The sequence below is a fragment of the Pongo abelii genome, chromosome 4 (genome assembly GCF_028885655.2).
Source record: "Pongo abelii isolate AG06213 chromosome 4, NHGRI_mPonAbe1-v2.0_pri, whole genome shotgun sequence".
NCBI classification, from domain to species: Eukaryota; Metazoa; Chordata; class Mammalia; order Primates; family Hominidae; genus Pongo; species Pongo abelii.
In genome coordinates, this window is record NC_071989.2 from 119,018,254 (window position 1) to 119,090,342 (window position 72,089).

A 72,089-nucleotide genomic window follows, 5' to 3' on the forward strand; every position below is an offset into this window, starting at 1 on the left:
AGCTCAGCTACTGTGACTCCTATTCAGTGTTCTTCCTGTGCCCTCTCAGTGTCTCTTTGTAGATGGAGCAATGGCATATAAGCAACACACTAGTTGGTTTCAAAAAGTTAATTGTGCTAAAAGGAAGCACATTAAATAGGATTTTGGTATTACTATCTGAAATTACAGAAGCTTGCAGTTCATGATAAGAATGATATTCAGATTATTTTAAACTAATTTCCGTAACTATAGATTATGAGAAATGAATCATGGTGCAGTTTCTTTTTTTTTAATTAAAAAATAAAGGCTTTAGGTGGACAGACATGCTGAGATACTCTGTGAGTTACTGTTATCAGATATGGCATTTTGAGCCCAGAGTTCAAACAGACCTTAAAAATCTCTTCCACATGAATATAGAATTTAATTACTAATGAAAATTAGCGGGGGAGACAACTTGATCTTCACATAACTTGCCCTTCGATGTTATTGCAAGTTAGTAAATTAGCTAAGGGCTAATTCATATTGTTCCACAATTATCTTCATTGGCCTCATTTTCTTATGCTCCAAACACCTTACAAAAGGTAACAGTTTATGGAGATTTAAAAGAGAGTGGTGCACATGTATTATGTTACCCATTCCCAGATGATAACATTACTCATCTTGTTTTGGGAAGCTGCTTCTCTTCCACTCCAACCCAGCGGTTTTAATAAGGCCTGTCTTCCCTCACACCCAGTAACTACATGAGCCAAGCCAGATCCCTTAGAGTCCTGTGATTTCTAAAAAAAAACTAGCTAAAGAAAGCTTCTTATTTTTTTGGCAACAAATGTGTACGTAGCTGATGGTCCTGGTTCTAGACACAAGGAGGAATCTTTCTGAGGTGGCTTCAGCTAAGAAGAAAGCAAACAGAGACAGTATATTGCCTTTTTTGTCTAAGCTTGGGTTTGTGTTGGGTTTATTTACTTGCAACCAAATTAATACAAACTACTACTAACAAAATGCCTTAAATCATAAATACAACTTTTTTCAAGGCATGAGCTGAATGTTTTGTATACTGTTATCATTATTTCCACCCAATGTAGCATCAAGCGCATAGTAATTGCTTTTAAAAATTCTTGTCAGCGTTCACTAAAGAGAATAACTCTAACTATTTGAGGCCACAAGATAGATTGCTGCAGCCTTGGAGAGAGAGAAGGTATTTTGATCAGGAGGAAAAGAGTGTGTCCCTCAATTCATTCTGCACAAGCAAATCTTTAGGCACAGTCCTGGCCCTAGTTGTGTATGGTCAGAACTTACCAAATACAACCTACAGTTTCAAATCATAGTCTTGTAAATAAAAAAAGACTCCTTTTAATAGAAAAGCTCCTTTTAGGTTATTAAATTGGTATAAACTTTTTTTCTCTTTGGCTAAAACTGGTTGATGTCAGATGTCTATATTGAATAGAGATATTTAAATTTTATTTAAAAACTTGGGATACATGATAAATAAACATGGCTGCTGTATGATTTATCTAACTGGGAATACAGAGTATGATGAGCTAATGACTGGGAAATAGCCTCACAAGATCAAATCCTGAAGAGGTCCATGACCACTGACTAAAACATGTTTACAGAGGCCATTTATGAAGAGGATTATCTCCAGATCAACATCCTCAGCATCTGACCTTTATTTTTACCCCCATTAAAGGCCTGTCTCCAGCACTTGCCTTCTTGCCACATCACCAAACGCATACTGATTTTCCAAAAGATAAATACTTATAGCCTAAGAAACACATGTGCTTTGCAGAATGCAGAAAGCTAACGGCTAGGCTAGACATTACTAGTGTTTTAATTTGCTGAGGGCTTCAGGAACTACTTTAACAGATATCGTCCCAACCTCATATTATTTAAGAACCAACAGGAGACAAAACAATGTCACTAATGGAAAATAGAAGTACAAAAGTGTAGTGATGGAAAAAAAAGAGGTGAGAGATTGTGTTGATAGGTGAGAAAATACTTTACTTAACAGACATCGTCCCAACCTCATATTATTTAAGAACCAACAGGAGATAAAACAATGTCACTAATGGAAAATAGAAGTACAAAAGTGTAGTGATGGAAAAAAAAGAGGTGAGAGATTGTGTTGATAGGTGAGAAAATACACTGCACAATAATAGCAGCTACTGAGTGATTATTGCATGGCAAATACTGTGTCTCAAAAACTTCACAATATATGTAGAATTGCCCTCATTGAAGGGAGGAGAGAACTGCAGGTTAAGGTTAAATGATTAGTCAGAGCACCATATAATTAGGAAGTGGCAGAGCTGGGATTCAATCCAGGTGTGTGCCCAACTTTTAATCAATTGTTTAATTGATCTTATTCCCTGACTCTGCAGCAGACTGCTAGCACCTTCTATTCTTTGCCTCTTAGTACCAATTTTCCATTTCAGATCCTTCTAATTCACAGCCTAGGTACTTTTCTACTTACAACACTCCTTTTGAATTCCAAATGTTTCCTAAATGAGCATAGGTGCCTTCTACTCTGTCTACATTCCTCATCAAAACAGAAAGGAAATGGGTTAAAGAATTTTAGGTATTGGTTTAATCTTTGCTGTTACCTCCTCATCTAACCATATACATCCACAAACATATATATACACACGGACACATCCATCAGACCTCAATTGACAGGACACATTTTTGGCAAGTGAGACACACAGCTGGAATAGCTTCTTCAGCAGTAGTTACAGCTCTCTGTTGGAGCACGATAAATGGTGGGGACCTCAGACAAAGGGTCTTTCAAGGTCAGGTGTGGCTCCAGTAGAACGTAAAGGACTACTTTGCCGTTATACTCGTTGTGCTCCTTGACAAATATCTCTCTAAACTGTCCATCATTCCAACATCTAAGAAGTACAACTAGAGGTGCTTAATAAATAGATGAGGAGTGAATTAAAGAATCTGAGATGCATTTGACCTTTTCTTAAGCCTGTGCTTCAATCGGAGTCTCAACAAGAAAAAGATGGCTCACTCCAAGAGGTTAACTGACGGAGGAGACCTTATTACCTGACACAGAGGTACCCAGGGACTTTCAAAAGCCTAGGACTTCCATTCCTAGGCCTGAGAGCAAGAGGAGATATGATCTTACAGGAGCCTAAGGAGAGTTGAAGCCAGGAAGGGACCCACATGTCAGAACCTGCCATGGTGGAGGAATGTAGAGGAATGCAGCTTTAACAGCAGCAGAGCAGAGAGTGAGCAGGAAAACACACAGAAGATTAACCTCTTACCTGCATTTCCCATTGTTCAAACCTGAGCAGAAGCCAGGGAATGAGAGGGTCCAAGTGATATGATCCATCGAGGTCAGACTTTCATAGCACAGAGCAAAGACAGAGACTGGATCTAAGGAAGGCCACACTGGAAAGGCAGGGGCAAATACAGAGTGACTATGCTTTTGGTGGGGAAATGAGTCCTTATTTTATTATCTAATGTATAAGAAGATGAACAAAAATACTCTTCATGAAATAATAATATGTCAGATTTCATCTTCTAAGATTGGCAACTCTTAAGTTTTTTTCTGCTATCCCCAGATAACTCTCTCAAAGAAACTGCATATTTAAAGATAGGCCAGGGACAGCCTAGGGCTGATGGTGAAGGACACAATTTTCACCACTTTTATCACTCTGTCTTCTGTAAAAGGCAGTTGTCTGACTAAGGAAAACAAGGAAAATTAGAGAACAGTGTGGACAGGGATTTGCAGGAAGAAGGAAGTTTCTCATCAGAATGTTTTAGGGTTTGTAAGAAAAATCAGCAGTTGAAAACATGATATGAATCCAGTGGCACTAAAAGTCTTTACTATTGACCTGCTACATACCTGACATCCCTCCCAGCTATGCCTTCCTTCAGGTCCTTTATATACACATGCTTTTTAAACCATGTTTTTAACCACAAATCAATAAGATTAAAAATAAGTCATCAGACATTTAATGAAGTAATGATTAGTTATCAACATGATTACAAATATGCACTGGCTCAGCAGAAAAACATTTATTCACAGTGAGATTTTGAACAAATTGGTTTTGATAAGATAGGAGGCTCAGATGAGTATTCCCAAGAGAAGATATCTGGAATAAATACCATGCAGAAAAATGAAAAATTGAAGTAGGCCTTTCACTCATGTGATAATTTTTATCGTCTTGTTTTTCTCAGACAGTATTTCTCAAATCAAGTCAAAACAGTTTCTCTGACCAGTGACAACATGTAAAAATCTCTTCTGCTGACATGAAGTCATTTTTTAAAGGCTAGTATAGTCATCTACTTAAATCTGTCTGCCTGAACCACTGCCAATGATACTCCTTTATCCATGGTGATAAAATTGATTAACAGTGCTTTAGGGGAAATTCTCTCCAAATTTAACTAAGGCACAGAGTTAGCGGAGCTGCTATCCCAGTGCCAAATTGGGACTGAGAGCAGAGGCAGCTCTGAAGCCTCAGAACTACATCCAGACAAAGCATGGCTGTGGGAGCATCTGAAGGTGTACCCCAGGGCATGTGTTCCCTACCTCCTGTCCTCAAACAGACCTGCCAAGACACTGCACCCCGGGCCCCACACACCTTCCCTGCCCCATTATCTCACCTGAGCACTTGCCAAGAGCAACATATTGTCTTCTTCATCCCATCGAAAAATTCTTGTTTATCAAATCTGAAAAATTTTGTCTTTGGAAGGTACATACATTCTGTCCTACATAAAGACTACATACTGATAATAGTTTCTGATGGATAGAACAGGACAATCCCAAAATTCCTATAGCAAGCAGGAAGTGTGATGGCAAGAACAGAGAACAGGCCCAGGACAAGTAGTTCAGAGGAGGACTACAGCAGTTGTCCTATTTCACCATATTCTTGGGATGCTTTCCCTGAGAAGCAGGTATGGAGAATGGGAAGAGTCTGCCAGACTTCCCCTGAGGCAGACTTTTATCTATGAGCTGACCTCCCATGGTGGTGATGAGAAGGGCCAGAACACAGATGAGCTGCCTCCCATCCATGCTGTCTGCCCAACACAAGGAGCCTCAACCCACACTGATCACAACATTTCAGATGTGTCTGATCGGCAGCTAGGAAGGCCCAATTACTTCTCTATTTCAAGTTACTCTGCCTCTGTTCATGCAGCTTAAGCTTTCATTACCTTTTTGGTAAATTGCAAATTCATAGTGCTTTCCCTTCCACCCAATCAAATCTTCAATATGTAACTGTTTTTACGGGTCAATTGACACATTGATAAATTGAAGTTCGTAACTGTTCCATGGTTAAGAAAACATTGTTAAATATCTCTGAAGTTTGGAGAAATTTAGTTTGTATGACAACAAAAATAAAATGCTCAAACTCTTGAATGTTTCTGATTTTTAAAATATTACTTGTGATACATACTTCTAATTGACACTAAATATTCATTCTATGATTCCTTAGTAATCAAAATATAGGTCTCAGTTGAACACTTAATAGAAGATTCTATTTCTCATCTTCCCTTGCAGCTAGATTTAGTCATGTAACCAACATCTGGCCAATAAAATGAAAGTGAAATGTTGTGTGAGACTTCTTGAAAGTCTCCTTTAAAAAAAACTATGGATATAATGGCCAGTGTTCCAGCCACCATCTTGGTCCACCATGCAATATGCAAAAGAACCCTACAGCAGGAAGTCAGAAGGAACCAGGGTTCCTGATGGCCATGGCACTGCTCTACCAGTCCTGTGTGCCCTACCTCCAGACTTGCAGATAAATAAAACTATTGATTACTGAGGATTTTCTGCTGTATGCAACTAAATCTAACCCTAACTAATACAGAATCCTTCACCACCACCATCACCAAATATGGAGCACCTTTACTTTTTTTAAGCAAAGGTTTTCACTCTGCTTGTTCCTATATGAGAAGCCACAGTAAATGTGACATTCTGCCTGGGGTAACATTTTGCAGGGAGAGCTAGATCATGCTTGGCAAGGCATTTGCCCAAAGTTGTTCTTGGGTCAACCAACTCACCATAGCCATACTTCAAATTAATTTATACCAATCATTACCCTATATTACAATCCATTGATTTGTCTTCAATTTCTAAAGTAGAATTGTTTAATCCTTTCCTTAGATAAGGGCAACACGCACATCCTGGCCTCTACCCACAAATATTTGCAAGGACATGGCTGGATGTTAATACTGATCAGAGTTCGTGGCTATTGTCCATGTTGGCATGAGCAGTCAATGGCAAGAAAGGAGTTATCAGATGCTATAAACTGTGCTTTCCACCTGAGTAAATAGTCTCTGATTTCTAGACCTATTCATGCAGATGCTTGGAATTGTAGTGCCAGCCTACAGAAGTGGCAGCCATCACTGGGAGAAATAAGGTTAGGAGAAACAAATAGGAAATGGGAATATCAACTAAAGGTTTGCAGCCAGCTTTCTCTGGTTGCCTCAGATTCTAGTTTTCCCAGAAAGGTTATGTCTGGGTGAGCACCTGAATTTGTTTTCTATTTAATTGTCTATCCTTTTTTTAGTCACAAAATAAATATGGGAAGTCAAAGTCTACACCATTCCTTCTGAATCACCCCGATCCAAATGTCATTGGTGATGATGTTAATTCAATATTTGAGTTAGGCTAAAAGACACTGTTTAAATCATACTCATCAGACTATGACTTGGTGTAGAGGAATTTAAATATCCCTGCAGCAGCGAAACAGAAAATAAACTTCTAATCCTGCCAAGTGAAGGCAAACTGCTCTTGAGAATTAAAATGTATTGTTCTTGAAAAGAATATTTTCACTTACCAACTAAAGGTGATTTTAGATATTTTCCTGAATAAAAACCACATCAAGCACACACAGCCTTATGTTTGGCACAATTTCCTTTAGTTTCCTTAATTTCTTAGTTAATGCTTTACCTAGGAATATTGATGGCCAAATGGGAGGATGAATAGAGTGCTGTTGGGAAAGATCAGCACCCACTCAACCTCTCGATCCACCTATTTCCCCAATTTCCCTACCAGAGCGCCCACTTCCCCAGGAATCTGAAACTGCTTCATATTTGCATTTTGGTGAGTTGCTCCAGACCTTCACATTTGGTGTAGCTACTTGCCAGTGCTCTGCACTCTATGAGTTCTACTCATTCCAGAGGGCCACCTTCTCTAAAAACATAAAAATTAATTATAGTAATATACTCAGGAGGGGGTGAATTATCCTAATTTCTTTGGTCCTCTGTATAGCATAACCTTGTAATTGAAGTGCTTTTTCTCCATATCCTTCGATGATCAAATTAGTCCTCATCAGAACCAAGTTTCGTGGAATTAAAATTAACCTTGTAATTCCTGAAATTCTCAAATATTATTGTTTTTATTAAATGTCTACACTAAGTTTTAGAACCTAAGACCTCCCTAAAGACTTGCAATCTTGTAACACTTCTGAAGGAAAAGGATATTGGAATTATTAGGCCAACTCTCTTAAAATTTAGATAGATGAGAATACATGTTAAATTTTTAAATAAAAATTTTATAATGAGATTAAAACCTTAAGCAGTGATTTTTTTTAATGAAGTTTTAAGCATCTCTGCTTAACGGTTTGGTAAAGAAAGAACATCTCCCTTAAGATTTTTGACCTCTTTTTCCTTGTATTCTTTCTTTCTCAGTCTCAGAAATTTGGACTGTTCAAGTAGACAGTCTACCACCATGTTGGTTCTGGTTTCTGCACTTCAGTAGCTGCTATTGTTGCCAAGAGTATCATTTTTCTAGTGCTGCCTCAATCTCCTTTGTAATCTTATTAATTCAAAACTAGGTTTACTGAGGATTTGAAGTCCTAGTATTATACAACCCATTAGCCATATTCAGCAACACTATCTCCATTCAGACTAGAAGACTGCTATGTAAACAGCAAAACATTGACTACTTAAAGTCTTTCTCATCATTCTTTACACTAGTCCTGTATCAGTCAAAAGCTATACAGAGAAGATAATTTAAATCTTTGGTAACAGTAAAGAAGCCAATTTCTCTGCGTGTCAATGAGAATCAAATTATACGGGTGACTGAGGAAACCTATTCTGGCTGATGTGAATAGTTGATATAAATGCAGAGATTCTCTTTACTGGCTTCCCTGACTCCTTATTTTATAGTTTGTTTTTGTTTTTGATTTTTGTCTAGGGTTTCCCTACATCACTAAATTTCAACCATCATAAATTCATTTACAAACTTTACATATATACAAAGTACTAGTTTCCTAAAATATACCCAACTCTTACAGGGCCACATTCATGGGGGTTTTCTTACCAAGATTCCCTATCATCCTAGTAACAGACTCTCCAGGGATTTTGCTATCTGTTAAAATTTGGCCCTGATAGTTACATTTCAGAGAGCCCCTGGTTTAGGAGAGACAGACAAATCATGGATATAACCTGGTTTCTGCTTCCCTCTTTTAAGGTGATTTGCTTATCTCATTTATACCTAAGTTGATTGACAGAGATTGTATCTGATGATAAAATTTCCTTTCTCATTAAGAAACAAAGATGTTTATTTCCATTATTTTCTAACAGAGATATAAAATAAGCAGTAAAAAATGACCCTGATAAAGCATAGAATATTAAGGCAAAAGAATATTGCATATACTTGTCCTGTATCTTAGTTATAGCCTACAGAAATCATCCTTATCTTATGGAAATAGAATGGCTTAATCCACGCCTTCTTGACTATTTCTTAATATTTTGCTAGGTCCATAGGCTCAGCGTGTAAGGAAAAATTGTAACTTGCCATGATGGCCACAAAATCCCCTTGGTTTGCTGAGGCATGTCTTAAGGTCCCATAAGTTGCTGAGTGCCTAATTTCTTAGCTTTCCTCTACTACAAATCTGAACCAAGTAATAAATAGAACAGAAGCCAAATGTGAGTTAAAATTTGTTACCCATTTTATTCCTTTGCAAAGTTGAATTGGAGGGTATATCTTGGGATTGGTAGCCAAATAGAGACCTCTCACCACCTTTTATAATTTCAAGCCTAGATCTTGAAGTTCACATATGGGAAGAAGTGAAACACAGAGCCTCTTGAGCATATCAGGCATCAAAGACCTAAGGGAAACAAGGATTCTATCCTGTCTGAACCTAAGAATGAAGAGAGAAATCCATCAGGCTGGATCATAATTGTCCAGGTGATAACCCCACTCAATCAGAATGAGGCTCTTGTCAAACTGTGTGTGCCTCTTGACAAAGAGGCAGTAATGAAGACAGTAGGTAGAGGGACCAGAAGCATTTCACTAATACTGACTCCCCCTAGGCAGTAAAGTGGACATTTTCTCTCATCTACGGAAATGTGAGATGCATTGCACTAAACCATTTTCCCTAACAAAAGAAGAACAAAGCAGAGTGTTGGAAGCCAATGAGTTAAGAAAATGAAATATCAAGTAGGCTGAGGTGCAACTTGCAAAGAACAAAGGGACACCAGAGGTCAATTCTATTAGATATTAGCAGCATGCCTGCTGGCTTTGGGAAAAAAAAAAAAAAAAAAGCTGTAAATAGGTGGCCAGTTGAAAAATCTGGTCAGAAAAAGTTTTGTTAGTGGTTTTTGTTTGTTTCTTGTTTGCCCAGACACAGTACAGTTTATTTTGTATGGTTGTTGCTTGAATTTGAATAACTTAAGCAAGGCATGTTTCTCTACTGCCTCAGTCACCATCACTTGTTGTTATCTATTCCAGGTTCAATCCACCAATATATGTACTTATCAAACTTCCATTGGCATTGGAATTGGTGACTCCTTGCCTTTAATGAGACATACTACCACAACAGAAACTCTTATTTATTATGCAATACAACTGGTTTTCCCTGTTGACTGAAGAATTCTTTTACTCAATATATTAGATTTCATCTTATTATTTATAAATTATTCATAACCCAATGTGTTGTTCTAGTTTATGCAGTGAATACACACTGTTTTTAAGGAAGGCCTAAACTTACTTTTCCTCCAAGAAAAATGATAACCTACACCACTGCCCATTATCAATGCCATAAAATAATGCTCACAAATTACAAAGAATGATTATTAACTCCTTCTTGCTCCTGGAAAGAAAAGTCAGTTATTTGGGTCTCAAATGTTACCTTCCCTTGCCATGAAATGCCATTAGTCACACAGAATGTGGTAGTCAAACTCTTTTTCAGCAAACATTTAATGCATGGTTATTACATGGTTATTAGTGCTATACTAGTAAATAATTCCAACAGATTTCCTTCTTTTGACTGCAGACATTTGCCAGTGTCAATCAATATTTAAAATGAAAGAGTGAATATCCAGAGCCTATAAGGAATTCAAGTCAACAAGACAAAAACAAAAATAACCCCATTAAAAAGCTGGCAAAAGACATGAACATTTTTCAAAAGAAGACGTACAAGCGGCCAGCAAACATATGAAAAAATGCTCAACATCACTAATCAGAGAAATTCAAATTAAAATGACAATGAAATATTATCTTACACCAGTCAAAATGGCTACTATTAACAAGTCAAAAAACAATAGATGCTGGCATAGATGTAGAGAAAAGGGAACTCATATACTGTTGGTAGGAATGTAAATTCGTACAACCTTTATAAAAAACAGTATGCAGATTTCTCAAAGAACTAAAAATAGAACTACCCTGATCCAGCAATCCCACTACTGGGTATCTATCCAAAGAAAAATAAATCATTTTGTCGAAAAGACACATGCATTTGCATGTTTGTCACAGCACTATTCAAAATAGCAAAGTCATGGAATCAACCATGTGTCCACTGATGAATGACTGGATTTTAAAATGTGGTATGTATATCATGGAATACTATTCAGCCATAAAAAAGAATAAAATCATATCTTTTGCAGCAACATGGATGGAACTGAAGGCCATTATCCTTAGTGAAATGACTCAGAAACAGAAAGTCAAATATCACATATTTTCACTTGTAAGTGGGAGATAAACAATGGGGACACACAGACACACAGAGTGTGAGAGAAAAAGAAGATAGAAGCAGAAACAAGAGATAGAGGGGAACAAGGCATAGTTGGTTGACAGCTTTCCACTTTTTCATTGCACTGGAGCATTCTGTTCTATCAGTTCCCCAGATATCTGTCTAATAATTTCTACTTTTTTAATTTAAACCAGCTTGCTTTATTGATTATTTGTGATTAAAAGGAGCTTTAGTAGGACATCATCATTTTCCTGCTCACAATATACTTTATTTTCAGGTCCAGTACTCAGAAGGAAGTTAATCTGTTTAAATGGTAACTCTATACCCCAAAACAACTTTTTATGCCATGGAACTTTACAGTCAGAAAGAGAAGAATATGTCATATTCAGTTTTAATCTGAAGCGCTTGACACAGTTCTTGGCACAGAGTAGGCCCTTAAAACCAGTTTCTGAATGAATAGAATTGGATATGTCCTCATCAAATTTACAGATAACCCAATGGTGAGAATTCTCCTTTGGATTTTCTGGAGTAGGATCCGAAGCTAATCTCATAATTTACTGAAAGAAAAAGGAAGCTATTAGACAACAGCTTTGTCATGTTACCAACACCAATCTATAAACCAATCTGAATCTGTGCCTATCCTCTCTGACCTTCCCCCAGTTTCAATGGAAGATGAGTCCTTCCTGTCATTAAAACCACACAACTCCCCCTAGGGGTCCCTCCTCAGAATTCTCTCTGAAAAGTTGGCCACTTTTTAATGAATGTTTAATTGCACTCTCTCTACTGGATCATTATCATCAGTTTGCACACATGCCCTTTTGTCTTAACAAGCACACAACTACACTCACACACTAACTTGACTTCATATCTTTTGGAGTTACCTACTTATTTCTCAATTCTCTTCATGGAAAAACATTAGAAAATTTTCTATACTCTCTGTCTACTTTTCTACCTAACTTTCACTCTTAAGCCATTGCAATTGGGCTCCATCCCCAATGCTCTTTGAGACGTCTCATCAAAATTATCAACAATCTTCATGTTACCAATGCAAAAGATGACATTTTTTAATTTATTCAATAGCAATTCACTTAGTTGACCAATCCCTCCATCAGATTCTGTGACAGTACACCATTTGTATTTTCCCACCATCAGTAGCAACCCCAAGCAAGCTCCTTTATTGGTACATCTGATCTACTCGACATCTAAATTTTCAACTGCTTTAGTATCAAGTCCAGGGGTTCTTTTTTTATTAACCTATAAAAAAAGTGTTCTAGTTTGTGTTATTCAATGCCTACTGACAAGACCCATCAAGAAGCATTAGCTAAATGGATGAAATCATTATACTCCCTGTATATCGCCCTCTTCTATCTGTTGCCTTTGCCATTAGTTCTGACAGTGCAGCCAGATCTGTGGGTATATGCTAGGTCAAAAAGAAACACTTTTAAACTGTCTCTTGGGGGAAAACTTATTTTGGGGATCAGTGAAAGACAGTGAGCTGAGCACTAACATCTACAGTTACCATTACAGGCATCAGAATTTTGAGGCAGCAGTCAACATCAAGAAGGTATCCAGAGATAGAGCAGAGAAAAATATTGGATGGTCATGACAGTCAAGTGCTTTTTTCCTGGGAATATTTGAGATCTCCCCGGGATACTTTCCGAAATATGTGAAGAATTTTGAAAGGGAGGCTAGAGTGTCAGCAATTTCTATGGTGGATAATAAAAATCAGCAAATAACACAACTGAAATTATTGCTGCCCCTACCTCCTGATTAGTATGGCCTGAAACATAATGATATACCTCTTATTTAAGTTCTTCATCACTTGATTATACTTGCTTGAATCTCTGACATAAAGCACAGTTCTGGTCAATTTGCTTTGAGATTGCAACATATTCAACAGATAACATTAGATTTTATAAATCTAATTCTATTATTCTCCTTAACTAAAAGAGCTCTAAATATTTATCACACCCTTAACAATAATAAATATTTTGGTAACAAATATGGGCTTGAAATAGTTGTTGGTATTATTAGAAACAACACCAAGAATTTAAAAGCAAACGATAAAAAGTTTATATTTTAGTAAGTTTTATTTACAAATTATAAAACAAAGCCTAACAAATCATATCGCTAAAGTTTTTTAGTGTGTACGAAGATTCAATTACCTAAGATCCTTGACTTTTGAGATCAAGGTTTAAGAGGATACTTGGTGTATTAGTCCATTTTTATGTTGCTGATAAAGACATACTCAAGACTGGGCAATTTACAAAAAAAAAAAAAAAAAAAGAAAGAAATGGTTTAATGGACTTACATTTCCCCATGGCTGGGGAGACCTCATAATCATGGCAGAAGGCAAAGAGGAGCAAGTCATGTCTTACATGGATGGCAGCATGCAAAAAGTGAGAGAGTTTGTGCATGGAAACTCCTGTTTTTAAAACCATCGGATCTTGTGAGATGTATTCACTATCACGAGAACAGCATGGGAAAGACCTGCCGCATGATTCAATTACCTCCAACTAGGTCCCTCCCACAACACATGGGAATTCAGTATGAGATTTGGGTGGGAGCACAGCCAAACCCCAGCCCCTCCCATATCTCATGTCCTCATATTTCAAAATCAATCATGCCTTCCTAATAGTCCCCCAAAGTCTTAACTCATTTCAGCATTAACTCAAAAGTCCACAGTCCAAAGTCTCATCTGAGACAAGGCTAGTTCTTTCTGCCTATGAGCCTGTAAAATCAAAAGCAAGTTAGTTACTTCCTAGATACAATGGCTGTACAGGCATTGGGTAAATACAGCCATTCTAAATGGGATACATTGACCCAAAACAAGGGGATACAGGCCCCATGGAAGTCAGAAATCCAGCAAGGCAGTCAAACTTAAAGCACCAAAAGGATCTCCTTTGACTCCACGTCTCACATCCAGGTCACGCTGATGCAAGAGGTGGGTTCCCTTGGTCTTGGGCAGCTCTGCTCCTTTGGATTTGCAGGGTATAGCCTCCCTCCCAGCTGCTTTCACAGGCTGGTCTTGAGCGTCTGCAGCTTTTCCATGCACATGGTGCAAGCTGCCTGTCGATCTACCATTCTGGGGTCTGGAGAACGGTGGCCCTCTTCTCACAGCTCCACGAGGCAGTGCCCCACTAGGGACTCTGTGTGCAGGCTCCAACCCCACATTTCCCTTCTGCACTGCCCTAGCAGAGGTTCTCCATGAGGGCCCCACCCCTGCAGCAAACTTCTTCCTGGGCATCCACGCATTTCCATACATCTTCTGAAATCTAGGTGGAGGTTCCCAAACCCAATTCTTGACTTCTGTGCACTTGCAGGCTCAACACCACATGGAAGCTGCCAAGGCTTGGGGCTTACACCCTCTGAAGCCGTGGCCTGAGTCTACATTGGCCCCTTTTAGCCATGGCTAGAGCAGCTGGGACTCAGAGTACCAAGTCCCTAGACTGCACACAGCCCAGGGATCCCAGGTCTGGCCCATGAAACCACTTTTTCCTCCTCAGCCTCTATGCCTGTGATGGGAGCAGCTGCTGTGAAGACCTCTGACATGCCTTGGAGACATTTTCCCCATTGTCTTGAGGATTAATATTCAGCTTCTCATTACTTACATGAATTTCTGCAGCCAGCTTGAATTTCTCCTCAGAAAATGGGATTTTCTTTTCTATCACATTGTCAGGCTGCAAATTTTCTGAACTTTTATGCTCTGCTTCCCTTATAAAACTGAATGCCTTTAACAGCACCCAAATCATCTCTTGAATGTTTTGCTGCTTAGAAATTTCTTCCAGCAAGATACTCTAAATCATCCCTTTCAAGTTCAAAGTTTCACAAATCTCTAGGTTGGGGGCACAATGCCACCAGTCTCTTTGCTAAAACATAACAAGAGTCACTGTTGCTCCAGTTTCCAACAAGTTCCTCATTTTCATCTGAGACCCCTTCAGCCTGGACCTTATTGTCCATATCGCTATCAGCATTTTGGGAAAAGCCATTCAAGAAGTCTCTAGGAAGTTTCAAACTTTGCCACATTTTTTTGTCTTCTTCTGAGCTTCCAAACTGTTCCAACTTCTGCCTGTTACCCAGATCCAAAGTCGCTTCCATAATTTTGGAGTATCTTTTCAGCAGCACTCCACTCCTGGTACCAATTTGCTGTATTAGTCAATTTTTGTGCTACTGATAAAGACATACTCAAGACTGGGCAATTTACATAAGAAAGAGGTTTAATGGACTTACAGTTCCACATGTCTGGTGAGGTCTCACAATCATGGCAGAAGGCAAAAAGGAGCAAGTCATGTCTAACATGGATGGCAGCATGCAAAAAGAGAGAGCTTGTGCTGGGAAACTCCTGCTTTTAAAACTACCAGATCTTGTGAGACTTATTCACTATCATGAGAACAGCATGGGAAAAACCCACCCCCATGATTCAATTACTTCCCACTGGATTCCTGCCCGCCCTCATAACATCTGAGAATTCAAGATGAGATTTGGGTGGGACACAGCCAAACCATATCACTGGGATGGTTTGAGTTTGAAACGCCTATCTTAACCTCTCTGTTGCCGATCACTACATTTTTACCACCTACCATGTCCCATTATTACCACCTCCCTTAACCCACAAAGACATAAGGGAAAGGGGGCCAAACAGAAAATAGAAAACAAGAAGAAGAGCTAGTGTAAGACTTTTTGTAGTCTCTAAAAATAAAGGAGATACCTTTAAGACTTAAGAAAAATAGGATGGGAGGGGAGGCAAGACAATGAGGTGGAAGTGGAAGAAGAGGGAAAAAAAGAGTTAAGACAGGAAAGAAATCAGCAGGAAAAATGGAGAAAAGAAATAGAGGAAAAAGGAAAGAAAGTAGAAGACTGAGAATATTGGTAAGAGGAAGCTGATAAATGGAAAGAAAAAATGAAAGGAAAGGGAGGTAGACAAGGAGAAGATACTTTAGCAATCTCTAATGCAAAACTTTAGCAAGAACATAAATGCAGAATTCCACTGGTGTCTCTGTGGGAACAAGAGTGGTGAGAAATGTGAGTTAATAAGGTTATGTTTGTCACAGGTCTATTCTTGGAAATTGTACTCCAATATGTATATTTCAGTTTATAATCTTAGTCATCAGCTTGAAGAGACAAAATAAACCACAGCACATTTATAGGAAACTGTTCTGTCCTGAGCACCATGAAAAAGAATTGTTGTCCACAGTAACCATGAAAACCAAAATGAAAAAAAAAGTATAGTTTTTATTACATTATTGGGTGTACAACTCCTGAATCTTAGTCTGAAGTCCAATGAAACCCAATGGACTATAGTAAAATAAGAACAACAAAGATATAGGGACATTTTTATTAAGTTAAATGTATACCAATTGAAGTAAGGTCCATAGTTTTCAGAATATGCCCTTTCTATTTTTTTTTGCCAATTGATAAATAAAATTTTTATATCTTATTGTGTACAACATGATGTTTTGTAATATGCATACATTGTGGAATGTCTGGATTGAGTTCAATAATTAAAAATAGAATTACCATATGACCCAGAAATCTCACTCCTGGGTACATATTTAAGGAAATGAAATCAGTATATTGAAGAAATATCTGTACTCTCGTGTGCATTGCAGCATTATTCACAATAGCCAAGATATGGAATCAACCTAGGTTTCTATCAACAAATGGATGGATAAAGAAAATGTGATACACACATACACACTGAAGTACTATTCATCCTAAAAGGAAAAGGAAATCCTGTCCTTTGCAACAATGTGGATAAACCCAGAGAACATTTCGGTCATTCTCCTTTACAACTGTAATAAAATCCACACTGCCATGGTTTATAAGACCCTTCTTCATCTGGATCCCATACTCTCTCCCCTTATTTACTGTACTGGCACTTGTTCCTTGGGCCCAACAAGGACCTTAGATCCTAGTTCTCTCCACCCAACAAGCATGCCCTCGCTCAAGGATCTCTTCCATAGAGTTGCGTTACTGACCCCTCACATAATGTATATCCTTAACCTTAAATACATCAAATCTCATTATCCTATTTTATTTTCTTTAAAGCCTTATCACTATCTGGAAATATTTTATTCATTTATGTAGTTCCCTTGTTAATCCTCAGCATCCCTCAGTAGAATATAAAATCAATGAGGCAATGACCACTATTCTTAAATTCTATAACAATGTTTGACCCATAATAAGAATGGAAGATATATTGATTGAATGAATAAATGAGTGAAAAAATTAACCATAACCAAAAACAAACATTTAGCAATAATTATTTAATTATTCATTGTAAAGTAATGAATGTACATGGAATTAAAATTTTAAACATCATAGAAGCCATTAAATTTAAAGTAAAATTGAAATAAATAATGAAAGTTAATTTCTCTCTCCCCATGCTTTGCTCCTGGTCCCTTTCTTACAGGTGGATTTTTAAAAATGTTTTCCCTTTTTGGTTTTTATTACCTCCATTAATCTAAATAATATTCTTATAACTGTATGTTTTGAGTTTTAAACTTTCCTGGGTGATTACTAAACTTTATTAGAGATTATTTACCTGATTTAAATCTGGGAACAATTTGTCCCAGTGTTTGGGGTTTAGGGGGTAATACACAGACAGTTCTTTAATCAATTCCCTCATTTCCTATTTCTCCTCCCACATCTGTTATCCTGCTCTCATTATTTGCTGTTTTGTGGTGGCATTTCTCTGGAAAGGAAAACCATTCTCACTTCTGTTTCAGTCATTCCTTCTGTGAGCTCTGGGGTACAGCTCCCTGTGCTTTAGTTTATTCACCACTACCAAACCATCCGCTTTTTATCTTCCTGAAATGTGCCAAACTCTTTGACCCACTGATGTCCCCTAATATAATTCTCATCACTTTTTCTTTATAGTAATTTCAATGTGCTTCAAAAGGAAAAAAAAGTTTATGTTTTGTCTACCATAATTAATGAAAAGTTATCACATAGCAAACATTTACCAATAGGACTTATTGATGAAATTCATTTCCCAAGTAATTCTTATGCACAAAGAACACATCCAAATTCCGGAAACAAATAAGATAAATTCAAAAAAAATCCACACCGAGACATATTAAAATTGGCATATCTATACCAAAACATTAAAATTGGCAACAATCAAGACAAAGTTTTGAAAGCAGCAAAAGAAAAACAACTTGTCACATACTAGGACAGCACCATAAACCTCCCGTGGATTTCTCAGCAAAACATTGCTGGCCAGAAAAATGTGGGACTTAAATGCTGAAATAAAGGAAAAAAAATAACCTGACAACCAAGAATATTATAGCTGGAAAAACCGTCTTTCAAAAATGAAGCAGAAATAAAGATTTCCCCGGACAAATAAAAGCTGAGGAAGTTCATCATCACTAGATCCACCTTAAAAGAAATGCTAAAGGGAGTTTTTCCAGTTAACATGAAAGGATGTCAAAGGGAAATATGAAAGTATGTAAAAGTATAAAACTTACTGAAAGAAATAGATATAAAGAAAAATACAGAATACTGTAATATCATAATGGTGGTGGGTAAATCATTTTTAATTCTAGTATAAAAGTTAAAAGACAAAAGTATTAAAAATCACAATAAATAAAAATATGTTAAAAGAAACAATATGAATAAAGGTAACTTGTGACAATAATAACAAAGTATATGTATGAAGGAGAGAAGTTAAAGTATAGAGTTTTATATGTGATTGAAGTTGAGCTGTTTACAGTTTAAAATAGATTGTTATAACAATAAGTTGTTTTATGTAAGCCTGGTGGTAACCACAAAGAAAACATCTACATAAAGGAGAAAGAAATCAAAGCATACCAATACCAAAAACTCAATGTAACATAAAGGAAGACAGCAAGAGAAGAAAAGGTACAAAAGAATCACAAAACAGAAAACTATTAACAGAATGACAACAGTAAGTTGTTCTCTAACATTCACTTGAAATGTTAATGGAATGACCTCTTCAATCAAAAGACACAGAGTAACTGAATGGGTAGACAAAAAGATTCAACTATATGCTGTGCTCAACTGATTCACCTGAGATTTTAGGAGACACATAGGCTAAAATTGAAAAGATAAAAATATGTGTGTGTGTGTGCACATATGTGTGTATATGTATATATGTATATATACATATATATATACACATACACATCCTATGCAAATAATAACCAAAAGAAAGCATGGTGGCTATACTTATATCAAACAAAATAGACTTTAAGTCAAAAACTCTCTCAAGATAGAGGAAAATATAGAATGCTAAAAGGGTCAACTCACCAGGAAGATATCACAATTATGTGTGTGCATATATATATATATATATATACATATATATGCACTAAACATCAGAGCACCCAAATATGTAAAGCAAACATGAAGAGAAATAAAAGGGAAAATACAGAAACACAATAATAATAGGAGACTTCAGTACTCCACTTTCAATAATGGGTAGAAGAGTTAGACAATCAATAAGGACACAGGTGGACTTGAACAACATGTTAGACTAAATGGGCCTAATAGACATATACAGAACATTCCACACAACAGCAATTGAACATTCTTGCCAAGTATACATGCAATTTTCTCCAGGATAGATCATGTTAGGTAACAAAACCAATCTTAACAGACTTATGAAAAATCAAATCATGCTGAGTTTCTTTACTGATCACGATAGAGTGAGACTAGAAATTAATAGCAGATGGGAAACCGGAAAATCTATGAATATGTGGAAATTTAAAACATACTCTTGAATAACAAATGGTTCAAAGAATAAATCAAAAGTCAAATTTAAAAATATATTGAGACAAATTAAAACAAAAACACAACATACTAAAACTTATAGGATGCAGCAAAAGCAGTACTAAGAGGACATTTAGAGCAATAAACATCTATATTAAAAAGAAGAAAGATTTCAAATAAATTACCTAACTTTAGACCTCAAAGAACTAGAAAAACAAACTAAGCCCAAAGGTAGGAGGAGAGAAATAATAAAGGTTAAAGCAGAAATAAATAAAACAGAATAGAAAAATAATAGAAAATAGCAACAAAATAAGATTTGATTTTTTTAAAAGATAAGCAAAATTGACAAATCTTTAGCTAGATTAAGAAAGAGAGGGATTCCAACAAATAAAATCAGAAATGAAAGTGGAGATATTATAACAGATGTCTCAGAAATAAAAATGACCATAAGTGACTATTATGAACAATTATATGCCAACAAATTGGATAACCTAGAAGAAATGCATAAATTAAGATAAACATATAACCTATCAAGGCTGAATAATACATAAATAGAAAATCTGAACAGATCTATAAATAGTAAGTAAATTGAATTAGTAGCCAAAATCTTTCTAATAAAAACAAAGCCCAGGACCAGATGACTTCAAGTGTTGAATTCTATCAAACATCTAAAAATTTAACATTAATCCTTCTCAATTCTTCCTAAAAATTAAAAACACAGAACACTTTCAAACTTATTTTATGAGATCAGCACTACCCTGATACTAAAGCCAGGCAAAAAAAAAAAATGATATTAAAAAAAGAAAACCACAGGTTAATATGTCTGGTTAACATAGATGAAAAAAAATCCTCCACAAAATACTGGCAAACCAAGTTCAACAACATATTAAAGGTATACCCCATGACCAAGTAACATTTATTTCTTGGATGCAAGGATAGTTTACCATATGCATATCAATAAATGTGATATACCACGTTAACCAAACGAAGGGCAAAAACACATGATCATTTCAACAAATGCAGAAAAAACATCTGACAAATTTCTTTTTTTTTTTTTTAATGGCCTAAGATATAATTCTGATTGTGTTCTGGATCATGAGTCTGCATCACATTTTAAATGTCTATTGTCTTACAGACAATAAGGTGTTTTATGAGGGAATGGGTGGGGGAAAAAATGGGAACAGGGCTTCTGAAGCTAATACCTGAAGAATATGGCAACATGAGAAAGCACTGACCCAGCTGCTTTGGTAAATGGAGGAAAATCATCTCACGGTTGTTAGGAATATGGGTAAGACCAGATTGTAGATTGCGCTGAAAGACCCCTCAAAACAAAACAATTTGCCATTCCTTTAACAATTACTAATATCAAGAACTTGGAATTGTGCCATAAAAGACAGAGCTTAAGATGGGGTGGAGCCCTTACCTCCACTGCTTCCCTGGGCCTAAAGCCCGGTTTCCTTATGGGTATTGGGGCCATGCAAACAAGTCTCTGTTTTCTACACAGTGAAAGTGGGGAGTGGGACATGTCCCAGGTGATTTGGAACAAGGCCAGGGTCCTATGACCTTGCTGGTGTGATGGGTGACATCCATAAGAAAATGGGCAGAGGGTCAACTTGTCTCTTCTTTCACCAAAAAGATTGTGAGGTGTATAGCTCGTGGTCACCCTAGGGCTGCTGCCATCTTTCATGCCCAGAGTCAAATCCTGTACTTCTGTAATGCATATTCCCTATCCTGCCAATATCAAAGATACCTTGAGGAGGTAGGGTGGGGGTTCAGAAGAATACTTCACCAGCTATGAGGCAAGTACAGCTAGGTGGGATCCTGGAGGCTTGAGGGAACACACTGTGGTGGTTTGTCAGATGGTAGAGTGTTTGGTGAAGCAGGGCATGAGCCACAGGGAGGTTGTCAGGATCCATGCCCAGCTCCTGCAGCAGGCTATGGTACTCAGGCTTGGTCTCCAGCCGTTCAGCAGACTGGTAGACTCCATCCACTCCAACTGCACCTCCCAGTACACATAGATCTTCTGGTTGAAAGTGACATATACGAGGCAGGAGCTGTTGCATCCCCGGGCAGGCATACAGGCCTGCACAGAAGGCACGGATATTTTTATCCACTTGGAAGTGGATGACAGTGCGATTGTGATCAATAATATATGTCTGTCCATCCCAGGCACATGCAACTACCTCCTCATGCCCATTGCCAGTGACATCCCAATTTTTCCAGGGCGAAAAGCTGGTGAACCACCTGTGCTGACCACAACAGCTTGTCTGCTTCCTCCATGAGCTTCAGTATCCCATCCAGTGTGCTCACGGCAAAGATGCCAGAGCCACCACTCTCAGTGCCATGGCCTTATTTGTTGTTGCCAATTAGGTGAGTGGAGATATTCTTGTTGTGGATACTGCCAGATGTCTGGTGCAGCACCACATCTCGGGCAGCTAGGGTCTCCCTACTGCCATCCATGACCCCTTCAGAGGCAGGAGGGGACCCTGTGTCCTTTTTCCACATACACATTAGAATTGCATAAGCACAGCCTGGCTAAGACACCATCAGTTCAGGAATACCCAGCGGCCCCAGAGTCACTGAGAGGCTGTCCACCTGACTCTCCAGCAACCATTTCTTGAGGGACACCAGCTGCCCGGTCAGATGTTCAGGACCCTCACCTAGCTCCTCCCAGCGAAAAGCTCGCACCACACGGTCTGTGTAGCCCACCACCATTCACAACACCCATCTCCGTCTGTGGGCATGAAAGACACAAATTTCAACACTTTTTCGTGATAAAAACACTCAACAAAACAAGAAGATAAGAAAATAACCTCAACACAATACAGGTCATATATGAAAAAATGCAGTTAATATTTTTCACAATGGTGAAAACTTGAAAGCTTTCCTTCTAGGATCAGGAATAAGACCAGGATGCCTACTCTAGTGAGACAGTACTGAAAGTCCTAGCCAGAGCAATTAGGGATGACAAAGAAACAAAAAGTCTCCAAATCAGAAAGGAAGCAATAAAATTAACTCTGTTTGCACATGGCATGATCTTATCTGTATAAAACCCTAAAGATTTAACAAACACACTCAAAATATAAAAAGCATAGAACTAGAAACCAAAGTCAAAAATTTTGGATCATACAAAATCAACATATAAAAATCAGTGATATTTCTATACATAAACAATTAAGAAAACAACCCCATTTACAATGACATAAAAAATAAACTACTAAGAAATAAACTTAAGGAGCTGAAATACTTATACATTAAAGACAATGAAATATGGATAAAAGAAATTAAAACACACACAAATAAACAAAAATATGTCCCATGTTTATTGACTGAAAAATTCAACATTGTTAAAATATCCATATTACCCAAAATGATTTACAGATTCAGTGCAATCCCTATGGAAATCTCATTGGCAGTTTTTTTTCAGAAACAGAAAAAAAAATTCAAAAATTAATATGAAACCACAAAAGACCCAAATTGCCAAAATGGTCTTGAGAAAAGAACAAAGCTAGAGGCATAACATTTTCTGATTTCAAAATGAATTATAAAACTAAAGTAAATAAAATAGTATGATACTGGTATAAGACAGATATGTAGACCAATGGAACAGAATAGAGAGCTGAGAAGCAAATCTGCACATACACCACATATATCCACATATAAAGTCAACTGATCTCTGACAAGGGTGCCAAGAATACATAATGGGGAAATTTTAATTTCTTTTATCAGTGGAATTTGGAAAAAGAATAAAATTGGACTTTTTATATCATACACAAAAGTCAAATCATACACAAAAATCAACTCAAAATGGGTTCAATGTAAGACCTGAAACTACAAAATTCCTAGGAGAAAACGGAGGGAAACCCTCATGACATTGATCTAGGTAATGATTTCTCGGCTATGACACAAAAAGCACAGCCAAAAAAAAAAAAAGCAAAAATACACAAGTGAGACTACACCAAACTAAAAACTTTTAATCAGAGTAAGAGGCAACCTATGGAATGGAAGAAAATACTTGTGAACCATACATCTGATAAGGGGTTAATATCCCAACTCTGTAAGGAACTCCTTCAACTCAAATAGCAAAAAGGAAAAATAATGCAATAAAACAACAGAAACCCTGATTACAAAATAACGAAATACTTGAACAAACATTTCCCTAAAGAAGACATACGAATGGCCCACAGGTATATGATGAGATGCTCAGCATCAATAATCATAAGGGAAATGCAAATCAAAACCATAATGAAGTATTATCTGACACCTCTTCAGATGGCTACTATAAAACATAAAAAAAAGAAGAAGAGAACAACTGTTAGTGAGGGACGAGGTTCCCCTTGCATGTTTTACAAGGAAATGTGTGGGCTACAGGTGTATACTTCCTGTTGGACCCACAGACCTCTACCCCTGTTGGTTTGGGTATGGTTGGAAATGAGCTACAGCTGGGCTCTCTAAAGAATGCAGGTCTAGAGGACTGTATCACCTGGAAGACACTCCAAATTTCAGACAATGCTTAAGTAGAAGATAAGGGGAAACTAGCAGTGAAGCAATAAATTTTTAAGGATTACAGTGCCTACAATTTAAGCACTATAAAGGGAAGCAGAAAAGAGCCCTTGTAATAGCATATTCTGGAAGTAAGTAATATACAGATACCAGTTTAGAGTACCATAAAGAAGAAGGAGAAAGAAGATTCAATAGACAATGGAAAAAAGATGAAATTTTTGTATTAACTAGAAATATAATGGAATCTGAGCCCATTAATACAACCTCCACTTGCAGATTTAAGCAAAGAATCTCAACTATCATTATAGTGAAAAAGTCTGGGTCTATTTTACCTATTCAAAAATGCAAAAAGGTAAATAAAAATTAAAAATAAGATATGGGGAAAAAATTAATGTAAAGCAAAATAAAATGCCTTCTGTAGGGTCAAAGAAGTGTTTTAGAAAATGTATTACAGAAGCATCTAAAAGAAAATTTTGGGAACTTATTGACATTCTAGAAAGAGTAAAAGAAGACTTGGCCTTTATAAAATTGGGAAAAGAATATATAAAGGGAAAATATTGAAATAAAAAGTAACAAAATAAGATGAAGAGGAAGATGGGTGTGATAAAGAGTAATTTCAGGAATTCTAAAGCCACAAGGTAACAACTAATCTACATTGGAGACAGTTGTAAAATTAAAACTTAGGACATAATGGTATTGCCTAGGTTGTCTTTTGGGGTTTTTATAGTTTTGGGGGGTTTATGTTTAAGTATTTAATCCATCCTGAGTTAATTTTTGTATATGGCATAAGGAAGGGGTCCAGTTTCAACTTTCTGCACATGGCTAGCCAGATATCCCAGCACCATTTATTGAATAGTGAATCTTGTCCCCCTTGCTTATTTTTGTCAGGTTTGTTGAAGGTCCAATAATTATAGAAGTGTGGCCTTATTTCTGAGTTCTCTATTCTGTTCCATTGGTCCATGGATCTGTTTTTGTACCAATCTCATGCTGTTTTAGTTACTGTATTCCTGTAATATATTTTGAATTTGGGTATTGTGATACCTCCAGCTTTGTTCTTTTTGCTTATAATTGCCTTGGCTATTCAGGCTCTTTTTTGGTTCCACATGAATTTTAAAATAGTTTTTTTTCTAGTTCTGTGGAAAATGTCAATGGTAGTTTAATAAGAATAGCATTGAATCTATAAATTGCTTTGGGCAATATGACCATTTTAATATTGATTCTTCTTATCCATGAGCATGGAATGTTTTTTCATTTGTTTGTGTCATCTCTGATTTCTTTGATAGGCAATACCATTCTGGACATAAGAATGGAAAAGATTTCATGACAAAGATGCCAAAAGCAATTGCAACAAAAGCAAAAATTGACAAATGAGATCTAGTTAACTAAAGAGCTTCTGCACAGCAAATAAAATTATCAACAGAGTGAAGACATAACCTATAGAATGGAAGAAAATTTTTGCAAACCATGCATCTGACAAAAGTCTATTATCCAGCATCTATAAGAAACTGAAACAAATTTACAAGAACAAACAACCCCATTAAAAATGGGCAAAGGACATAAACAGACACATTTCAAAAGAAGATATACATGTAGCCAACAAGCATATGAAAAAAATCTCAACATCACTGGTCATTAGAGAAGTCCAACTCAAAACCACATTTAGATACTATCTCACACAAGTCAGAATGGCTATCATTAAAAAGTCAAAAAATAACAGATGCTAGCAAGGTTTTGGAGAACAAAGAATGCTTATATATTGTTGGTGGGAGAGTAAATTAGTTGTGGAAGAGTCTGTAGATTCCTCAAAGACTTAAAAACATAAATACCATTCAACCCAGCAATCCCATTACTGTGTAAATATCCAAAACAATATAAATTGTTCTATCATAAATTTGCACACATATGTTCATTGCAACACTATTCACAATAGCAAAGATATGGAATCAGCCTAAATATCCATCAATGGTAGACTGGAGAAAGAAAAAGTGGTACATCTGATCTTCAATAAACCTGATAAAAACAAGCAATGGGAGTTTCTTTTGCTGTGCAGAAGCTCTTTAGTTTAATTAGATCCCATTTGTCAATTTTGGCTTTTGTTGCCATTGCTTTTGGTGTTTTAGACATGAAGTCCTTGCCCATGCCTATGTCCTGAATGGTATTGCCTAGGTTTTCTTCTAGAGTTTGTATGGTTTTGGGTCTAACATTTAAGTCTTTAATCCATCTTGAATTAATCTTTGCATAAGGTGTAAGGAAGGGATCCAGTTTCAGCTTTCTACATATGGCTAGCCAGTTTTCCCAGCACCACTTATTAAATAGGGAATCCTTTCCCCATTTCTTGTTCTTGTCAGGTTTGTCAAAGATCAGATGGTTGTAGATGTGTGGTATTATTTCTGAGGGCTCTGTTCTGTTCCATTGGTCTATAACTCTGTTTGGGTACCAGTACCATGCTGTTTTGGTTACTATAGCCTTGTAGTATAGTTTGAAGTCAGGTAGCATGATGTCTCCTGCTTTGTTCTTTTGGCTTAGTATTGTCTTGGCAATGCGGGCCCCTTTTTGGTTCCACTACCATTAGAGTGAACAGGTAACCTACAGAATGGGAGAAAATTTTTGCAATCTACTCATCTGACAAAGGGCTAATATCCAGAATCTACAATGAACTCAAACAAATTTACAAGAAAAAAGCAAACAACCCCATCAACAAGTGGGCAAAGGATATGAACAGACCCTTCTCAAAAGAAGACACTTGTGCAGCCAACAGACACATGAAAAAATGCCCATCATCACTGGCCATCAGAGAAATGCAAATCAAAACCACAATGAGATACCATCTCACACCAGTTAGAATGGCAATCATTAAAAAGTCAGGAAACAACAGGTGCTGGAGAGAATGTGGAGAAACAGGAACACTTTTACACTGTTGGTGGGACTGTAAACTAGTTCAACCATTGTGGAAGACAGTGTGGCAATTTCTCAAGGATCTAGAACTAGAAATACCATTTGACTCAGCCATCCCATTACTGGGTATATACCCAAAGGATTATAAATCATGCTGCTATAAAGACACATGCACACGTATGTTTATTGCGGCACTATTCACAATAGCAAAGACTTGGAACCAACCCAAATGTCCAACAATGATAGACTGGATTAAGAAAATGTGGCACATAAACACCATGGAATACTATGCAGCCATTAAAAGAGATGAGTTTATGTCCTTTGTAGGGACATGGATGAAGCTGGAAACCATAATTCTCAGCAAACTATCACCAAGGACAAAAAACCAAACACCAAATGTTCTCACTCATAGGTAGGAATTGAACAATGAAAACACTTGGACACAGGAAGGGGAACATCACACACTGGGGCCTGTTGTGGGGTGGGGGGAAGTGGGGAGGGATAGCATTAGGAGATATACCTAATGCTAAATGATGAGTTAATGGGTGCAGCACACCAACATGGTGCATGTATACATATGTAACAAACCTGCACATTGTGCACATGCACCCTAGAACTTAAAGTATAATTAAAAAAAAAATAGTCCAAAACATTTCCAAAAAAAAAAAAAAAGCAATGGGAAAAGGATTCCCTATTTAATAAATGGTGCTGGGAGAACTGGCTAGCCATATGCAGAAAATTGAAACTGGACCCCTTCCTTACACCTTACACAAAAATCAACTCAAGATGGATAGAAGACTTAAATGTAAAACCCAAAACTGTAAAAACCCTAGAAGAAAATCTAGACAATACCATTCAGGAAATAGGCACAGCGAAGATTTCATAATGAAAACCTCAGAAGCAATTGTAACAAAAGCAAAAATTGACAAATGGGACCTAGTTAAACCAAAGAGCTTCTGCACAGCAAAAGAAACTATCATCAGAGTGAACAACCTACAGGATAGGAGAAAGTTTTTGCAATCTATTCATCTGACAAAGATCTAATATCCAGAGTCTACAAGGAACTTAAACAAATTTACAAGAAAAAACAAACAACCCCATTAAAAAGTGGACAAAGTTCACAAACAGACACTTCTTAAAAGAGATATTTATGTGGCCAACAAACATATGAAAAAAGTTCAACATCACTGATCATTAGAGAAATGCAATTCAACACCACAATGAGATACAATCTCATGACAATCAGAATGGTGAATATTAAAAAGTCCAGAAAAAACAGATGCTGGCGAGGTTGTGGAGAAAAAGAAATGCTTTTACACTGTTGGTGGGAGTGTAAATTAGTTCAACCATTGTGGAAAACAGTGTGGTGATTCCTCAAAGACCTAAAGGCAGAAATACCATTTTACCCATTGGTATTTGATACCCAGTAATCCCATTAGTGGGCATATACCCAAAAGAATAGAAATTAATGTATTGTAAATATACATGCACACATATGTTCATTGCAGCAGTATTCATAATAGCAAAGACATGGAATCAACCCAAATGCCCATCAATGATAGACTGGATAAAGAAAATGTGGTACACATACACCACGGAATATTATGCAGCCATAAAAAGGAACAAGATTATGTCCTTTGCAGGGACATGGATGGAGCTGGAAGCCATTATCCTCAGCAAACTAACACCAGAACAGAAAAACAAACACCACATGTTCTCACTTATAAGTTGGAGCTAAAAAATGAGAAGACATGAAGGGGAACAACACACACTGGAGGCCTATTGGGAACATGGAATGGAGAGGAAGAGCATCAGAAAGAATAACTAATGGATGCTGGGCTTAATACCTATGTGATAGGTTGATCTGTGCAGCAAACCACCATGGCACACGTTTACCTGCGTAAAAAACCTGCACAGCTTTCACATGTACCCCAGAACCTAAAGGCTAAAGGGAAAAAAAAGAAAATTTAGTACATCTATACCACGGAATACTATGCAGCCATTAAAAAAGAGAGATTATATTCTTTGCAGGAATGTTTGCAGGAACATAGTTGGAGCTGAAGGCCATTATCCTCAGCAAACTAACGCAGGAACAGAAAACCAAATACTGCATGTTCTCATTTATAAGTGGGAGCTAAATGATGAGAACACATGGACACAAAGAGGGGAACAACAGACACTGGAGCCTATTTGAGGGTGGAGGCTTGGAGGAGGGAGAGGATCAGGAATAATAACTAATAGGTACTAGGCTCAATACTTGGGTGATGAAATAATCGTTACAACAAACTCCCATGACACAAGTTCACCTGTATAACAAATCTGCACATGTACCCCTGAACTTAAAAGTTGAAAAAAAAAAAACTTAGGACAATTGAGTCACTGAACATGAGAAGCTTTCTAAGAAGACAGAAGAAAAATAAAAAGAAATTGAAGCAATAAAATAAAATATTAGGTTATTCTATTCAATAATTCCTGCAGCAAAACTGAAATTAGAGAATAAATGTTAAAAACAACGAAAATGCTAAAACTGTATTCAGAAGGAAATTCAGAGCATTAAAAATTTTTCTTAAACACAGAGTACAGAAAATAAGAAGTAAAATTTGAGAATAGAAGCTAAAAAGTAACAGAACAAAATACTGTATGCTAATTTTAGAAATCAAAAAGTAAAAGATACATTACAAAAGTCATTTGTGGGAAAATTTATTATACCAAGATAATGTAGAATTTTTAATTTATACAAACTTGGCTCTCATAAAATAAAATATTAATGTAAAATATTTTTAAAGAATAAAAAAGTACCTACAAAAAGCAGAAAAAGAACTAAGAATTAAATGCTGAGTATATAGTAGATTAAAAACAGGAACAGTAGGATAAGTATATAAACTCAAAAACTTGTTCCTTTAAGAAGAAAAACCACAATATGAAATGGCAAACTTAATCAAAAAAAGAAAGAAGGCACTAATATACAACAATTAGAATAAGAAATAGAAGGATAAAAACTATCATTTATGTGCAGCCGTCTACGTACCAGAGACTTTGTTGAGTACTTTACAATCATTAGAAAATTTAAAACTACAGCCTTATCAGGTAGATACTCGTATTCCAATTTTCCAGAGTCAACTGAGCCTCAGAGCATTAAGAAACTTGTTCTAGCCACAAAGCCAGGAAATGATAATGCCATTATTGGAATCCTAGAAGACTTGTAACTTGCAATATTGACCACTATGGAGATTAACACCAAATTAGAGAAATTTATTTAAATTATGAGAGAATCCTGTGTGCAAGACCACTGAAAACTCAAAAACTTCAATGAAAAGAATACATTTCTTAAAAAAGTAAATTATCAAAATTTACAGAACATTCGATAAAAAGATCATCTGAAGTCAAAACCAACCTTAAAACCTGTATTTTAAATGCTCTAAATCTATGTATTGTTAGGAATAAGTTCTAGAATGCATTTAACTGGTCAATCATCCTTAGCCTATTTATTCTCTTCCAGAACAGAGAAAACAATGAAAAACTCCATGATTTGTATGAAGCCAACATAATTAGCTGTATCATAGACTAAACATGGGTACCACAAAAAAGGAGAATGAAGGTAAACATAATTATGAATATTTTACACAGAATTCACAAATAAAATATTAGCAAGTTAAATCCATTAGTGCAAAGCTTGTCCAGAAAACTGCTGGCAGGTGTGCAGGGGAGTAGCAATTTTTCTCAGCCCATGAGGCAACGGGACAAGGCTTGAGCAGCTTGAGCCCCGACACCTTTTGCCTCAGACAGTGATGATCTTGGTGGTGGGTTCAAAGATCTGAGCTGGGTGAGTGGGTGAGATGAGGGTGGCATGCCCAGCTGCTGTCACAGATGAAAATCAAGATGAGGGATAAGCTATACCTGGCACTTGCTGCTCTGCCACAGCTTACTGAGCATGGGCAAGTTGCTGCTTTCACTGGACATCTACTTCAGCAGTCAGATGCCTGCTCAGGGATGTGTGTCCCATTCCCAATGGTGACAGAGAATCCCAGGGGTACATCTCTGGGCTGTGGAACCCATATGTTTGTGGCATATGCTCTCTCTAGAGGTCTTTAAACTAATGATGAGATGTTCTTATAATGCAGTATGTTCTCCAAATAAAAGCTCCACCATGATTTTGAAATACTGTTAAAAAGTTTGGTTGGATTCAAAGCCCACTCACATTATGGTAAGAAATGTCAACATTACATTTATCAATGAAATAAAGGAAAACTTCAGCTTGAAATATAATTTCAGTGGTGACAATGTAAAACATTTCAGTGGATGTAAAGTGTATTTAGAATGTATTACCTGCCTATGTTAATAAAGTTTCTTGTTGATGATGACTGCTATGGTTTAAATGTTTGCATTCTCTCCAATATTAATGTTAAAACTTAATCCTCAATGTAACAGTATTAAGAGATGGGGCCTTTACATGGTGATTAAGTTAGGAGGGCAGAGCCCTCACTAACAGGGTTAGTGACTTTATAAGGAATGGAGGGAACTAGGTAGACCCTTTTGCTCTTCTGTCCCTTCTGCTATCTCAGGACTCAGCATTCGTCCCCTATGGAGGATGTAGGAACAAGACGTCATCTTAGAAGCAGAGGCTAGGCCCTCACCAGACACTGAAACTGACATTAACTTGACCTTGGATTTCCCAGTCTGAAGAACTGTGAGAAATAAATTTCTATTCTTTATAAATGAACCAGTCTCAGGTATTTTGCTATAGTAGCACAAATGAACTAAGACAATGACCTACAAAAATTTAAAGAGAACGAAACCAGCCTTCATCAGAAAATTATGTGTAATGTTTTCAAGCACAAATGCTAGTACATATTTACAATAAAAGTTATGTCCATGGGAGCAAGGTAAACTTCATCATAGTAAATTCAGAAATAATTTATTTGGAAGTTGGAAGTTTTATTCAAATTTAAGGATAAATATCATTATATTAATATCATTTCTTATAAAAATATAATTTTTTTTCATATTTCATATAGGTGACCTCCAACCTTCTGTAGTTTACCTTGGGCTATCGTACAAGTACTAGTATTTTCTATGTGTGCCCTGACCCTGACATAAGACAGGATGTATAAAACGTTAGTAGTAAATTAAATGAATCATAATAATAAATCACAATAAGATGTATTCCCAGTAATAGAACTATTAGAAAATCAGTTATAACATCTACATGTCAATGAAGAAAACTGCTGTCTGCCTTAAATTGGCAAGATTACAAATAATGACCATGTGCAATTTGGGATCCTTGTGACAAAACAACCACCATGACACACTTTTGTGTACTACCTAGCATTTCCAGGATTTCAACTTAAAATAATAATTGAACAAGAGAACAGATATCTATGTTCAAGGTTTTTCTGATTTTTAAAACAACAAAAACTTGAAAAATTCCATGTCCAACAATAAGAAACTAAAGGTGACACACCCGTAATATTAAAACACTGTACAGCCATTTAGAGACATCAAGGAAATGTGTTCAAGTTATCTTGCTATATAAGATATTCCAAAACATAATGACTAAAGACAGCAACAGCATTTCTTTCCTTACAAATATGCAATTTGTTCAGGGCTCATCAGAAACGACTCTGCTCTACTTAGAGTCATTTCAGGTGGCTAAAATGTTGGGGACCAAAATCATCATGTATCTCTGGTGATTGGCTGGGATAAGCCAAGCATTTGAGAGCTGGAATAGCTGTGGCTTCTTGGGCAATTCTTTCTTTAACACGGTTTTTCCACGTGTTCTCTCCAGCATGTCTGTTTCAGAATAGCCAGACTTCTTACCTTGCTGACTCAGGGATTCCTGCATAGGTACATTTTCCAAAAGAGAAAGAGCCAAACAGAAGCTGTGTCACCTTTTATGACCCAACCTCAGAATTAACATGGTATCATTCTGCCATATAATATCCTTTAGAATCAAGTCACTAAGTCTAGCCCATATTCAAATAGGAGGAGAATTAAACTCTAATTTGTGGTGGGATGGGATGAAATGGAAGTGTCAAATAATTTATGAAAATGTTTTAAAACATCAACAAGATGTATATTTATTGACTTCTTAAAAAGTTATATATTACGAATAAAAATGTGACAAATATATATGCATGTTAACTGCTACATATGGATTTATAGATATATATGAATGTGTAAATATCTAGTAAGCTAAATATAATCTCAAGGTTATGCACCAAAGAATTAGGAGTCTTCATATGTGGGTGGGAAACTCAAAAGCCAAATTCACTTATTTTGGTTTCTCTGTAATTCTAATAAATATATATACCACTGCAAAATTTAGTAACTATAAATAATAATAGAAGTGAGCAAAAATGTGAAGCATATCTCAAATAATTTTTTTAACTTTTTTAGAGTCCTGAAATAGTCACCTTCTTTTCAACTGCCTAAAACCTGTAAAGAACAAATTCTGCAACAACAGAGGCAAAGTGTGATAAGAATCCAAGCAATTTTATTCGTTTAAATCTTCAACCCATTTTCCATATTCATGGTAGGCTCATATCGAATTCCCAGAAGTCTTATTTTTAAGGTCTGAGAAAGCAACAGTGGCCACTGTAGCGGGTTGAATTATGTTCCCCCCAAAGATACGTCTAGTCCTAGCCCCTGGTACTTGGGAACGAGACCTTATTTAGAGATAGAATCTTTGCAGGTTTAATTTAGTTAAGGATCTCAGCAGAGTAGCCTGGATTTAGGGTTGTACCCTAATATAATCACTGGTATCCTTGAAGAGAAAGAAGAGACAGATTTGAGACACAGAGGGGAAGGCCATGTGAAAAGGAAAGCAGAGTTTGGAGTGATAAGTCTACAAACCAAGGAACACAAAGCACTACCAGCTGCTACCAGAAGCTAGGAGAGGGGAAAGAAACAGATTCTTCCCCAGAGCCTCTAGAAGAAAGAAACACCGATAATAAATACCTTGATTTTTTTTATTTCTGGCTCCAGGACTGTGACAGAATAAATTTCTGTCGTTTGAAGCTACCCAGTTTATGGTAATTTATTACAGCAGTCTTAGGAAATTAATACAATGACCATTATATCCATATATGTCATATCATTGTCAACTTCAAGATCCCAGTAGGCTGCTCTGTAATGGAAGACAAAGAGCCTGGGAAAGTTTAATCTGCTTATTAACCAAGAGAACAAGAGAATAACAGGGATACACTCTAGATAGGACGGGCCTGCTGCAACATGCCTGAAGCTCTAATACATGCAGGCTGCCTAATTCTCTTTAATTTTTACAGGTACATAATAGTTGTACATATGTATAGGGTACAGGTAATATTTTGATAAAATCATCCAATGTGTAATCATCATATCAGGGTAACTGAGATATCCATCATCTCAAAGATGTATCATTTCTTTGTGTTGGGAATATCCCAAATCTACTTCCCTAGTCATTTTGAACTATACAATAAATTATTGTTAACTTGAGTCATCCTATTTCACTACCAAACGCTAGATCTTATTCCTACTGCCTGGCTGTGTTTTTGTACCCATTAACCAACTCCATCTTAGCCCCCTCTACCCACAACCTTCTGACACTGTGATAACCATCATTCCACTCTCTACCTTCAGAAAATCAAATATTTTAGCTCTCACATATGAGTTAGAACACGCAACATTTGCTTTTCAGTGCCTGGCTTTTTTCACTTCACACAACGTCCTCCAGTTTTCACTAAACACAAAATTGTTGAGTGAGTGTCTGAGAGGTAGGTTCAGAGTTCTGTTTCTTTGAGCATCTACTCAATCTTTAGCACCATAAAATACGCCAGCTCTTATTCAATAATTATTTGGACAAAAATATGTATTCAATCCTCACAAGGAATAGAGTGGTATCCTAAAGATTGAAGAACACTTTGAATAGTTTTCCTTAATATACACTTCAACAGAAGTAGAGAAAAGAAATAAAAAGGACAAAAGAGACAGAAGCTAGAAATAAAAGAAGGAGGAGAAAATTAAAGAAGCGTAATTTGAGGTATTCTTAGTAATTAACTATATTCTCTGGTCTAATATATTAAAATTTTACCTTTCTAAGACTACCAACAATTCTGATGGAGAGAGAGGACAAAGCACTATAAATGCTTAGGCAAACTTCCAACAAACATTACACAAAGTAAATTTTCCAGTGTCAAAGAAACATGCTTTTTCCCTAAGGTTTGTTCCAAAAGATGACCCTATTCAGAACTGTAGAAAATAAAAATTTCCTCTTCAAATTTCTCTTCTTGTTGAAGAATAAATCATAAGTGTTAGAAATAATAGTTTCTTTTAAAGACTAACTTTATGCTGGACATGCTCACAGGCACGTAGTACATTCTATGTCCTTGTACTTTAACCAAGATATCTATGCTAGACATGCTCACAGGCATGTCCCAGCTCACAGCCTATGCCCCTTCCTTATTTAGGAATGTTATTACTCTTCTAAGTCCTTTTGTAAGGAACTTTCTCTTTTCCTTTGTCTGTCTATTGTGTTTAACTATTTAGAAAAGTTTTAAATTATTAGCCAATTGGATTTTAGTTTATATTGTGTGGTCTGGCTCCAGCCAATGGAGACAGGACCCAGTAGCAAGGACAAACTGCATACGAGATAAAAATTACTTCCCTCCTTTGTTGAGATGTGCTCTCGCCATTGTTCCATCTGTAATGAACACCCTTTCTGCAGAAAGTAAAGATTGCCTTGCTGAGAGAATTAAATTTATGTTTGAGTGCTATTTCTTTGCGGCACTGGGAAACAAGCATTCTGTTTCTTTTTTTTTTCTTTTTATTATTATTATTATTATTATTATACTTTAGGCTCTATGGTACATGTGCGCAACGTGCAGGTAAGTTACATATGTATACATGTGCCATGCTGGTGCGCTGCACCCACCAACTCGTCATCTAGCATTAGGTATATCTCCCAATGCTATCCCTCCCACCTCCCCCCACCCCACAACAGTCCCCGAAGTGTGATGTTCCCCTTCCTGTGTCCATGTGTTCTCATTGTTCAATTCCCACCTATGAGTGAGAATATGCGGTGTTTGGTTTTTTGTTCTTGCAATAGTTTACCGAGAATGATGATTTCCAATTTCATCCATGTCCCTACAAAGGACATGAACTCATCATTTTTTATGGCTGCATAGTATTCCATGGTGTATATGTGCCACATTTTCTTAATCCAGTCTATCATTGTTGGACATTTGGGTTGGTTCCAAGTCTGCTATTGTGAATAATGCCGCAGTAAACATACGTGTGCATGTGTCTTTATAGCAGCATGATTTATAGTCCTTTGGGTATATACGCAGTAATGGGATGGCTGGGTCAAATGGAAGTTCTAGTTCTAGATCCCTGAGGAATCACCACACTGACTTCCACAAAGGTTGAACTAGTTTACAGTCCCACCAACAGTGTAAAAGTGTTCCTATTTCTCCACATCCTCTCCAGCACCTGTTGTTTCCTGACTTTTTAATGATTGCCATTCTAACTGGTGTGAGATGGTATCTCATTGTGGTTTTGATTTGCATTTCTCTGATGGCCAGTGATGGTGAGCATTTTTTCATGTGTTTTTTGGCTGCATAAATGTCTTCTTTTGAGAAGTGTCTGTTCATGTCCTTCGCCCACTTTTTGATGGGGTTGTTTGTTTTTCTCTTGTAAATTTGTTGGAGTTCATTGTAGATTCTGGATATTAGCCCTTTGTCAGATGAGTAGGTTGCGAAAATTTTCTCCCATTTTGTAGGTTGCCTGTTCACTCTGATGGTAGTTTCCTTTGCTGTGCAGAAGCTCTTGAGTTTAATTAGATCCCATTTGTCAATTTTGGCTTTTGTTGCCATTGCTTTTGGTGTTTTAGACATGAAGTCCTTGCCCATGCCTATGTTCTGAATGGTATTGCCTAGGTTTTCTTCTAGGGTTTTTATGGTTTTAGGTCTAACGTTTAAGTCTTTAATCCATCTTGAATTGATTTTTGTATAAGGTGTAAGGAAGGGATCCAGTTTCAGCTTTCTACATATGGCTAGCCAGTTTTCCCAGCACCATTTATTAAATAGGGAATCCTTTCCCCATTTCTTGTTTTTCTCAGGTTTGTCAAAGATCAGATAGTTGTAGATATGCGGCATTATTTCTGGGGCTCTGTTCTGTTCCATTGATCTATATCTCTGTTTTGGTACCAGTACCATGCTGTTTTGGTTACTGTAGCCTTGTAGTATAGTTTGAAGTCAGGTAGCGTGATGCCTCCAGCTTTGTTCTTTTGGCTTAGGATTGACTTGGCGATGCGGGCTCTTTTTTCGTTCCATATGAACTTTAAAGTAGTTTTTTCCAATTCTGTGAAGAAAGTCATTGGTAACTTGATGGGGATGGCATTGAATCTGTAAATTACCTTGGGAAGGATGGCCATTTTCATGATATTGATTCTTCCTACCCATGAGCATGGAATGTTCTTCCATTTGTTTGTATCCTCTTTTATTTCCTTGAGCAGTGGTTTGTAGTTCTCCTTGAGAAGGTGCTTCCCATCCCTTGTAAGTTGGATTCCTAGGTATTTTATTCTCTTTGAAGCAATTGTGAATGGGAGTTCACTCATGATTTGGCTCTCTGTTTCTCTGTTATTGATGTATAAGAATGCTTGTGATTTTTGTACATTGATTTTGTATCCTGAGACTTTGCTGAAGTTGCTTATCAGCTTAAGGAGATTTTGGGCTGAGACAATGGGGTTTTCTAGATATACTATCATGTCATCTGCAAACAGGGACAATTTGACTTCCTCTTTTCCTAATTGAATACCCTTGATTTCCTTCTCTTGCCTAATTGCCCTGGCCAGAACTTCCAACACTATGTTGAATAGAAGTGGTGAGAGAGCGCATCCCTGTCTTGTGCTAGTTTTCAAAGGGAATGCTTCCAGTTTTTGCCCATTCAGTATGATATTGGCTGTGGGTTTGTCATAAATAGCTCTTATTATTTTGAGATACGTCCCATCAATACCTAATTGATTGAGAGTTTTTAGCATGAAGGGTTGTTGAATTTTGTCAAAGGCCTTTTCTGCATCTATTGAGACAATCATGTGGTTTTTGACTTTGGTTCTGTTTATATGCTGGATTACATTTATTGATTTGCGTATATTGAACCAGCCTTGCATCCCAGGGATGAAGCCCACTTGATCATGGTGGATAAGCTTTTTGATGTGCTGCTGGATTCTGTTTGCCAGTATTTTATTGAGGATTTTTGCATCCATGTTCATCAAGGATATTGGTCTAAAATTCTCTTTTTTTGTTGTGTCTCTGCCAGGCTTTGGTATCAGGATGATGCTGGCCTCATAAAATGAGGTAGGGAGGATTCCCTCTTTTTCTATTGATTGGAATAGTTTCAGAAGGAATGGTACCAGCTCCTCCTTGTACTTCTGGTAGAATTCGGCTGTGAACCCATCTGGTCCTGGACTTTTTTTGGTTGGTAAGCTATTGATTATTGCCACAATTTTAGCTCCTGTTATTGGTCTATTCAGAGATTCAACTTCTTCCTGGTTTAGTCTTGGGAGGCTGTATGTGTTGAGGAATTTATCCATTTCTTCTAGATTTTCTAGTTTATTTGCGTAGAGGTGTTTGTAGTATTCTCTGATGGTAGTTTGTATTTCTGTGGGATCGGTGGTGATATCCCCTTTATCATTTTTTATTGCATCTATTTGATTCTTCTCTCTTTTTGTCTTTATTAATCTTGCTAGCAGTCTATCAATTTTGTTGATCCTTTCAAAAAACCAGCTCCTGGATTCATTAATTTTTTGAAGGGTTTTTTGTGTCTCTATTTCCTTCAGATCTGCTCCGATTTTAGTTATTTCTTGCCTTCTGCTAGCTTTTGAATGTGTTTGCTCTTGCTTTTCTAGTTTTTTAATTGTGATGTTAGGGTGTCAATTTTGGATCTTTCCTGCTTTCTCTTGTGGGCATTTAGTGCTATAAATTTCCCTCTACACGCTGCTTTGAATGCATCCCAGAGATTCTGGTATGTTGTGTCTTGGTTCTCGTTGGTTTCAAAGAACATCTTTATTTCTGCCTTCATTTCGTTATGTACCCAGTAGTCATTCAGGAGCAGGTTGTTCAGTTTCCACATAGTTGAGCAGTTTTGAGTGAGATTCTTAATCCTGAGTTCTAGCTTGATTGCACTGTGATCTGAGAGATAGTTTGTTATAATTTCTGTTCTTTTACATTTATTGAGGAGAGTTTTACTTCCAAGTATATGGTCAATTTTGGAATAGGTGTGGTGTGGTGCTGAAAAAAATGTATATTCTGTTGATTTGGGGTGGAGAGTTCTGTAGATGTCTATTAGGTCCACTTGGTGCAGAGCTGAGTACAATTCCTGGGTATCCTTGTTGACTTTCTGTTTCGTTGATCTGTCTAATGTTGACAGTGGGGTGTTAAAGTCTCCCATTATTAATGTGTGGGAGTCTAAATCTCTTTGTAGGTCACTCAGGACTTGCTTTATGAATCTGGGTGCTCCTGTATTGGGTGCATATATATTTAGGATAGTTAGCTCTTCTTGTTGAATTAATCCCTTTACCATTATGTAATGGCCTTCTTTGTCTCTTTTGATCTTTGTTGGTTTAAAGTCTGTTTTATCAGAGACTAGGATTGCAACCCCTGCCTTTTTTTGTTTTCCATTTGCTCGGTAGATCTTCCTCCATCCTTTTATTTTGAGCCTATGTGTGTCTCTGCACGTGAGATGGGTTTCCTGAATACAGCACACTGATGGGTCTTGAGTCTTTATCCAATTTTCCAGTCTGTGTCTTTTAATTGGAGCATTTAGTCCATTTACATTTAAAGTTAATATTGTTATGTGTGACTCCGATCCTGTCATTATGATGTTAGCTGGTTATTTTGCTCGTTAGTTGATGCAGTCTCTTCCTAGTCTCGATGGTCTTTACATTTTGGCATGATTTTGCAGTGGCTGGTACCGGTTGTGCCTTTCCATGTTTAGCGCTTCCTTCAGGAGCTCTTTTAGGGCAGGCCTGGTGGTGACAAAATCTCTCAGCATTTGCTTGTCTGTAAAGTATTTTATTTCTCCTTCATTTATGAAGCTTAGTTTGGCAGGATATGAAATTCTGGGTTGAAAATTCTTTTCTTTAAGAATGTCGAATATTGGCCCCCACTCTCTTCTGGCTTGTAGAGTTTCTGCCGAGAGATCCGCTGTTAGTCTGATGGGCTTCCCTTTGATGGTAACCCGACCTTTCTCTCTGGCTGCCCTTAACATTTTTTCCTTCATTTCAACTTTGGTGAATCTGACAATTATGTGTCTTGGAGTTGCTCTCCTCAAGGAGTATCTTTGTGGCGTTCTCTGTATTTCCTGAATCTGAATGTTGGCCTGCCTTGCTAGATTGGGGAAGTTCTCCTGGATAATATCCTGCAGAGTGTTTTCCAACTTGTTTCCATTCTCCCCGTCACTTTCAGGTACACCAATCAGACGTAGATTTGGTCTTTTCACATAGTCCCACATTTCTTGGAGGCTTTGCTCGTTTCTTTTTATTCTTTTTTCTCTAAACTTCCCTTCTCGCTTCATTTCATTCATTTCATCTTCCAGGGCTGATACCCTTTCTTCCATTTGATCGCATTGGCTCCTGAGGCTTCTGCATTCTTCACGTAGTTCTCGAGCCTTGGTTTTCAGCTCCATCAGCTCCTTTAAGCACTCTCTGTATTGGTTATTCTAGTTATACATTCTTCTAAATTTTTTTCAAAGTTTTCAACTTCTTTGCCTTTGGTTTGAATATCCTCCCATAGCTCAGAGTAATTTGATCATCTGAAGCCTTCTTCTCTCAGCTCGTCAAAGTCATTCTCCGTCCAGCTTTGTTCCGTTGCTGGTGAGGAACTGCGTTCCTTTGGAGGAGGAGAGGTACTCTGCTTTTTAAAGTTTCCAGTTTTTCTGCTCTGTTTTTTCCCCATCTTTGTGGTTTTATCTACTTTTGGTCTTTGATGATGGTGATGTACAGATGGGTTTTTGGTGTGGATGTCCTTTCTGTTAGTTTTCCTTCTAACAGACAGGACCCTCAGCTGCAGGTCTGTTGGAGTACCTGGCCGGCCGTGTGAGGTGTCAGTCTGCCCCTGCTGGGGGGTGCCTCCCAATTAGGCTGCTCGGGGGTCAGGGGTCAGGGACCCACTTGAGGAGGCAGTCAGCCCGTTCTCAGATCCCCAGTTGCGTGCTGGGAGAACCACTGCTCTCCTCAAAGCTGTCAGACAGGGACATTTAAGTCTGCAGAGGTTACTGCTGTCTTTTTGTTTGTCTGTGCCCTGCCCCCAGAGGTGGAGCCTACAGAGGCAGGCAGGCCTTCTTGAGCTGTGGTGGGCTCCACCCAGTTCAAGCTTCCAGGCTGCTTTGTTTACCTAAGCGAGCCTGGGCAATGGCAGGCGCCCCTCCCCCCGCCTTGCTGCCGACTTGCTGTTTGATCTCAGACTGCTGTGCTAGCAATCAGCGAGACTCCGAGACTCCGTGGGCGTAGGCGTAGGACCCTCTGAGCCAGGTGCGGGCTATACTCTCCTGGGGCACCCTTTCCTAAGCCCGTTGGAAAAGCACAGTATTCGGGTGGGAGTGGCCCGATTTTCCAGGTGCCGTCTGTCACCCCTGGAAAGGGAACTCCCTGACCCCTTGCGCTTCCCGAGTGAGGCAATGCCTCGCCCCTGCTTTGGCTGGCGCACGGTGCACTCACCCACTGACCTGCGCCCACTGTCTGGCACTCCCTAGTGAGATGAACACGGTACCTCAGATGGAAATGCAGAAATCACCCGTCTTCTGCGTCGCTCTCGCTGGGAGCTGTAGACCGGAGCTGTTCCTATTCGGCCATCTTGGCTCCTCCCGCATTCTGTTTCTAAATAAACATTTTACATGTAACAAGAACCAACTTGCAAGTTTCAGGTCTGTTTCATGCAGATCTGAGTAATTGGGAAAGTGTTTCAGGTTCCCTCCTCAAATTTCTTTTATTGTACTCTCTCACCATGGTCCATTTTTTTCTGACCTCACAGCCCAGTAACCAAATGTATATTTAGAAACCAGGATCTCCCTTTGCACTGTATCTTCTTAAACTGTCTGCCCAGGAAGATTCTCCAAGTTGGGATCTGCCTGGCCCAATTCTTGCTTCCCATCACTTCCAACAAGCATTAGCTGTCACATGAGTCAGTTCCCTCTGGGTCTTTTTCTTTACTCAATGACATCCAGAGGTAAAAATAAACTCACATCTGTGATGACGTAAGGGAATTCTTGAACTCTTCACTTTGTCTTCATATGGTCAACCAATGGATGAGATTAAGAGTTTGCTTTGAACCATATGGAATTTGAGGCAATTATGAGACATTCATGTTAAGATACTTAGTATACAGCTGAAAATGTTGGTCTCAGGAGAAAAGCAAAAAGTAAGATATTATTTTGGGAGTTGATAATTATGCAGTAGCTAGAATCATAAAACTGGATGAAATCAACAAAAAGAAACCAACTGGGAAGTCCAAGGAAGAATTACTGGGAACACAAACATGAAACAAAAGTGAGAGGGGATGGGCGAATTACTGAAACCTATGGAGGTTAGACCAGATAGACTGAAGTGGGCTAGGAGATTGTGTGTCAGGGAGAAGAGAATGTCAAGAAAAAGGGAAATGGCCAGTAGTATAGAATGCCCACAGATGGATCAAGAATGCTAAGAAGCAATGACTTTACATTTGGCAATGTGAAATTTGAAACTTCAGTGAGAACTGTTTTTCAAAAGGTATTGGCTGGGCGCGGTGGCTCATGCCTGTAATCCCAAAACTTTGGGAGGCCTAGGTGGGTGGATCACAAGGTCAGGAATTTGAGACCAGCCTGGCCAATATGGTGAAACCCTGTCTCCACTAAAAATACAAAAATTAGCCAGGCATGGTGGCAGGTGCCTGTAGTCCCAGCTACTCAGGAGGCTGAGGCAGGAGAATCGCTTGAACCCGGAAGGCAGAGGTTGCAATGAGCTGAGATCGTGCCACTGCACTCCAGCCTGGGCAGAATGAGACTCCATCTCAAGAAAAAATAAAAAAGATATTAATAGAAGCCAGAGAATGATGCTTGACACATGAATTAGAGTTGAAGTTGAAAATAAAAATGTGGATTAGAAGTTGAACTGATTCATTTAGTAGTAGTGGAATTAAGAGGAAAATTTTTACAATGTTAGAACTTGTTTTCTGGTCTGGAAAAAAGGCAGTAGAAAAGAAAGGATTGATATAAAAGAAAGAAGATATAATTGACAGACAGAGATCTTGGAGCAACCAGAAGACACATTGAAGAATTTGAGGAAAAAAGACAAGGAGTGAGGGGATACAGCCAAGAAAATAATAAATTAGGAAGTGAAAAGCAGGAAGGGCAAGGTTATCCAATGGCTGTGGCCTCTATTTTTTCAGCAAAGGAAAGGAAAAGTTTAGCTACTGAGAATGAGATGTACAAAATAATGGGACTTCTGAGGTATTTTGGAATAACCATTAAAGGAAATGACCAGGAGTAAGCACAGAATTTCCAAAATGTAATAGAGTTGAAACTCATAAACATGACATATACAGATTGTGGGATTTTCCTTTTACTTGAAGCATCCTAAACTTTGGAGCAAGAACAGAAAAGTAAGCAGCTCCTAAGAGCCAATGTGCAGTGTGGCAGAATAAAAGTTATTCATCATGAAACAGGCATTTTGGTCTTTTGGGGCTACTACAACAAAAATATCATAAACTGGGTGGCTTACAAACAACACACTTTTATTTATGACAGTTTTAGAGACTGAGAAATCCAAGATGAAGGCAGCAGCAGACTTGGTGTCTGGTAAGGGCTATTTCCTGGCTCATAGATGGCACTTTTTTTGTAGTGTCCTCACATGGAAAAGAGACTAGCTAGCTCTCTGTGGTCTCTTTTTGCAAGAGTGCTAATCTCAGTCATAAAGGCTTTATGCTCATGATCTAATCACCTACCAAAGGTCCCACCACTTAATACCATTACCTTAGAGGTTAGGATTTAAATCTATGAATTCTTTGAAAACACAAAGCTGCCACAGGGTTGAGGCCACCACAGAGAGCACCTACTAGGGGAATGCTCCTTGGAGCTGTGGGGCAAGGCCACCCCCATTACCTCAGACTGGTAGGACTGTCTGCATATACAAGTCCAGCCTGGGAGAGCCACAGGCACATGACTCCAACCCTTGAGAGCTGGGATGAGGGCTGCACCTGGAAAGCCATGAGGGTAAAGGCTGTCCAGAACCTTGAGGGCCCAACCTCCACCTCGTCGTGACCAGAAGGTGGAATATGCAGTCAAACAAGCTTATTCTAGAGACTTAAGATTTAATGTTGTTTGTAAATCCTGTTGGGATTTACAACTTACTTGGGACATTCCCTTACAATGGGAATGTCCTACACCTGTCTCACCATTGTATTTTGGAAGCATGTAACATGTTTGATTTCATAGTTCACGGATGGAGAGAAATCTGCCTAAGGATGAATCATACCTTGAGTCTCATCCATATCTGATTTAAATGATATTTACACCACACTCTGAACCTTAGACTTTCAAGTTAACTGAGTTAAGACTTTTGGGGCTATTAGAATGGAATAAATGCATTTTGCATGTGAGAACGACATGAATTTGGGGGCAGGTGGTGGCAGTGGTGCAGAATGTGAGTGTTTGTGTTTCCCCTCCAAATTCATGTTTAAATCCTAACCCTCAAGGTGATGATTAAGAGGCAGGGCCTTTGGGGTGATTAGATCACCAGGTCATAACCCTTGTGATTGGATTAGTGTCCTTATAAAAGAGATCACAGAGCTAGCTAGTCCCTCCCACCATGTGAGGACACAGTGAGAAGACATTATCTATGAGAAAGCAAGCCCTCACCAGACACCAAATCTGCTGGTGCCTTGATCTTAAACTTCTCAGTCTCCAGAGCTGTGAGAAATAAATGTTTGTTGTTTATAAGCTACCTGGTTTATAAAATTTTTGTTATAGCAGCCCAAACAGACTAATTCAGTGGGTCTTCACTTGAGTTGAAAATGACATCAAATCATAAAGGGAGAATGGGTTGGAAGGCTTGTAGATTCTAAGAACTCAAGAGTTCAATAAATTTCATTCAAGACTTATTCACTATTCATCTACCACATGCCACACTCTGTGCTAAATGCTAGAGAAATAGTAGAGTCCCTCTAGAGATTTACAGTCCAGTAGGAGAAATGGACATAAAATGTAGTGCCAAACTGAAAATACGTTTGCAGTATAACTTGGAACCAAAGTTAAGAGTTCTTATTTTACCTTTGGAGCAGGAAAGTGAGTTTAATAGAGACAAAAAAAGGGAAAAACTTGAAGGACAGCAGTTCATAGTTGTAAAGTTCCTCCTCTACAAGTCCCTTAAGGAGCATACCTAGAGACAGAACTTCTAGCAGCCTAGTGGGAGGATTACCTGAGATCAGAATCTTTGATACTATATGACTAAGATCTAGCTTAAAGATTGTTTCACTAGCTGCCTCTGATGCAGCCCATGCACTAATATGTCAAATTTCACAAATACATCAAATCTCACTATCAAAAGAAAAGAATGACAGCTAATATCTATTGAGTATTTACTATGTGATAGGCAAGATTCAGAGTGGCATACATATATTTACTTATTGAATATTTACAATAACCCTTCAGTACTATAATTATTACTCCTATTTTATAAATCAGAAAATTGAGTAACAGAGAGGTTAAGTAACTTGTCCAAAGTCCACACAGCTGGTATGAGGCAGAGCCAGTATTCCAACCAAGGTACCTTGGTCCTCAGCCTATGAATTAGCAACTCTGCCTCTCAACTTACCGTATTGAAAACTGAGACCAACAATAAAATATTTCCAAAGCCAAAGAGGAATTTCCAAATACCGCAATTTCGATGTGACTAAACTGAAATTGTTCACTCATCAACCGTTTACGAAATCGCTGAAATTCTTTATCACAGTACTCAGGAGTTTAATTGAGAAATAATAGCTAATTACTAATTCGCTTTCCAAAAAAGATGACTCCTGCTAGTTAACATTGTTTTGTTGAGTAAGGTTTGCAAATTTAGGCTACATTACAGGAAACTGCGGAATTCTAGGAGAAGCAAAAGGCTACCACCCATCTTTCTTTTTCCTCCTTTCCCTAGTCAGTCCTCAGCCTTTTCTCTAAGTATCTGAAGAATAACTTAACATTATCTATTTGATGAGGTGGTAGCCTCCCTGGACAGCCTATATATGTAAGCTTGACCTACATCAATGACCACAGTTCATCACTGGACACTTGGTCAGCATGGAAACTGAGTGCTTGTTTGACAAAGTGACTTATTGAAAACGTACTTACTGCATTGGTCTATCCATACGTCAAAGTTCTGAAGCTGGCTCCTAGGAAGGAATGAGCACCATCTGCCTGAGGCAGACTCACTTCGAGGCTCGGAACCAGAGCAACAAGAAAAGGAATATGCTGTGGGCATGCCGGCCCCAGGCTTTTCACCCTTCCCATCCCACCTCCTCTTAGGAGGAACAGCTGGCTCCTATCTTCAGTTCGTTGTAAGCCTGATGAAAATACCAGCTGCCTGAAAGAAACAAAACCTATAATTGGCAGCAGTACACTTATCCCCACACACCTGAGTCTTCAACCCATGCGCAGCCAAGAAATAGCCCGCAGGGATAAATGTCTGCCTGATTGGGTATTTCTGGCTGTGGAGTGAAAAGAAGAAATCATCAGAGCCTTAAAGTTTCTTGGGGTCTTACCCCTGCTCTCTTCCCTTGTTAATATAGGAGAAAGGACACAATAGGCACATACCTGTTCACACCACCACTTCTCCAGCCTAAGGGAGTAAGGATTTGCCTCTCCTCTCCCATGTTCTCTCTGCCAATGATACTTCACATGGGAACAGTACGTGAGTAACAGTTTACTTTTCTGTAGAAGTGCTAGAATTCATAGATGTTCCTCATCAAGCGTGCTTTCTAATGTTTCCCAGTCAATGATAAATTGGAAATAGGAAAAGGAAGTTGGAACTCAATTCTAAATAACAAGGGTTTTTCCGAGAGACATATGTAGAAACAAATTTATATTCAAAAGTAAAACCATTGGCTGGGCGCAGTGGCTCACGCCTGTAATCCCAGCACTTTGGGAGGCCGAGGCGGGCGGATCACGAGGTCAGGAGATTGAGACCACGGTGAAACCCCGTCTCTACTAAAAATACAAAAACTTAGCCGGGAGCGGTGGCGGGCGCCTGTAGTCCCAGCTACTCGGGAGGCTGAGGCCGGAGAATGGCGTGAACCTGGGAGGCGGAGCTTGCAGTGAACCGAGATCGCAGCACTGCACTCCAGCCTGGGGCAATAGAGCGAGACTCCGGGGCGGGGGAAAAAAAAACCATTGGCAGAGCTATTATTGCCTGTTCTCAGGAAATTTAATTTTTTAATTATTTTCCCACTTACCGTGGTAATCTCTTTGACAATCTTTCATATACCCTCACTTTCAAGCCAAGATTTTTGAACCACACTATTGAAATATAACTATGATAGAAATAGTAAACCTATCATTTTTTTTTTTTCCAGGATGGAGTCTCACTCTGCTGCCTAGGCTGGAATGCAGTGGTGCAATCCTGGTTCACCACAACATCCACCTCCCAGGTTTAAGCAATTCTCCTGCCTCAGCCTCCCTAGTAGCTGGGATTACAGGCACCCGCCACCACGCCCAGCTAAGTTTTGTATTTTTAGTAGAGACACGGGTTTCACCATGTTGGTCGGGCTGGCCTTGAACTCCTGACCTCAGGTGACCTACCTGCCTTGGCCTCCCAAAGTGCTAAGATTACAGGTGTGAGTCACTGCGCCTGGACAAAACTGTCAATATTTTTATTTGGCTTTCTTAGTTGGAAAATTAAAGGAAAATATTCATTTTCTAATTTTCTTAATTTTTCCCCCAGGAGACTTGGTGAGTGTGAGGTTATTACTGTAATAACAAATATCCTTTTTCCTGCTGTGGCCTTATTCCAATAATTAAGATCCCTTCCCTTTTTTTCTGAATCGAGAAATATTTTCTAATTGGCAAAGGGTACTACTGCCTGTGGCACTACTGAGTACAATGTCATGGCAATAGGCCACGTATCCTAGCAATGTAAACTGAATAATAATATAGTGACTGGCTGAAAAGGCATTTTGTTTGGGGCACACCGTGGACTCTCCCAAAAAAAATAGCTAAGGAGCATAATTTTGATAAATTATATAGTTTTATTGTTATCAACCTCTGTGAAAAAACTTTTGATTTTCTTTATGCAAAATAGATCTACTCAGATCTTGGAGGGGAAAAAATTCTTCCTTCAATTATACATCAGTGGAAATTATGAAAACTTTGGGAAGAAACCAAAGGAAAAATCATTCCAATAAATCCAACTTTTTTCTGTTGTTTTTAAAATGAGTAATGTCATTTTGAATTCCCAAATCAGAGGGCATGTACTTTGGAGAAAAGAAAGGATGAAGATAATGATATTAGGAATTTCCTCTGAGTCAGAAAACTTTAAAAATTTTAGATAATTAAAGAGCACCTCAATAGGGAATAAAGAATAAAAGGATGTCCTGTGTTTGGAAAAATTTTATTTTAATCTTAGATGAAAAAACTATATAAATGTAGTTCTAAGCCATAAAAATAAAGGAGTTTCTAAAGCAGTATCCATCACTTCTTTTCTTCAAAGTTCGTATAAGAACCTAATAAAATTGGCCTATCCCTTCTCCAAATACCTGTTGTACACATTTACTCACCTGTTCTCTTTGTACCTATACTAGTCTGTTATTCTCAAATTGTTTTGAATGTGTAAACCTAACTTCTGCAAATTACAAATTCTTTTAAGTCAGGGGATGTCACTTCTAGGGGATGTCTCACAATATCTAATGTTAGCTATATAATGAGCATTGTGCTAAGCATATTTATGACTCATTAACCCATTCTTACCTCATGTAAAATTCCTTTTTAATAACTTCCACATCCAAAGCGTTATGTGTGAAGATAAATACATGGAAAGAAATCGCATTTTCACCCTGAAGCCCCTGAGGATCAATCAGTTCTTGATCATCACTGTAATAAATTTAGCAAGTGTAAACAACTTTGTGTCTTCTCATTCATTCAAGCTTTTAGCATCTGGTTCAATGTCCTGCTTTCACCCCAACACTTGCCAGCAACTTGGCTGATATCAGTGTGTACATGAATGACCCAGATGAACCTTAGCGTCTGTTTTTTAGGATAATTCTCATGACATCTAATGTTAGCTATATAATGAGCATTGTGTTAAGCATATTTATGACTCATTAACCCATTCTTACCTCATGTAAAATTCCTTTTTAATAACTTCCACATCCAAAGTGTTATGGTGTGAAGATAAATACTTGGAAAGAAATCACATTTTCAGCCTGAAGCCCCTAAGGATAAAATAGTTCCTAGTCCTCACTGTAATAAATTTAGCAAGTGTAAACAACTGTGTGTCTTCTCTTTCACTCAAGCCTTTAACATCTGGTTCAATGTGCTGCTTTTACCCCAAGACTTGCAGGCAATATCAGTGTGTACGTGTATGACCCAGATGAACCTTGACTTGGCTGATATCAGCGTGTACGTGAATGACCCAGATGAACCTTAGCATCTGTTTTTTAATCTCTGATTTCCATCATCATAATTCCACATTAGTAAACTACTTCCATAGATGGATATGTAAACTTATTATCTTATAGTTATCAACTCTTGAAACATTAAATCTTTCAAATCTGTAATCATGATCTCAGACCAATTCAGTTTCTTCAGGCTGATTTTCCCCATAAACCTTTCCAGTCCTCTATTTTCTCCCATTCCTCCCTCGTCCTGTCACCACCTTTCATATATACCCTTGATCATATCATCTACCTACCTCTTCATCCTCCATATTGCCAATATTATCATCTTTCTCCTGTTAATTTCTCTGAAGAATTCAAATCTGGACCAATGTGAAAAATTCATCTGCATCAGATTTGCAGAGTATTGTTGCTAAAAATAATACAATATTATATTACAGGTTGTTGCAACTACAAATTCATGCTCCTTGACCTCAACTAGAAATTCTACACTAGCCAGAAGTGTTTCTCTATTTAATTTTACTTCCTAATCCTCACATCATCAACAACTATAATAATATGGTGAGTTCCTATTATTTTTCCTGCCCAAAATAGTACCCTTCCTTCTTCTAGGAAATTATTTTTGAATGGGAAATGACACCTTCTTACAGATGTCATACCACTATCTGCTGTGGAGGGTTCCAAGTGGGCACCTGGGCCAAGCTTAAACAGTTTTAGTTTCCTGTTTACCCAGAAATATTTGATTGATACAGAAATGAAAATATGGCCAAAGCAGATAAAATGCAGTTCCTCCACAGACATTTTTTTTAACTAGAAGTGAAGAAGAAGAATGGTAAGGAAAAAAACAAAACAAAACGAAAAGAGTAAGAGAAAAAAGAAGGAAGAGAACCACAATCACAGTAGAAATGTATAAATATGTTCACATCCATAGTGACCTCTGAGAGCCAGGATCCAAACCTAAATATCTCTGATGTGGAGCCAGTTCTTTTTTTTTCTCTCTCTCTTTTTTTAAATTATACTTTAAGTCCTGGGGTACATGTGCAGAATGTGCAGTTTTGTTACCTAGGTATCCATGTGCCATGGTGGTGTGCTGCACCCATCAATCCGTTGCCTACATGAGGTATTTCTCCTAATGCTATCCCTCCCCTAGTCCCCCATCCCCTGACAGGCCCCAGTGTGTGATGTTCTCCTCCCTGTATCCATGCGTTCTCATTGTTCAACTCTCACTTATGAGTGAGAACATGCGGTGTTTGGTTTTCTGTTCTTGTGATAGTTTGCTGCGAATGATGGTTTCCAGCTTCATCCATGTCCCTGCAAAGGACATGAACTCATCATTTTTTATGGCTACATAGTATTCCTTGGTATATATGTGTCACATTTTCTTTATCCAGTCTATTACTGATGTACATTTGTCTTAACCACTATCATACAAACACACAGCTCTCCTTATGCTTCCTACCTGCCACCACCCCTCTCACTCAGAAGATGACCTTGATTCCCATTTTAAACAGAAAATATACGTCATAAGAGGGGAACTCCTGCAAGTTCCTGCCACTACACCGGCACAGGTTTTCACGTTCACACCCTTTGCTTCATCTCGTTTTAATAGGATGAGAGAGAATCCCTCTCTCAGAGGCTCATCACTCCGGTGCTCCATTTCTAGCCTGCCTGCTCAGCATTACCTGCTCCTTTGATTATTCCTTTTCTCTCCTATGTCCCCAGCCTCATTTTCATTACACCTTTTCCCTGTCAGTATAAAATCGCACTCTAATCTTGCAATTCTTAATTAAATTTTTTTTCGGCATATCCCCCTCCAAATACTATCCTGCTGTTTTCAAATCCTTTTTCTTTCATTTGGCCTCTGGTACAGGAAACTAGATTAATCATAATTTGTGGTTCATGATGATATGTGGTCATCATTTCAAGCCTGGTGATTTTATTTAGTTGATTTCTTGCTTTTAATTCTGAAATAATCTGCTTTGGAAGTACCATCTCAAACAAGAGTCAATTTCTTCAGATAAGCTCTAGCATCTCCATCCCAGCCCCTGGCTTTCCCCTTTCAAGCTGCCATCCTCCTGAGTCCTATGTCATTCAATCCATGGCTTTCCTTTTAATACAGTTTTACTGTATCTATGTATTCTTAAAAGCATGTTGTTTCAGTTTAGTTGTTTGACCTTATAGAAAGAATGTCATTTAATATTATAATACCAAGATTTATCTCTTTTTAAATGCCACTCTGATTCATTTATTTTGAGTGCTATATGGTATGCCACAGCATTTACTGTTTATCAGGTTAAGGAATTCTATTCATCTTTTTCTAACTTATGAAGAGTTTCAAAATGATGAATGGATATTAAATATAATCAGATATTGCCTCTTGTTTCTTTTAATATGATAAGGGGTTAGACATATTTATGGATTTTTTAATATTAAACCTTCCTTATATTCTGGGATAAACCAAAATTGGCTATAGTTCTTTATTAGTTTTAGACACTGTTTGACTCTATGTTCTTTGTATTTATATTAATAAGTCAAACAGCCCTGTAATTTCCCCTTTCCACAATGTCTTTTTATTTTTGGTATCTGGGTTATTCAGACCACACAGAAACAGCTTGGAAGAAGCTGCTCTTTGCTATTGTCTGGAAGAGTTCCTCCCCAGTAATTCTATGTTGTGGAATGCTTTGTTCTATTTCATTCATCGACTTGTCTCCAAATACTCTCTTTCAGATTTGTTGACATTTCTTGTCCGTTAATGTCCTCTGCTCTCATAATTACCACTATATATCGAAACAGAAGATAATCCTCAAGCAATTAATTTATTGCTGCATGCTATTGCAGAACATTAGTCAACGGACTAAATCTTAAACTGAGCCCTCTGGAAATTTGCAGTGCTTAACTTCAGACAGACAAAAGAGTGCAGGTTTCACATCTCATGAATTTACATATCCCATGCAGTTGCAAGTGTTCTGCAGTATATACCACCTTCTTCGGCTGAAAAGCTAAATTTTGCAAGTATTTTTTGTAAATACAAATCAATATTTTATTTTAAAAACTATTTATTTATATTTCAGCCACATGGGCTTCAGGAAAGTTCTGAGCTAGAAATTTAAAAGTATTTTCCCCTAACGGTCTGCCACCAGCCCCCATGTATTTTATAAGGATTAGTATTCGCTCCCAAACTTTTTGTTTGGGGGCACAGGAAAAGATTGGCCAGAATTTCAAATTTTTCCTGGAACAATTATTATTCTTTTCATTTTTTCATCTTGTATTTTTTGTGATTATTAAAAGGTCCTGATAGGGGAGACAAATATTTGTGCTCAGTCAACAATTTTATATTCATATTTTCTTTGTTTACAATTGGTAACTTACCAGATTAAACTAATTCCTGATGATGAGCTGTATTCTTTTTCTACCACCTGCTGTAGAAAATAGAAATAATATCTTACATCCTGATGACATGGATTTATTGTATGAACTAAATAGAGATGATCTCAATTCAAGTACTACCAACTAATTACTGTAATAAAAATAGCCTTACCTGGCCCCTTCTTTTTCAGCCAGGGAACTATCCTACCTGTGCAGAAACTTGTTGGGTTACACACATTCCTCTGAGCCAAGACCAGGTTCTTCAGCCTCTGTCCCACAGTAGATTCCATGGGAGCCCAGTCTATTCTGTAGCCTCTCCTGCTGCAGTTAGGAAACTTTCCATTTGTGCAAGGACCTGCTGGGAGACACATGCCCACCTGAGCCAATGTAATAGGCACAGCAGCCTCCATTTCACAGTAGATCCTGGGAGAGTATAGTCTCAGCTTTTGCCCCTCCTTTTGAAGTTGAGAAATTACACCACTCATGCAGAGACCTGCTGGGTGATGCACATCCGTCTTAGCCAAAAAGATAAGTCCATCAGCCTCCTTCCCACAGAAGATCCTGGGAGAATCTCAGTCTCAAACTCCAGTCTCTCTTACTGAATTTGGTGACCTATTCCACCTACTTAAAGATCTGCTGGGAGGTACAACAATCTGAGCTAGCGGGACAGTCTTCTGGACTCAGGGGACCCTGGCCAGCATCCCCACACAGACTCAGTATCCTACTTGGTTCTTCCCCAGGTCCACCTGGGCTAGAAAGCTGCATCAACTTCGATGTCCTTGCAAGACTTGGAATAAGCTTGGGCTTAGAATGTCTTCTAGTGCTGGGACAACTGGAATGGACAGAGAATCAGGGAACACAGCAGTCAGTATGTTTAGAATCCCTGAAAGGCCCTCTAAAGAAGGACAGGCACAAACAAAGCCAAACTGTGAAGACTGAAATAGATACCTAATCCCTCAGTGTGCAGACATGATTGCACATCTGCAAGTAGAAAATTCAGGGAAATATGACCTCACCAAACAAACAAATTAAGGTGCTAGAGACTTACCCTAAAGTGATGGAGAGGCATAATCACTCAGACGAAGAATTCAAAATAGCTGTTTTAAGGAAGTTCAGTGAACTTCAAGAAAACAGAGAATAAATTCATAAATTTATCAGAGAAATTTAACAGAGATTGAAATAATTTTTTAAAAAATCAAACACAAATACTAAAGCTGAAAAACAAAGCGAGGAACACCTATGGTAGAAATATTTCTCAGGTATGACAATGTCCAAAAGCCTAATTAAGGATCAAGTAAAAATTGGCATTCTTCTTAGTATGTGGTTTGTATTTAGCCCATCAACACTGCAAGTTTTGCTACTGGGCTTGTTTCTCCCTTTGTTTTGTTAAAGGGAAGCTCAGAACCACTATTATGTCTCACTTCTTATCAAATATGTAGCATCTTTGTTGTATGAACTTTTCATATCAACTGTATCCCTGGTATATCTTAATTTCCTATCTTGATTTTACCTTCATTCATCTTTATTCACCTGTTTATTTTTTATCCTACTGTAGTTTATTTGTATGTATAAGCCACTTTTCTTCTTTTAGGGGAAAAGGATAATATAAAACAAAACAAACATCTCCACACAGGATAAAATGCAAGCAAACAGCTAAACTGCATCACTAGCTCCACTTCCCTCTCTAACCAAATATCTGAACTAGAGTGACTACTATAAAAACAGAGGTCTCAAAAAGCTTTCATTCTACATTTGCTCTACCACTTACTCGGAAACTTTTATGATATACCTACTGTGTGCCAGGCACCCTGATAATTGTTAAGTTTACAAAAATATGTAAGGTTATGGTCCTGGACCATCCATCCCCAAACCTCACATTCAAATAAGAAAAGCAGATAAATATACAGATAAGTGTAATAGAGTGTGTGACTATAATACTGTAGTAATAATAGAATGAAAAGCCTCAGGTGTTCAGAGAAGTACAGAGAACTATAGGTACAAGCTAGCTGACCACCCCTGCAAGGTGCATTATTCAGTAAATAGTCTACCTCTAGAGTTGAAATGTAAGGTAATTGGTATGTACATCATGTCATACTATCTATGCTGAAGTAATTTAAAGTAAATCAGACATTGTAACATGTACTGTCTCTTTTGCCCTACCTTGATTTCAGCTACAGATACATATTTCTCCATCAAGAAGTTTACTTACACAATGCATTCCTTGGGATTTGGCCAATTTTAGACTTGGCCCTTTTCCCCACTCTTTCTGTCAGGAAAGAAACAAACTCCTGTCCTGGCTCTCTGTTTCTGTTGTTTTTAAGCATGCTCTTGGGGGGTCTCATTCTTTACTCTCAAAGTATATCCCTTCGAAACAAATCTATTGCTCCTCCTAAGGAGAATCCTGATAATTCATATAAACATTTTAACCCAGGTCTGTATGATATTAGAGCCTGAGATTTTAATCTTTCCTTTATACTAGATCATCTGTATTATATTATTTAACATCAAGATAATATATGGCTGATAAGACTTAAGATGTTTAGTAAAAATTTGATTAACAGTTATCAATTCAAGAACAACTATACCAATGAGTTTTAGAAGGGAGATGAAATATAAATAAAATAATTCTGGAGGAGTCCTTACTGTCTTATTTGAATGGATTTGTCATTTGTCATAAATATGTATATTTGAAATAACTTTAGAATAGTTTCAAGCAGCATGCCAACAAATGGAATTTAAGGAAATTGTAATTACAGTCCTTTCACTTAGCAGATTAATAATTTGGAGTAAGGTATATTTTAATTTAAGTTCTGGGATATGCGTGCAGAATGTGCAGTTTTGTTACGTAGGTATACACATGCCATGGTGGTTTGCTGCACCCATCAACCCGTCATCTACATTAGGCATTTCTCCTAATGCTATCCCTCCCCTAGCCCACCATCCCCTGACAGGCCCCGGTGTGTGATGCTCCCCTCCCTATGTCCATGTGTTCTCATTGTTCAGCTCCCACTTATGAGTGAGAACGTGCGGTGTTTGGTTTTCTGTTCTTGTGTTAGTTTGCTGAGAAGGTTTTATGTTTCATTTGCTTCCTCTGATATTGGTAAGTGTTCTCACCTCCTTAACTAGTGTGAGTATGGAGATTCTATAACTATATCCAGCAAGGAATAATTAGCCATGGGTCACCTTAAAACTATATAAAATATGAATGAGGGTTTCTCTTTGGAAAAGTGGAATTTTTAACTGGTGGGACTTTACATTTCATATCTTTCAATCCCTTCTTTCACCTATAAGGAATCAGAGAAGGAAAGGAATGCCTAACAGTAAAGAGCTGGGTTAGAATAACTCTTTTCAACTTACTATACTGACCTTGAAACCAGTATCTATATCATTCAGCCTCTTCGTACATCTTAGGTACAGGTGAAAGGGTAGTTTAGATGACATATGACCAAATGCTCTGACTTACCTTTTAGCAAACATTTTAGAATCCAAGCATCCAAATGAGGGCCTGCTGTCGTTGGAGGTTCTAAATTCATCTTTACAATGCCCTTGACTTTCATTGTTCTCTCTCTCTGAATTTTTTCAGTCCCCAGTTGGCTCAGCTCTATATAGAAAAAATAAACACAAGTACATCAGGCTAATCGTGCAAAACTAAACCTAAGTGTGGTGATTAATGTCACAAGTTTACTGACTAATTCATTCAATAAATGTTTATTCAGCACCTCTTACAAACTTATTTATTGTTTATTCCCCAATATCCTTCTTCCTTTTCTAACATCTTTTCTAACAGCAAAGGAATTTCTTTTGGAGGAATGACCTCTTTTCTATCTAATACAACCTGGTTAGATTCTAATTAGCAGCCTTTTCTCCTTAGGGAGAAAGTAGACATATCTCAGGCAGGCCATCAGATGTTCTTTCCTATAATTTTAATCTTTGGCAAAGAGTTAAGATATGGAAAGTAGTTGGAGTTCCATCTTGACCAGTGGCAGCATTCTTGTCAGTGGCTAATGGATCATTAGTCCTCATCTCCTATCAACAACATGAGCTCCAAAAATCCTTACTGCAATTTAGCTTTTGCTTATATTACCCATAGTTGTTTTCTCTTGTTTGTAACCAAATAACTTAGCTGATAAATTACCTTTCGTGTATTCACTACTATGTTAGATGCTAAATACTAACGACAGAAAAAGAATATAAAGTAATTAAAACACAGATCCCTATCCTTGCAAGATCTTTCTGTACAGTTTTAAAGTACAATACATGCATATAAGAAACAAATACAAAATGCAAGAGGTCATTAATTACCAAATAGACTGTTTCAGACAATGAGAGTTGTTGGAGTCCAGACAAGACATGGAAGATCAGTAAAGGGTAGGCCTTAAAAAATAGGTATTAGATGTAATAGCAGAAGAAAAGGAAAATGACCTTTTAGATGTGAATGGTCAAATAAACCAGAACTTTGAATTCAAAATGAGCAAAATGTGTTACAAGAGTAGTAAGAATTGTTCTTCAATAAGATGATAATCTTCTCAACAATATAGGATCACTTTATTTAAAGTAAATGAATAAAGCGACAAACTGAGGATCAACAGCGGTCTTGAGGAATGAAATGCTCACAGAGGGTACTGGAAGGAGGAAGCCAGGAGCAAGCCAGCAAAGGAGTCTAACACATGAGAGATAAGAAAGCAAAGAATCAAGGACATTTGAAATGGTCTTTCGACAAGCGTTTAACTTCTCTGGTCCTCAATTTTCTCATCTGTAAAATGGGGGCAATCATGGTACCACCTTAAAGGGTGTTGTGAGGACAAGGTTAGTTATTAAAGTACTTAAAATATTTGGGCTAGATTAATAAGTAATACAAATCTGCATTTTCAAAGAGAGTATGACCTCTGGTGCTCAAGCCTCCAAGAAGTTCAAGTACAAGCCAAGAAGTGCTCCTGAATTTTGTTACTTGTTCATTATTGACTATCACGAAAGTAATTTTGAGACAGAAGTGTGACAATTGCATAGAGAGTGAGTGCTGAAAAAATGGAAGGTGTTGGATTTTTATTCAAAAGTTTGATAGTGAAATGAAAGTGAGAGAAATCATTTTATAAAGAGCAAGCAGGTAAGACAACATTCCAAAGGCAAGGAGGAAGGGAATAAGGATGAGAATAGAATGAGTTTCAACCTAAGATTTTCATGGAAGTCAAAGAAAAATCCAGGACACAGAGTAGTTTATCTTAGGGAATTGATTGCTTCTTCTGCATATGAAGTAAAAGTATGTTAAGAGTGAAAAGAATGCATTGGAGTGGAGAATAAAATATATAATGAAATTCAGGACCAATGGACACAATGTTATAAGGAAAAAGAAGAGGCCAAATTTTGTGAAGAGGCCAAATTTTGTTTGTGAAGGCAAAGTTACGGAAAGCTGTAAAATACCAGAAAATGGCAAATCTTCATATATCTTATTGAGACATTCTACTATCTTAAGAAATTTCGAGTTCAAGTGCTCCCTAAACACTATCCTAGGGTTGAGTGAGGAAATCATTTCTATCCAGTTAGGACTTCATAGAATTGGATATCCACCCAAAATATATATATTCTAAAATTGCTTATCTTAGAAAAGATTTTAGTTGTTATTCATAAGGTGGAGTTCCAGCATATACAAGGTTAACTTACATAGCTTTGGCCATTAAATCCTTTGTAAAAATAATTATAAATCCTGTCATTCCATTCTACGAGCTTAAGCTAAAGAGTGAACACAAAAAGAGAGCTATGTCCCAGAGTGTTTCTTACAGCAATGAGCTGTCATTTTGCTAAGTAATATTCTAGTTCACACAACGTGACCTGTAAACTCTAGCCAGATTCTCTTCTGGCACTTAACCACACACACACACACACACACACACACACACAACTTTTTTTTTTTTCCTGCTAGACTGCAATATTTGTTGCTCTTGGCTTCCTGGTATCCAAATGCTCTCCCACCCCTTGTTAGAATCCTGATGTCCCTTCGGGTGGAATTTCCCCATGATTAAGTTTCTCATGGGAGAGCATTTTCTATCTCTTTTTGCTCATGGTTTATCCCACCAAAAGGAAAAAAAAAAAACAAAACTATCTTTGTCTACTTCCTGGTACAATTAAGCAGTGGACATCACCTGAGCTCAATCCACTAGAACTTTTAATCAGAAGAAAAGGATGCAGAGACAGAATAGCTATTTGAAGTCCCAATCTATTACAGCAGAAGTACTGAAGCACAGACTAGACTCTTTCATGCAGCCTGGCCTTTGAATGCCTCTTGGTTTTTGCCCATTTATCAAATCCTATTGCCTGTTGGTTCCCAGTAAAGGATAATCTCTTGATAATCGTCTAATAAACAACTCTTTTGCTTAAAAAATGTCAGTGTCATTTTTTTGTAACCTGTAAACAAAAAATAATAAAAACAATACTCACTGACACTCTAAAAGAAGAATTGACCACGTTGAATCTATTGAGAGGCTGAACATCAATATCACAGGTGGCAACTGCTTAAGAGAATTTCAGATGCAGTTTTTACTATGAGACTTTGCCTTGCATGCTGACATTGGAACCTAACTTCCACTTACTAATTACCTCTAATGCAGTATCACATATCACAGCTAAATGTTGGAAGCAACCTAAATGTTCTACATAGCAAATTATCTAAAAAATAAAAACCCATAGGCTATATATGGATTATCATGCAACTATTAAAATCATATTATTAAACAATATAAAATAACATTTTGGATGTTACTATTGTATTATTACCAAATCATTTGGCTATTATGACCCCATATTTACTCATTATTATCTTTAGAAAAATGACTGAATATTATATGTATTGTGGGTTGATGAGTGATTATTTTCTTTACATTTTTATTTATGTTTAAGTTTCTTACAATTAACATATATTGCTTTTGTAATTAGATCTTCAGCACTCTAGCAATGTTATTGTAAGTAAGTAAGAAAAGCCCCTTGTAGTATCTTAGTGCTTAATTTTTTTCTCTTTTATATTCTTCCCAAATAAATCTTTACTTTTCAATCCATCTAAAAAGAGTGAAATTTTCTTTTTTTTAATTATAACTCAAGCTATGGAAGATTAAATTTATGAACTATTTTTTACAACATATTAGTTTGGTATAAACATATTTCATCAAGCTATTGGTTAAAAAACTTATTTTTTGCTTTTAATTTCAGGAATTAAGACTCAGAAAAAGCTCAGCTTTAGATAGAAATTCCCACACGTGATCATTCCTTGTTTCCTACATAGCAATCCAAATGACACATATCTTAGTAATCCTATGCCCACATACAGAACTCAGAAAACCAATTTTTTACAAAAACAATATTTAACCATGGCTGAAAATAATTTTCAATGGGCCATATCCTTAGCAGGTCTTTAGAATCTTACTAATCTGTTCTCGTTGTTATTATTGATGTTTTTGGTATGGGCACCCAACCCAGAGAAATATTCACCTGTAGTTCTGCGTGCTACATTTTATCACTGATTTTTAGTAGAAAAAAATTGCTGCAAACAATAATTATTTTCTATTAATTATTTACTTCATAGGGTGATAAATGTCCTTGTTGCCTCCATTTATTAAGTAGAATTTTCATAAAATCCTTGTTCAGTGAGTATATAATCCTGTTTTACAGATGAGGAAAGATAGGACCAAGAAGATCACACAACAAGTAAGTGGTGGAATATGGTCTACCTATCAGTCTTTCTGCTATAACTTACTGATTTGCAAACTATCTATTCTCATAATTCATTCCAGAGCATGAAATGGAAATTGTTGAACCATACATGTGGTAGAAGGTGGGCACAGTTGGCCATTCGACTTGGGTCTCAAAATGCAATACTTTAGGAAACTCCACCAGGGTCCACAGTTCGGTCTTTCTTATCCATGTGTCTGCAACTTATTGAAGCAACATCTCTATATTAAAATTCATTACAAAGTAATGAATGGTACTGAAATCAAGAGTTAATTAGAATATAATATAAAGAATCATCTAGAAGAGCAGGGTGTAGTGGCATTTGCCTGTAGTTCCAGCTACTCTGAAGACTAAAGCAGGAGGATCACTTGAGCCCAGGAGTTAGAGGATATGGTGCACTCTTATAGCACCTGTGAATTGCCACACCAACCTGCGCAACATAGTGAAACCTCATCTCTAAGAAAAGAAAAAAGAATTATCTAGCATAAACTAGAATGTTAGAATGACATTTCAAGTCAGTGAACATATGATGGGTTATTTAACATATTTAAGATATATTAACAAGTATATTTAACAATATATTAATGATTTAGGAACAGTAGTATATTACTATTCCAAATCAAAATATATTTTAGAAAAATTGAACATACAGGCATTTAAAAATATTAAGAATCATAAAAGCACTAGAATAAAATATAGATTGATATTTCTTAAGTGGAATAGTAAAGACAGAAATCATAAAGTTTAAAAGACTTGTAATCAAAACTACAACTTATAAAGGGACAAACTGAGTAAAATATTCGTAGAAAAATGACAATGAAAGAGTTGCTATCCTTATATGTGAAAAAATTTATGAAATTAAGAAACAATACTCAGGTAAGATGAAGCTGCGAGATAATTTTCACATACCCACATCCCCCAACACACACACACAAGCTTTCTGCTCCAAACATGTCAATAATTGATCAAATATTTTTCAATATAATAAAAAAGACATAGCTTTAATTTTTTTTTTTAAAAAAGGTAAAATGTCATTGTAGTTCAAAGACAGAACCAAATACCAAAGGAGCAAGTGGGGCTAAAGTCTTCTGGACTCTCGATCTGGACACAGGAGAGGAGATGGCTGAAGTGACATTCCCGTGAGAAAATGAAAACTCAAAGTGACCCACAGAGACCAGGGACCAGCATTAAGTTCATTGCTTGGCAACTAGACAGAGATTAGGTTTTCTTTGTATACAAAGACAGGCTTTTTAAAAAGCTGTTGCCTTTATTCAAGGATATTGCTTTCATAAAGGTTTTTAATGAGGAAAATAAGAGAAAGCAGAGATGACCACCTTCCAGCTAGAAGTTGAACAAACCTAGTTATAATCTAAAATGGGACAGGAGCTTTAAACCTTGGATGTGACCTGGTTTAGGAGTGAAAGCTTCATGGAGGTGGAAGGAGTCAACTCACAAATAACCTCAATATTATATTGAGAGAGGTAAATATTCAAGTATGAGTGAAAAATGAAAGAAAAATGTTCCAGTCAAGATAAGTCTGCATATTGCACTTTTGTTACACGTGAAGAAAATCCATAAATACAGCCAAGAAAATAAACTAGATTAATTTATCCTGATAAAAAGGAAATAAAGCAATCCAAAAATGATTTTAAAATAAGTGTTCTGTGGTATTTAGGGATAAAATAAAACTAAAGGGAAAAGGAAGAGAATATGAGAAATAAACTAATATGGAATATAAATGGATATAAATATAGCTATTAATTGAAATAGAGTATACTGAAATAAACTCTGAATAGAAGTCAAAGAGAAATTAATCAAAATGGAACACAGTAATAACGAATTTACCAAGAAAACATCACAGTGAGACAAAGAAATTAAAAGTTATGAAAAAGCACTTAAAATATCCTAATGGAAAACATTTTAATAAAAATTCCAACAGAAGAGACCAGAAGGAATGACAGGTTTATAACATTCAAAAATATAATGCTAAGACTATTTTATAAGAATGTGAATATTCACACTAAAAATGCATACTAAAAATCATAAAGACTACCAGATTACCAAAAAAGCTTTGTCACAAAGGGATGACTTCGACTCAAAGCAGACATGTCGCTAGCAACAAAATATAGAAGGAAATTAGTCATAGATTCAAAGTGGTAAGTTAAAATAACTGTCAACCTAAAGTTCTTTACCTGAAGAAGTTATTATTTTCAGTCAATGAAAAATAAATATACTTTTAGGCTTCCCATCTAAGAAACTTTATCACCCACAAAACTTTGCTGAAAGAATGATTAATAAGGGTCCCCATTAGAATGTTCATTATAATATTGTGTGTAGAAGTAAATATTATAATGAACTGAAGTATCTATGGACAGAAAAATAGATCTTACAAATATGGTATTGAACATTACATAGCAGTGAAAATGAATGAACTAAAACTTCATATAATCATGGTTTTCTTATTGAGATCTTAGAACAATTGCTCTAAAGTTAAAGATGGATTCTTTCAGAACTACTGGTAAATATTTCTCTGGGTTGAGTGCCCATATCAAAAAAATCAATAACAATGTAAGTACCGCACATTAACTGATAGCGTGACTGGAGCTCCAAAAACATCAATAACAATAATGAAAACAAATTAGTGAGATTCTAAGAGACTTATTGAGGATATGGCACACTGAAAATTATTTTCAGCCATGGTTAAATTTATTTTTATAAAAAATTGGTGTTCTATTTTCGATATGTGGGCATATGAATGCTAAGACTTGTCAATTTGGTTGCTATCTGGGAAATACGAGTAATCATAATTCTTAAGCTTATAAGTTATTTGATTATAAGTTAAAAGTAAGCTTTTTTATTTCATTCTTGCATTTAATCATGTAAAAATGATACATGAAATGAAAGTTTATTACATATTCAGAACTATGATAGAAGCATATGAACATTCTGAAAGGCCAGTAAAGCTGCCTTTAATATTTATCTTTGAGCTTTTTTTTTTTTAACCTAGGTAAAAAGAAAAGAAGTCAGTCATATAATTATCACTATCAAAAAGGAAGAAAAATACCAGTGCCTCACCAGAGCAAAATTTTTCTGCTACTGATTTCTAAAGAAAGTTTTCTTCGTGGTGCTCGATATAGGTAAAATTAAAAATGAGAATAATGTTAACAATGAAATGTGTGTAGAAAATATAATAGAGAGTTTTCAATATTATTTCCTGTACTCATCTTAAAAAATGAAAGAAAGAAAGGAAGGAAGGGAGATAGGAAGGGGATGAGAGAGGGAGGAAGGGAGGGAATGAAGGGAGAGGAACAAAGGAAAAAAAAGGAATATAATTGTGCATTTTAAAATAATTACAAGAGGAAAAAGTCATACTCTTAAGGGATAGATCAGTGAAAGCAATTTTGCAAAACACTAGGCTCCCACTGCCCAAATATTTCCTGGTAGTCAGATTTAATTGAAGTATATAATTTAAAATCCATAGAGAAATAGAATGAGTAATCTTAATTCATATACCATAAATATCACTTCTTTTTTATATGAGCTGAAGAGTAGACAGTACAAAGCTATGACTGTTATTCAGGATCAGGTATGTGAATATTTTTGTTGCTACTTAAAGTCAATTTTGTATGCTGCAGAAAGTACAAGAACGTGTAATAAAATAAAAGGAATTACAAAAGCTGAGGAGACTATGGAGACTCTGCTGATGCAGATATCAAGCTTCTTCCAATCGTGCTTATATATTTGGGAAAATATTTCAATGGAATATAACAATAAGACAAAAAACAAATTTTCTTCTTATTCTTCTGACAGAGGCAATAATGAAGCTCAGGGGGCTATTTAAAAATGCACAAAGTGTGTCACATCTTTATCACTGTCTTGATTGCCAGGATACTCGATAATTACAACTAAAATGACATTCAGAACTGCCATAAGAGTACCTCCAATTTCCCCTCGTGAGTTTTGTCCTCAGTTGAGTTTTCTGCTTTAACTACAATATTCTGTCAGGGCTGCTTGTTTTGCATGCCCAAGTCTGACTGTAATAATCAGGTATAGCACCCCAATCCCACTGCTGATACATCATAATATAAGAAAGTGATCTTCGACCTTTTGAATGAAAGCCAAGAACATTTTATTACACATGCTTAAATACAATGAACTATGCAGACTCTGAGATGAGTTCTGATAATCCATTCCTAGTTTACTCTCATGAAAAAATGCCTGGAACACTTTACATTGTGGTTAAGGAAATACTCTCCATTCTACAGCTCCTATTTCAAATTAAATGACATCTTACCCCATGTCATTCCCAGCTGATAGTCTTTTCCCAGCTGTGCGAGCCCCTTTTTGCTCAATATTAAGTTCTTACTGAGTCAAGTTTGAGAACTGCTGTCATAGATTGTGTAGGAATACACTAGGAAGGATTTCCTACACAATCTGTGACAGCAGTTCTCAAACTTGAGCAGACGTCAGAATCAAAGATTCATTAAAACACACACTGCTGGGTGTCACTCCTTTAGTTTTTTATTCTGTAGATCTGAGGTGGAGCCTAAGAACTTACATTGCCTACAAATCTTTAGATGATATTGATACTACTGGTCCAGGGACTACACTTTGAGTTCACAGAATGTGGACTGCCTACTCTATCAGTTAACACAAATGGCTGCATTTTGATACAGCTCTTGGCTCCCACTAATCTCAGAACTTTGGGTGCATGTTCTCAATATAGCTACATATTTCCTGTAAGATCAATGTTTCCTGTATTTGGGGGACAGAGAATTTAAAATTTTAAACGCTTAATTGCCAAGACAGAGACTTGCTGCTTGAAATTCAAGAAGAGAACTCCTCCTCAGCTATTCAGTACCATGGAACTTAAAATATTCAGCAATGTCACCAAAAAGCTGTCTAAAAGCTGTCTGTCTCCCTTGAAAGCTCAGGGTTAGGATCAATCTCGTCATACCCAACACAAAGTGGTTTGCATTGAATTTAAGAACAGAGGAAGAGAAATCTTCATTTGCCCACTAATTTATTCATTCAAGAAATGATTTCTATTATGTGAAAGCACTGAGCTTTGGCAATAATGAAGAGATGAACAGAACATAAATGTCGTCTGCCTGTGTGGAGCAGACAGTGTAAGTGTAATAAACGTACTGTCAGAAGAAATAAAAACAGCTATGGGAACATACAGCAAATAATTCTGACCTGCGTAGAAAAACCCTTCCTCTGGAATGATGTTTCGGTTGAGACCTCAAGGAAGAGTAGAAGAAAGTTGCTCAAAAGTGGGCAGAGGAAACAGCACGCGGGTGGGCCCAGAGTCGAAAGTGCTCAGTTGTGCTTTCTAAAAATGAAAGATGTCACTGTAGTGGAGGATGGCAAGAAAAAATGAAGAGATAAGAAGTAGAAATAAAAGAAGCTCAGAGCAGCTAAAGAGAGAAGGAGGGAGAACAGAATAAATTCAAGCTGAAGAAATCATCAAGAAACAAGTGGGGGGCCTTGTCATCCCTGTCACTTTATCCTTGGGAATACCCTTGGGAATCTGGACTTTATCAGGAAGATGAGGAGACACAGAAATATGCAGAGTACACAGAATAGGATCTTTGTTTTTATAAAACCTTTCTGGCCACTGTGTGGAGAATAGGAAAGCACCACAGAGTTAAGGGAAGAGAGGTGTCATGTGAGTGGCCTTGCCTGCAGCTCAAGCAGCTATGAATGCATCATTATCCTGGACAAAGTTGTTTTGAGCCCACTTAGTACATGTTTGCTGTGGACCTGAGGCAGGAAGTCCTTATCTTTATTCTAACTAGACTTAAGCCAAGTTCACTATTTCGGCCCTGAGTTTCTCATCATTGAAGTGGAAATAATGATACCTGCCATATTAGATGACAAACAAAATTCCCAGAGATAAGTTATCTGAAAGAGCTAAATATCTTATCAAAGCCTATTCAATTAGTTCAAGTGTTTAATGAGATTTGGCTATTTTATTACTAATAAAGAATCATTTGGAAAATTCTGTCTCGGGGCAGGTAAACTTTGCTCATGATAGCAATCTTATTGGTTATAATAACAAACTCAAATTAAAACAACATTTCATAACCCACATTAAAGAAATATTTCCAAAATCACACAGCCCATGCCATAGATATTCAACTCCAGTGAACAAAAATATCCCCTTCCTTTCTCTTCTGCCCCATCTCCCTCCTACCTCCTTTTTCCCCAGTTCTAAATTAGTAATTCAAAAATATGGTTATCTAAAATATTCTCCACAAAGAGTGGTTTAAAAACAAAACAGCAGTAACTTCACTATAGCCTCTTTTTCTTTCCTTCACAGTTTTGAACCGTATACAAAAGTAAACTCCAAAATATTTAAAGAGCAGAATGCCAGATTCATTAGGGTAGAGTTTTAGCATAACTTTCACACTGAGGAGGTCCTTGTTTCTCTTTAAATTAAATACTTGTTAAATTAAGCAAAGTATCCATCATACTAGGAATACTGGCTAATAGAAGGTCCCCAGTCCTGACAACAAAAAAGAATAAAGAAATTTTTGTTGTACATAATATTGAAGATTTTTAAAAATTTGCATTCTAGAGAGTTTGTGGTTCATACTGTATGAGGCAAATCGCTCTAGAAAAGCATTATTATTTCAATAAGCCAAGTCATGGAGGTATTAACCACCTTACAGTAGGTGGAGAACTATATTACAAGTAATATAATAACAATAAACACAGCCATTATTGAGTATATACCATGCGCCACACACTGTACCTGATATTTTCTCATTTATCTCTTATAGCAATATATGGTGAAGGTATTATTATTTCCATTTGTGTGCAAGGAAACAAACTTCAGAGATAAATCAACATTCTCAACATTGCACAGTTACTGAACAGTACAGCCAGAAGTTAAACCTAAAGACGACTTCAGAGCTCACATTCTTAACCCAGAGTGATCGCCATGCTGCCTTTCTGATTTCTAAATCATCCCATTAGAGCCAGTAAACCTTAGAGCCAAATTTGAAATCACTGCTGACCACTCAACAAATAGTTTTATCTAATAAACATATCACCTCTATCTAGACTCAAAAGTGCCTAGCATGAGAACAGAGAACATGAAGACTTACAGTCCAGGACAGATGACCCTCACTTTTGAGGCCACTAAGTGACATTTGAAACATAGCAAGTGTCCATCTCTGTTGTTATGGTCTAAATGTTTGTGTCTTTCCAAAATCTATATGGTGGAATCCTAACTCCCAAGACAGTGATATTAGAAGGTGGGACCAAAATTTGAGAGGCCTATCCCCTATGAATGGGATTAGTGCTCTTATAAAATAAGGCCAAGGGGACTGGGTGCAGTGGCTAACGCCTGTAATCCCAGCATTTTGGGAGGCCAAGGCAGGTGGATGACGAGGTCAGGAGATTGAGATCATCCTGGCTAACACGGTGAAACCCCATCTCTACTAAAAATTAAAAAAAAAAAAATAGCCAGGCATGGTGGCGGGCCCCTGTAGTCCCAGCTACTTGGGAGGCTGAGGCAGGAGAACAGCATGAACCCGGGAGGCAGAGGTTATAGTTAGCCAAGATGGCACCACTGCACTCCAGCCTGGGCGACAGAGCAAGACTCATCTCAAAAATAAATAAATAAATAAAGGCCAAGGGAGCTTGCTCACCCCTTCTAACATGAGGACACAGTGAGAAGGTGCCATTTATGAGGAAGTGGATCCTCACCAGACACACAATTTGCCTAAGACTTGATCTTGGACTTGCCAGCTTCCAGAACCATCAGAAATAAATTTTGATTGTTTGTAAGCTACCCAGCTAAGGTATCTGTTATAGAAACTCAAATGGACTCAGACAGCTGCCACAGCACCTATTTTTCCTCTTTTTATTTTCTATTTTCTGACCATGGTCACATCTTTTCTTTTCTTCTTCTTGTTTTTCACTCCCTCCCAACATACCCTTTAATTATACCATTGCCAACCACTGTGTTAGACATTCTAGGGAAAAACAAAATCAGAATACAGAGTTTGTTAATCCTATTCTAGAGGTTGCATGCTCAAGCAATTTGACACTGATTTAGACTTGTGTAATTTAAATTTGTGCTCATTCAGAAAGGGCTTGAACTGATGACCACTTTGGCAATCACAGGATCTGCTAAACATGTGAAGAGCAAAAATATGATAATTGATAGTGTCCAGCCTACAGAAGAGGATTGTTTTCAAGTTTCAAAACACCCATTGTTAGCAAGTTTTTTATTTGCTGAATTATTTATCATCTCATGTTTTTTATTATATCATATGTTTACAATTAGTCTTCTAAGAAACTAACTTTACAAATTCAGATTGGCATTTATTATTCACTGCTCCAACATTTGTCCCCTTTTGGTTATTACAATTTATGCTGCTTCTACCTTACACTGCCACAGTAGGTCATGACTAATTTTGGAGAGATGGGTGGGTAAAAATGATTCTGGGGTCAAATAAGTTTAGAAACTCTAATTCAAATGCAAATTAAAGAGGACCTTTTTATTGTAAAATTAATCAGGCTCTTAAAATATCAGTGTGTACCATCGTCATCCAAAAAGGATATATTTTACTAGTTTTGCAAACTTCGTCGGCCACAAGGGAAAAAATTAAATAGTACCTTGAGAGATTGATATTTCACAGAATACACTTAAGAAATGCTGCCTAGGCCAGGCACGGTGGCTCATGCTTGTAATCCCAGCACTTTGGGAGGCCAAGCCTGGAGGATCATGAAGTCATGAGTTCGAGACCAGCCTGGTCAACACAGTGAAACCCCATCTCTACTAAAAAATACAGAAATTAGCTGGGCGTGGTGGCGGGTGCCTGTAATCCCAGCTATTTGGGAGGCTGAGGCAGGAGAATCGCTTGAACCCTGGAGGCGCAAGTGGCAGTGAACCGAGATCATGCTACTGCACTCCAGCCTGGGTGACAGAGCTAGACTCCATCTCAAAAAGAAAAAAAGAACTGCTGCCTAGAGAATTACCATTGGTGATGATAAACATAATAATCATTATAAGTCCCCAAAGTTCTCTCATGACCTCCCACCAGAGATTCTTGAGAACACGTGTAAATGCCAATGATATTCATTGTCCCATGTTCTCTGCAGATTCATTTACCTCTGCCTTTGTCCATTTTCTTTTGCTTATAACAGAATACCTGAAACTGAGTCCTTTATAAAGAAAATAATGTATTTATTACAGTTATGAAGGCCGGTAAGACAAGGTAGAGAGTCTTCATCTGGTGAAGGCCTTCTTGCTGGTGGGGAACTCTGCTAAGTCCCAAGGCAGTGAAGGTCATGATGTGATAAGGGGGCTGAGCCTGCCAGCTCAGATCTCTCTTTATCTTCTTTTAAAACTGCCAGTTCCATTCCCATGATAACCTACTAATCCATTAACCTATGAATGAAGTAATCCATTCATGAGGGCAGAGCTCTCATAATCCAACAACCCCTTAAAGGCCCCACTTTCAATACTGCAACATTTGGGATTACGTTTTCAACACATGAAATTAGGACCACATTCAAACCATAGCAGCCTCTTAGGGCAAGCTCTGGAGTTTTTTTTAACATCAAGAGGCAGGAAGGTAGTAGAGACCTTAAGTAGTCCTGTAGTTTTTATCTTAGGACTGAATATTACCTTAGACTCTAAGGATCAGACAAGGCAAAAGATTCTAAGGGAATAACAGGAATTAAGGAGTAAAAGAACATACTTGTGAGGAGGCAGTGGTGAAAAGGAGGAGAGAGGTGTATTTGATGCTATGTACCATTCACACTTATTTATTTATGTATTTTGAATAGGTTTATTCTTACAAATAGTACCAGATTCAAAATATACAAAGAAGTACATAGTGAAAAGTTAGTCTCTTTCTTCCCCATTTCCTCCAGCTACCCTGTTTCCTGTTCCCCTTACAAGAGTTATCAACTATTACTACTTTGTTGTGTATCCCTCCAGAGATACTCTGTGTTTTAAGCAAGTCAACATAAGATTAGAGACAGACAGACAGAAAGACAGACAGACAGATAGATAGATAAAGATAGATACATAGGTACATAGATAGGTAGGTAGATAAATAAAGTTGCTGAGTTAACTTTGACAGATAGATAGCTAGCTAGCTAGATAGATAGATAGAGAGATAGATAGATAGAGAGATAAATAGGTAATAGATTATTGTGGTCTACTCAAGTTGGTTCCAAGTGATGGCTGTTGTCACAGATTGATTATTAATAGCGCTCTCTTTGATTCTGAAAAACACCTTGTTTGGACATATTTATGTATAAATAAGCATACAATTTAGTCACAAAAAAGGTAGCTACTGTGTACACTGTTCAGAAAGTTGCTTTGTTGCTTTTCTTCATTTAACTGTGTGTTTTGACAATGTACCCAAAAAAGAAAATATTGAGCTGCTTCTTTTATTTTTGAAGCTGTGTAAAATAATCTTACCCACTGCATAGGTGTATCATAATTTTTTAACCAGTCTTCCTTTGAGGGATTTATGTTATTTCTAATCTTTGATTCTTATAATGGTAAAATTCATTTACTTGTGTATAGGTCATTTTACACAAATATGAGTATATATGTAAGGTAAGTACCTAGGAATAAAGTTGCTGAGTTAACTTTGATAAATATTGTGAAATTACCTTTTGTGGAGGTTGTAAACAATGACACACCTAATTAGCCATATGTGAGAGTGACTTTCATCTGTACTCACTAATACAATGTTAGCAAATGTTTTTTCTTTGCCTACTTGTTGAAAATGGTGTATTAGTAGTTTTAAGTTGCATTTCTCTTAGTATGAGTGAAGTAGTTGTACATCTTTTCAGATATTTGAGAGACATTTTCAATATTATTTCCTTTGAACTGTTTACATCCTTCACAAATTTTTTACTGATTTGTAAGAGCTTATTTTTGAAAGAAATCTTCATTTGGTGATGAGTTTAAAAACATTTGCCTTAGTTTGTTCCTTGCTTTTGATTCTGCTTATGTTTTTTTTTGTATTTGTATTTGTATATATTAGAATTATTTTATTCTATGGCTTCTGGAGTTTGCATCATATTTAGAAAGGTCTACCCCACTCTAATATTATAAAACGGTAACTCCTATTTTTGTAGTGCTTTTATGTTCCAATAATTATAATCTAATATATAACATTTTACATGTACTAAATATTACAGAAAAACTGAGTGCTTAAAAATTTAAATATATGAGATATCAAAGAAAACTTGGGGAACAAAAGTAATAAAAGCAGACTAGCCCTATAAGATACTGTAATACATTAAAACTAGGAACTGGCATGGGCCAGACCAATCAAACAGAATAAAAAATCTAGAAGAGGGGTGGAGCCAAGATGGCCAAATAGGAACAGCTCCAGTC

The 72,089-nt window shown here is 37.2% G+C and overlaps 1 pseudogene; it reads right to left on the reverse strand.

Moving 5' to 3' along the window:
• Positions 1-21,443: 21,443 nt before the first annotated feature.
• Positions 21,444-56,523, reverse strand: LOC103890689 (KICSTOR complex protein ITFG2-like; annotated as a pseudogene).
• Between the last annotated feature and the right edge of the window lie 15,566 nt (positions 56,524-72,089).